Source organism: Bombus vancouverensis, chromosome 2 (assembly GCF_051014615.1).
Source record: "Bombus vancouverensis nearcticus chromosome 2, iyBomVanc1_principal, whole genome shotgun sequence".
Classification (NCBI taxonomy): domain Eukaryota; kingdom Metazoa; phylum Arthropoda; class Insecta; order Hymenoptera; family Apidae; genus Bombus; species Bombus vancouverensis.
Window position 1 is genome coordinate 6053313 of NC_134912.1, and position 72089 is coordinate 6125401.

At 32.2% G+C, this 72089-nt stretch overlaps 2 protein-coding genes across 2 annotated transcripts; one reads left to right on the forward strand and one right to left on the reverse strand.

Moving 5' to 3' along the window:
- Positions 1-10556: 10556 nt before the first annotated feature.
- Positions 10557-22233, reverse strand: LOC117161601 (uncharacterized). The gene is made up of 7 exons (XM_033343259.2): positions 22174-22233; positions 21948-22049; positions 19372-19461; positions 18575-18637; positions 18397-18438; positions 18247-18321; positions 10557-10631 (listed from the first exon to the last, which is right to left on the reverse strand). The coding sequence occupies exons 1-7, from the start codon at positions 22231-22233 to the stop codon at positions 10557-10559; spliced, it is 507 nt and encodes a 168-aa protein (XP_033199150.1).
- Positions 22234-30397: 8164 nt separating this feature from the next.
- Positions 30398-44514, forward strand: LOC117161560 (arginine kinase). The gene is made up of 4 exons (XM_033343193.2): positions 30398-30901; positions 33430-33595; positions 41559-41860; positions 44398-44514. Exons 1-4 carry the CDS (start codon positions 30398-30400, stop codon positions 44512-44514), a joined length of 1089 nt encoding a protein of 362 aa, XP_033199084.2.
- Positions 44515-72089: the final 27575 nt, after the last annotated feature.

Below are 72089 nucleotides of genomic sequence, written 5' to 3' on the forward strand. Positions count from 1 at the left end.
GATCACGCCCGCATTTAATCCCGAATTACTTCTTCCGTATCCGTTGTTCCACGTGCTTCGAGGCGCGATCGAACGATATCGGAGGGAACGAAAGCGAAAAACTATACCTGTAAAAGCCACTGGCTCGCTGTTAATTTCCATAGACTGTGTACCTTTTGCTTCCGATGGATCCAAATAGTATAAAATATATATACATAAATAAAATAAAATTAACGAAACGCTCGGTAGGGCTGACAATTAAAGGTTAATTAAGCCGTGGTTTTATAGATTTCATTGTGGATCTCCGTTATGTTATTTAACGAGATGTGTCCATTCCCCAGGGAAATATCGAGATAATTTATAATAACCGTGATTTGAATTTATGACGGCGAAGATTTTACACCGAGGAGGATATTCCTTTTTATTATGTTCGGTAAGAATAGCTAGGTATTAATTAAATGTATTAATTATACGTATATTGGTAATTACGAAGGTAGACTAATTGTGAGTTATAGTTCTCGTTTTCGGTTAGATTAAAAACGAAATTAATTCGATGTCATAGAAAATGCATTTAAAAATGTTTTCGCATTGTTATAATTTAATTATAATATAATTTAATGCCATACGCTATACGTAAGATTAATATAAGTATTGTAATCAAATAATTTTTTTGAATTATTTGATATAACGCGTCCGATTAGACATAAACGATGATGAAGGGTAACCGGAAATATCGTATTTGACGAAGATTATTAAATAACATTAATTATTGATTGTATTGCGTTCGTGAGGGACGGAGAACACAGGAAAATTAAAAGTATAGTGAAAGTTTGTACTGTCATTGGTAGAAACAGTCGGGGATGGTTGTTGTGGATGATTTATGGGGATACCGTATGATCGATCTAATGTCAGTTTTATCGACAACGTAGCGAAGGAAATAATAAGAGGTAGAAAAGAAGAAAAGTTTTGATTCCTTTCCCACGGATTAGTGCAATACATTAAAAGACTCAGTGATATGATTCAAAGATTCGATGGAAACCCAACAGGATATTTGTTATATATGTTTTTCAATAACGTGGAAACGATTGTTGTGCTATCTTCACCAGGATACAAAAGATACAACTACAAAATGGTTTCAACCATATAAAATATAAAAGAATGTCGAGACGCGGCACAACACGAAACGACTCAACGACTACTGCTGAACAACTATCCTAACATTCGCACATCTTATCTTTTCCTATTTTACCATCTCTTTCACCTATTTCGGGCAAACTACGAAAACATTTCCTGCACATATCGCGTATAGTCACTCAAAATCTTGAGCGACGACATATTTTCTTTTCACCCACCTATCATCGACACTCTACATTATTTCGGACATCTATTGCACTCAAAAGCGCATTCACTCACAACCAAATAATCTTTCCAAATTCTATAACATTGTATCATTCACATAGTATTGTATACTATTACGGTTGTTGTGATAATCTCGTATTTATATTATAACTTTTAATGCCGTATAAACCCACAATACGATGAAACGGAGCACGAAGCTTACATGCATAGCTCACCGTTGCATGCGCCAAGAACTCGTCACTCTCGTTTCAAGTTGATGCCCTAAGATTATATCGTGTATCGATTGAAGTAAGAGAAACATTTTATCAGACAAGAAGTCTTTGCATAACGTTACTTATGAAGTAGATAAAAACGCGGCGGCAAACCGATCCGTTGGAAAAAGCCGCTCTTCGACGACGGCAAACATACTCGATGGTAAAAGGTGAGGAGTTTCGCGACTTCCTTCACACCGATGGAACCAGAAAGAATATGGTATAGAAAGACAAAGGGCAGATCTTTAACCAAAGGAAAGAAAGATTCGCATCGTGGCTGGCGAAAATTTATGGCGGTTAATATAATAATCCCAGGCGAGTTTCGTACGGGGATCTCAACTTACGAAGAGACTCGTGAATATAGAAAATTTCTTCCTGCCCGACTTATCCCCGGCCGAGCGGAATAATCTTCTTAGCTGATATCGTTTCGCATTTTTGCCGGGGAAGGTGAAAGGTGACAGCAAACGAACTTGAACAAAAATGGAACAATACCAGCAGGAAGAGGGCTAGGAAAGAGAAGAAGAAACCACTGTCCTCCGAGAAACAAGCGATGAAAAAACGACGGGCAAGAGGGAAAAGAGAAGAAAGAACGAGGTAACAAATGCAAGAAAAAATAGAGCAGAACGAGAACCAGGAAGAAAGGGAGGAAACTTGGCCGTTGGGAGCAGAACGCTCTCGTATTGTGTGTATGCACAGATGCATATTATCGCTGGCCCCGATAGCCCGTGTGTTCGATCGGAACGAAAATATGTATGCACGTGTATATATTTCCCAGGCGAAGCGCGTCGAGGAGCCCCGGTTGTTCCTGGCCCTATAAAGCCCCGATACGCGTGCACTAGGTGACCAACGATGCGCTTGGATCGATTTTTCCATATTTCCGCGTGTATCGATAACACGCTGGCTCTCGGTCTGGCTAACACCCGCAACCTCCGGATCCTCCGAAGCGTTCCAGCTGTCTCTCATATTCCGCCTTTAAGTGGATTATCATCGTTGGGGATTTCGAGCGTCGGTCTTTGACGTAACGAGAACGACGACGATGGTGTCGCGAGTCGAAGGCAAAGCGCGCATGTCGATGTTCAAGGCAGCCAATGGACTGGTTGAAATATTAAACGGGAGCAAAGACCCTGTTCTCGTGCACCACGTAGCCGTGGTTCAATTTCTGCGCTGGAGGCGGTCGAACGCGACGACGACCAGGGCGAGAGCGGAAGAAGACAGAGGACGGGTGAGAGGGCTGAATGAAAATAGACGACGACACCGGGAGAACTAGGGGGTGGCAGAGGAGAACCCAGTGGCAGGAGGGGTAGGGGACGAGGGTTAGGATTTCGATGGCATTGCCAGCGACATCTACATTTCGCGACTAGCTGCAGGGATGCAAAAAGAGGTACCCCTCCCCACCCCACGGCAGTGGCGCGTGCGCAACCCGTGAAATCTCGGCCTGTATTCGCCATATAACACGAAGAAACTTACCTCGATTTTGTACATCGCGGATGCTGCCCCGTGGCTTTCTTGCATTTTCCACTGCGCCCCTGATAAAGACTAGCATAACAGAGAACTAACAAAATGATTAGGCAAGGGAATGCGGGTCTGATTAGTTATTTCCCATAGACACAACGCAATCGTAAAGCACAGCACGCGTATTGGCTGAAAGTGTCACACGTATAAATAGGACCATATAGGAATCCGTGGCGATGATAAAGCGACAGAGAGCGGGATAATAGAGAGCCGAAGAGATGATTAAGCAAAGTAATGCGGGTCTGATCAGTTAATTCTGGTAGCTCCGATAAAATCGTAAAGATACAATCGGGGACAGAAGTAAGAGTGCAGATAGCGAAAGTAGGTATCGGTGAAATTTAATCGAACTAGTAGTAGCGTTATTTATAAGTACAATATCTCTTTGTAATAAATAATTGAAGTTAATATATGTGCCGATGATTACGAAAGCAGTGTAAGTCATATTTAAAGCTTTGCGTTCGTCGCGTGAACCGAATTCTGTTTAGCGACGCAACGATCAACTCGAATCAACCGTTCAATTCAATACTGCCTTGTAAAGGTGGTTTCAGACTATTGCGTCGTAAATAGAAGTAACGCAAAGTAAATGATAAAATCTTTTTTACATTTAAATACGGCATTAAGCAAGCTGTATTTGACAAAGCTTCATTAATATACCTATTTTCACTATTTACCCACTTACTTTTGTCCCCGATTCTAGGCACGCCTATTGGCCGAAAGTATCATGGATACAAATAAAGGTACGCTTAACCCGCTTATTTATAAAATCAATTAACTCTACGAAATAAAATTTAATAAACTAGATTCTATCAAACTAAACTAAACTAAACTAAATTAAAATTACTAAAATTTCAAAAGTGGCGTTGACCATTTTGACCTGTGAACGCCTCACATAGCAACACGTGACGATGAGCAATATAAAGCAGTACTTTTTCTTTGCCCCTGTCCTATTCCGCCAATCGTCTCTTCAGCTCTGCACAACACTTAGGATAAAGAAACCTGTATTTATATACATGATTAAGAAGATTTGGCAAAGTGTTAGGAACGAGAGACAGTAGATATTAGAAAGGAAGAATTAATAGTATTATGTAGTAGCGATGTTTCGAAGGTAACTGCCTTGAAGGGTAGGATAGATGAAGAGATGACGAAGCAGCGGGAACGAGGCTGAAGTATACGGTGGACGTTTTAAGGGGCTTGTTTTGGGGATGATTATGCGATATTGAGGAAGTTTAGTGAAGTAGAAGGGGATGTTGTTTAACTGGTATAATAGGGTCGAGTTGCAGTGTTGGTTTTATTAATGTAGGAAAGCGTGTTGTTAAAAGTAACCAGGGGATTATTATTGCCTTGGGGTTGAAGGGAATACGAGTAAGTAATAATAATATCAATCTGACCGGTAATTTAGTACATGAAAATTACGATACTGGTTTATTATCCATAAATTGAGAGATTTTAAAATGAACGGTGACAATAAAAGTACAAGTAAATTTATGCTGATCGGTAAAAATATATTGCCGATCGATCTGACAGAAGGATAATACATTTGCAAAATAAATTATTTTCCAGGAGACAAAGGAAATCATTTTTGTTTAATTGAATTTATAATTAATTGATGAAAAGATTATTCGATGATATTGGGAATAAAGTAAATGTTAGTATAGTTTAGTTATGAAAAATAAAATCAATATTTTGAAAAATGTTATGCGTCGATATACGATTGTACGGACGAGTCTCAACATTATGCATGCACATTTGTTAATGCATCTTGAAGTTAGAATGACATTTTAATTTTCGAATATACCATTGTTTTAAAAATTAATCACATTAGTATCTTTGCATTTGGAAATATTTAAGAGAACGCTTTAACAATGCATGCGATGCAATTAGAAATTAACTGGGAGTGCCCGAGCGTCTAGGATATTCAATAATACGATATATCAACACACGTGATTGGCAATTGCGGTTGCTTCAAACACCTGTGTAAGATAGACCGACCACGATATACGTGGATTAATACGTTGCGAGGATAGATACGTGGAAAATTACTTGGAACATTCTCGAGCACCAAGAAACCGCTAAATGTACTCGATGTCATTAAGAACAGAATTTCGAATATCGCTAAATCGGAATAGGATATTTCCTGAATATCTAGACATCGCTCGATTATTTCAAGAAAAGGCAAGCAAATGTTGATCTTTCAAATATATGATTTCCTTAAAAACCTTGCGAGCCGTCTTTTGAAATGTCATAAAAGTAGATTGAAAATATAGAACGAATTCTTAGTATATAAAGCTCTATTTCTGAGGAAATCACGAATTTTTAAATCTAACTTTTATGGTATTCGGTTTCGGGTTTGACAGAGAGGGCTTAAAGGAATTTTAAATCCAATATTCTTTTATTTTCATCTTACCTCCCGCTTTAAAACACGTTTCTATTTTTCTCATATTTTACCACTTGATATCCCCGATTTATTATGTTTTATGTTTTTTTTATACCTTCTAATCCAAATAAAGATCGAGAGGAGACGTGTTACTAGATTTCGTTAAATACTGTCGATTACCATACACTTGTAGAAAGTTTGGAAATGCAAAATTGCACAGACTGTAGGTACATGATATGAAAAAAATGTATAAAATATCAAAAATATAGTGTTTTCTACGATACTTGGTAGGTGAAACGATTTTCTATTTAAGTTCTATCTTCTTAATTATATTTTCAAAAACATGAATTTGCACGAAGATCCGCGATCTATGTGCTACGTGCAATTCTAAAGACATCAAACACTTTATCGATTGTGTAAAAGAAGGGATATATCTGAATTAATCATCTCCGAATTTCCTTAGATAGCGTTTCTTTCGTTTGAAATGATCGAACATGACTTTGTCAAGCCGCCCGATTCGAGAACGATACGCAAGGCTTAAGGGGTTAAAGCTTCGGTCAATCACCGATGTTTTTTTTCCGGTCACGTATCGCGACACTTTTTCAAGCGGATTTTATGAAATACTTTCGTTCGGTCCTGTAAACAAAGCATAATGTGCCAGATAAAAGCAAACAAGTATTGCATATTATTCGGAGACATGGTAATTTTGTTAGGAATGATAAATAATAATACGCGATAATACATTTAAACAATAATTTCATCTAAACTGAGTGGATACTATCTCGTCTTATTTCTTTCTTCCAACATTTTTTTTTCCTTGCCATTTGTGTCGCTGTCAACAAGAATACGTGTTGGGAAGAGTAAATTGAGCTAGCCATTTTGATGGAATGACACGCCTTTGTGCAGCTATGCAAAAGTCAAAGGAAGCAATTGATATTGTAGCAAAAGAGAGGAATATTTGTTGAACACCGCAGATTGTAGAAGCGTGCAGAAAAGAATAAAGCGAATTGAGTGTCGAAGTTTAGGTAATTCTCCGGGAACTTTTTGACAAATAGTTGTTATTGAAAAATAGATTGGTTAGGACAGGGGTCCTTAAACTATGGATCGCGATCCCGTGAAGGGGTCGCGTAACAGAATTATGGGGCTGTCAAAATTTTTGCGATTGCCACGCACCAGTCAAATAAAAAATGCCGATCATCTGTCATTAAAGGATCCTTTCATCAAGTTATTAATCGTCATAGAGATGAAACACCAGCTTTTTAAAAAAGTTGCTTCAATGGATTTTTCAACGGAATTTCCAACAATTCCTAAAATGATCTTAAAAGTACTTATGATACTTTGTACTGCATGCCTATCGTAAAAACGTCTTCACAATTGACGATTGTAAAATCAAAATATCAATCAACTCTGAAAAACGTTGAAGATGTTCTATTGTATCAAATATTCACCCAAGATTTAATTCTTTATGCAAGAACAAATAAGCACGTTTGCCTCGTTGGTATGTAAATTTAGTTTTATCCTAATAAGTGGCGATAAGTGATACAATTATAAATATAATAAAGAATTGTTTAAAATTAAACTTCTTTGATTTATCATGAATTAATGTTTTATTTGTATATTTATTTTATGTATCTTTTTACGTATATAACCAAGTTCGCGTAAAATTTTCTGAACAAAATAGGATCGCGTATTAAAAAGGTTTAAGAAGGTTTGGCTTAAGACAATCGGCAATTTGAAATTTTGCGGATGATCTTCATGGGTGGTATTTAATATTTGGTGGAAATGGACGACTTGTTGTAGAAAAGAAAATGATTCAGTGAATTAGCGAATAATGGTGTTCGATGAAACAATATCAATACTATTAATTATTGGCACTAATATTGTTGCTGAAGGAATTAGTACGTTATTAAAAAATTGTAATAAAATCACGTAAAAATCTGTAACATGTATGGTGCAAAATATAAATTGAGAAATTAAATAAAATATTACATTTTGCAAGTCTTTATCATTAAAATTACTAAAAATCACAATTATTAATATTTATTTTCTTTTTCCAAAAAGTAATAACACGTTGTCTATTTTACTACCGAAATCGAGACTGATTTCCTTTCTTAACGTTCCATTTTATTTAATTATATAGCAATGTAACATAAAAATTACATTAGTCAACCATTAATAATTCTTTATGCTGCTCAATATTTCACCCATAAATGTATAAACATTACTTTTAAAAAATTCCATCTACAAGTGAAATGTATGAAGTTTCCTAAACAATTTTCTTTCGTATTGCAGCACTGAACACTAACTACCTATCTTCTCTGTGTCGCTGGTTATTAATGTTTACGCCAGGATGGTCGAAATTGTCGGCAGAGTAGGAAGAAGAGGAAGGGAGTAAGAGGGATGCGTATTATTTGAATTCAGTTCGACCAGATTATTCGGTTTGATTAATCAACAACGCACAACGATGGTGTGTCTCAAAAGATAGCCGGGCCGAGGAGTTATGCACACAGGGACAGCGATGAGTTATTGCTGTCGCGTTACTGTGGCCTGTTGTCCTATTGTTTCTATTATTACATACGTCAAACGCGCGAATGAATTATGCACGCTGCTGAACGTAGAAGTTGATTCGCGCGGCTAACGATGTTCCGTGTTTGTACATTACTGATCAAAGTTTCGATTGTTCGCATTTCGTGTTCTCCGTTGAGGAACGAAGGAGTTTTAAGGACTTGACGAAAATTGGTAGGATGGAGAAGAAGCTGTAGAATATGGCGAGATTCGAAACGAAGGAAACCTTTAAGTATGATTTATACTTGTACATTGATGACAAGAGATTCGATTGTGCGCACTTACTGTTGAAAAACGGGGGAATGTTAAGGAATTAACGAAGAGTAAAAATACGGTCGAAAGAAATTGTCGGAAATAGTGAAATTCGAAAAAAAGGAAATCTTTAAATCAATTATTTGTACTTGTATGTTAACAATTAATTTTATTCGCGTCTCGCATAGTTTGCGAACGAAAATTTCGTTTCAATGAATATTTTTCATTATCAAACTTAACAATGTTTATTCCAAGAGAAATATCTGTAAAGCTACCGTTTTTCAAAGTATTGAGATTTTTAGAATAGTTGGATGCATTTTGAATTTTTCCGATATTAATATTAAGATAATTGATATACATATACGTATATTTAAACATTTCTTTCATGGTTTCTTTTGAATCTCATCTTCCACAATTATTTTTCAATTTTCTACTACTGTCCATTGATTCTCTCTTTCACTAATTGGAACTTCTTCTTTTCATCTTTTGAAAATAAAATATCTTAAAAATGTTTTTCAACTATTTTATATATCGCAATCTCTATACACGAAAGATATAAGTCAAGTACATGTAATTTAGATTTGAATATAAACTTAATTTATAGCCTGCAAGTACAAATATAGTTGGTGCTAGTGAAAAATGTGAAAAAGAAAAGAAGGAAAAAAGAAAGAAAGAAATTAAAATCAAAAGAATCAAATTAAATGGAGCACGAGAATTACTCGATTGTTTCCTAACGTGTAGATTGTGGGCTCTATAAAAGAGAGAAAGAATGAGAAAATTGTTCGATTCACTTATCAAATCGATCAGATTCTGTAAATTCTGCTGAAGAAATGATATCGATTGTTCAAAATCGGCACAATGTTTGTTGAATCTACAGTTGTTTTCACCAAAGAAAACGAGAATGATTAGTGTACGTGTGTGTATTGATTCGTGGTTAAATTTAGAATGAAATTAAGGCACGGTTAAATTGGGGACATTTCGACTGTAGAAATTAGAAACTATCAGGTATTGTTACGTAAATGAGAGAACAATTTTTTACAATTGAATATTTTAATGAAATATAAACAATGTTAATTACTTGAATTTTTAATAGTTGATTTTTATAGTTGATTATTCAAAAGTCCACAGTCAATTATCAAATAAAGTCCTTATTTTCAATATGTACATAAAATATTTATTTTGTACACTTAGCCTGTATATTTACATACGTAGAAAATGCTAGGAATAATAAAACTAGAGAAAAAACTTCTTTTAACTTGCATATTCATGACCAATTTTACGCAGTCTTTCATAAATCGAAAATAGAAAGCTTTTCGCACTTCTTCCTTGAATACATGCCAAGAGTCAACAGGGAAAAGGGGGAATGCGAATTTTGCCGAATTTTGAGTTTAACATTTTTTCGTATGCTGTTGTATGTACTCTTTAACACTGGGTGTGTCGCATTAATTTGCATTAAAATTTTCTGAATTTTACAGTAGTTATAAGAAATTAGGGGGTACTGCGTATTTTTCATTTTTCACAGTTTAACGTGTCATATATTGTTTAAAATTATAAGCGAAAGTTGAAGATGATGCAGAGGATTATAATGTTTTATTTCTATATAATGTCTATGAATATATGTATATTATACATATATACATTTATATGTATATAACATCCATGAAAATATGAAGTTGTGACTATTATATATTGAAAAATGAATTTTCCTTTTCTAAGGAATACTAGAACTTGACATTTCCCCTTTTGCCTATGGACTCTTCACATGTACATATATGTATGTATAGTTCTATATACATTTTATTATAAAATCCACGTTTTATATTTGCAATTTTTAAATCGTAAAAAGTCAAATTTCGATACAATTTGGAATTTTTATTATTCACAATTACAAGTAACGGCAGTGTCAACGTGGCACTGCTAGAAAATTATGATACTTCTAAATACTACTAAAACTAATCGAAAATTATTCTTATCGGAATATTATACTTCGATAGATGCATAATTTATAGATGTTTCACGATAATTTTCAATGTTTCGGATTCGTGTTAAATGCACATAAAAGAATGTTATACTGTTTATAAAACAAGCACGAAGCTTTAATATGCCCCTTGTGGCGATCAGACGTGGCGAAAGTTTTCACCGTTGGTACATGCACGAGCATCGCAAACTCATAACGCGTCTGCGCGTAATAAGTCGATGCAATTTGTACGTTCTTTATTGGACGCATTTGTATTTGCTTAATTACATTGTTACGCCGCCGGCTATTACTTCGACGCGGCCGAGTTAATGGGACGATAATACACTTTTCGTAACCTGCTCCGCCGCCATTCAGTCTGCGCCTGAAACATGCATACGCGAATTTCTCTGAACAGAAGTATCTCTTTTGAAACGATAGCAGCTGGATTAATGAATTTTTAGGTAGCTAGAGATAATTTTAATTTTCTCCTTTCTACGAAGCAAGTTAACGAGTCTTCTACAATCTTTTTGGCATGGTATCGCTTTTATTTAATCCTTTCGAGTTGAATTATTTAGCGATTTTAGTTTCAGTACTTTCGATTACGAAATTCGCATGGGTAATTTTAGTTATCGCTTTTCTTCGCTAGAGTTTATTAATTTTGGCAGAAGTTTCGTATAATGTAACATATCATATTCTTTTTTATTCTTCTGAAGAAATTACCAACCGGAATAGAAATTTTTCAAAGTACTATTATTGTTTCCTTTCAGACAATTGTTATCCAGGAATTAACTTTTGAAATTCGAAAGATTAAGTAAGGACAGGTAAGCGAGGGTTAAATTCACGCTTTCGTTACGTTTAACAGCGATCGAGTTTTTACAAATAGAATGAAATTTTCCTCTCAAGAAGTTGTATCATTCAATAGAATTTTATAACATTATTTTATTAATGCAATGGTTTTTTTGGTAATTTGATTTTATCTAACAGTGGAGGAGCTTCTCTGCGAAGACTTACAGGGTAGAAATTGAAGTTTCGAGATTTTATTTCTTTTGCTGAAAGTAAATTTAGAATGTGAAGAATAAACAAGAAAAGACTAATGCTGCTTGTCAATATTCCGTGCAACTCAATTATATTCCTTCGAAACATTTTTCCAACTTCCCCCAACTCCTTTAACGTCTACGCTCTACATTGACTACCTTGTTAGCTTTTAGTTTACATCTTGTTATTTCAATTTATTTATAGATTTAACTAATGCAAAGATATTAAGGACAATCCTAAATTCAATAAACTCTTTAACGTTTTCTCTGTTTTTCAAGTTTTACGTTTCTCATTACTCACTTTGTTAATTCGAATTATATCTCATTCCAGTTTCGTAACAAATTCAATTAATGCAAAATTACAAATTGCTGCCTATATTTTAGTTTCTATATTTTACACCGATCGTTTTATTTATATTTCATTTGCATCTTACTAATCCAGCTTTTCTATAAATTTAATTAACAAGATAAAGCATATTCTTTCACGTAACTAGAAAAGCGAAACCTAAATGAAGATTCATTACACTCTTTAAATACTATAACAGGAAGTTTATTGCGGATATTCATTCTATACGCTTTTCCATATTTAAATTTAGATTCCCTATAAATGCATAATAGAGCCTGCAGAAAAATTTCAATTGATAAAAGTTATTAAAACGCAAAAAAAATATTTTTAAGGTATATCACTTATACAATACAGAAATTGAATATCCTCCTCGACATATTTTCTGTTTCTCTTTTTAAAAATAAAATAAAGCCACAATTCACAATTCACAACAATTGTTGACTTTCGCTTGTGTTAAATCGGAAACAGAAAAACAGGAAAAAGAAATTGGCAGATAGAATAAGATATGTACTATCTATAGATACTATATATCTCATGTGCAACAAAAAATCCAACTTTAATACAACTCTAATACGTTCTCTTTAAATCTTCAATCACAGTCATAAATAGAAACTCCAGCGAATGTTCATGTCTTTAAAATACATTTTTCCCTGTACAATTTCTGTCTTATGAAACGCAACTGTAAACGTTAAATCCCGTCTCGTCGTCGTCGCGATCGTCGTTCTCGTTGTTGTCTGGCGTGGACAGAAAAGTTTTCAGACACTTTTAACGCCCGTCGGCGTGATATACTTTAAGTTCGCGCGATGTATATCTGAAACCGCGCGAATTTCCGCGAGTTCGTCCTAATTAACAAGATGAAAATCGCATTTCGTCCCTTTTGGTCGCAGCTGGGCTACGGGCAGCTTTTAATCGTTTTAATCTAATTTTGAAAAGCACAGGCTCGTTCGTACGGCTAGCGTATTATCGCGCCGTGAGATCTTGCTTTTTCCAACCTTCTACAACCCCTGCACGGTGGCCGAAGTTCGTTTCTTGCGACGAATTCCGTTGAACGCGCGACCTGCCGAGCTTGAATAGCGAAGTTAAGTTGTCACGCGACCGCTGAATGAACATCATACGTCTTATCTGCGTGATATATTCTGTCTATTAGCGTGGCCATCGTATTGTTAAAAATGTGATGAAAGGATAGCTGACGTAATTGCAAGGAGAATCCCATTGTACGACGCTCGAGAAGTTAAATGAAAAAGGAGATTCGCGAGGAACATCCTAAGAGCTCTTTTGATAGTTGTATTAATTCCTTGAATTAGCTGGTATCTTATAGTAGTTGTATAAATAGCGGCTGATAAAGGAAACTTTATAGAATAATAAGGGTAAAGAAGACAAAATAATTTTACAAACTCTTTCGAACGACTTAGATAGTTGTACCTTGTAGCAGTAGTAGTAGTAGTAGTAGTAGTAGTAGTAGTAGTAGTAGTAGTAGTAGTAGTAGTAGTAGTAGTAGTAGTAGTAGTAGTAGTAGTAGTAGTAGTAGTAGTAGTAGTAGTAGTAGTAGTAGTAGTAGTAGTAGTAGTAGTAGTAGTAGTAGTAGTAGTAGTAGTAGTAGTAGTAGTAGTAGTAGTAGTAGTAGTAGTAGTAGTAGTAGTAGTAGTAGTAGTAGTAGTAGTAGTAGTAGTAGTAGTAGTAGTAGTAGTAGTAGTAGTAGTAGTAGTAGTAGTAGTAGTAGTAGTAGTAGTAGTAGTAGTAGTAGTAGTAGTAGTAGTAGTAGTAGTAGTAGTAGTAGTAGTAGTAGTAGTAGTAGTAGTAGTAGTAGTAGTAGTAGTAGTAGTAGTAGTAGTAGTAGTAGTAGTAGTAGTAGTAGTAGTAGTAGTAGTAGTAGTAGTAGTAGTAGTAGTAGTAGTAGTAGTAGTAGTAGTAGTAGTAGTAGTAGTAGTAGTAGTAGTAGTAGTAGTAGTAGTAGTAGTAGTAGTAGTAGTAGTAGTAGTAGTAGTAGTAGTAGTAGTAGTAGTAGTAGTAGTAGTAGTAGTAGTAGTAGTAGTAGTAGTAGTAGTAGTAGTAGTAGTAGTAGTAGTAGTAGTAGTAGTAGTAGTAGTAGTAGTAGTAGTAGTAGTAGTAGTAGTAGTAGTAGTAGTAGTAGTAGTAGTAGTAGTAGTAGTAGTAGTAGTAGTAGTAGTAGTAGTAGTAGTAGTAGTAGTAGTAGTAGTAGTAGTAGTAGTAGTAGTAGTAGTAGTAGTAGTAGTAGTAGTAGTAGTAGTAGTAGTAGTAGTAGTAGTAGTAGTAGTAGTAGTAGTAGTAGTAGTAGTAGTAGTAGTAGTAGTAGTAGTAGTAGTAGTAGTAGTAGTAGTAGTAGTAGTAGTAGTAGTAGTAGTAGTAGTAGTAGTAGTAGTAGTAGTAGTAGTAGTAGTAGTAGTAGTAGTAGTAGTAGTAGTAGTAGTAGTAGTAGTAGTAGTAGTAGTAGTAGTAGTAGTAGTAGTAGTAGTAGTAGTAGTAGTAGTAGTAGTAGTAGTAGTAGTAGTAGTAGTAGTAGTAGTAGTAGTAGTAGTAGTAGTAGTAGTAGTAGTAGTAGTAGTAGTAGTAGTAGTAGTAGTAGTAGTAGTAGTAGTAGTAGTAGTAGTAGTAGTAGTAGTAGTAGTAGTAGTAGTAGTAGTAGTAGTAGTAGTAGTAGTAGTAGTAGTAGTAGTAGTAGTAGTAGTAGTAGTAGTAGTAGTAGTAGTAGTAGTAGTAGTAGTAGTAGTAGTAGTAGTAGTAGTAGTAGTAGTAGTAGTAGTAGTAGTAGTAGTAGTAGTAGTAGTAGTAGTAGTAGTAGTAGTAGTAGTAGTAGTAGTAGTAGTAGTAGTAGTAGTAGTAGTAGTAGTAGTAGTAGTAGTAGTAGTAGTAGTAGTAGTAGTAGTAGTAGTAGTAGTAGTAGTAGTAGTAGTAGTAGTAGTAGTAGTAGTAGTAGTAGTAGTAGTAGTAGTAGTAGTAGTAGTAGTAGTAGTAGTAGTAGTAGTAGTAGTAGTAGTAGTAGTAGTAGTAGTAGTAGTAGTAGTAGTAGTAGTAGTAGTAGTAGTAGTAGTAGTAGTAGTAGTAGTAGTAGTAGTAGTAGTAGTAGTAGTAGTAGTAGTAGTAGTAGTAGTAGTAGTAGTAGTAGTAGTAGTAGTAGTAGTAGTAGTAGTAGTAGTAGTAGTAGTAGTAGTAGTAGTAGTAGTAGTAGTAGTAGTAGTAGTAGTAGTAGTAGTAGTAGTAGTAGTAGTAGTAGTAGTAGTAGTAGTAGTAGTAGTAGTAGTAGTAGTAGTAGTAGTAGTAGTAGTAGTAGTAGTAGTAGTAGTAGTAGTAGTAGTAGTAGTAGTAGTAGTAGTAGTAGTAGTAGTAGTAGTAGTAGTAGTAGTAGTAGTAGTAGTAGTAGTAGTAGTAGTAGTAGTAGTAGTAGTAGTAGTAGTAGTAGTAGTAGTAGTAGTAGTAGTAGTAGTAGTAGTAGTAGTAGTAGTAGTAGTAGTAGTAGTAGTAGTAGTAGTAGTAGTAGTAGTAGTAGTAGTAGTAGTAGTAGTAGTAGTAGTAGTAGTAGTAGTAGTAGTAGTAGTAGTAGTAGTAGTAGTAGTAGTAGTAGTAGTAGTAGTAGTAGTAGTAGTAGTAGTAGTAGTAGTAGTAGTAGTAGTAGTAGTAGTAGTAGTAGTAGTAGTAGTAGTAGTAGTAGTAGTAGTAGTAGTAGTAGTAGTAGTAGTAGTAGTAGTAGTAGTAGTAGTAGTAGTAGTAGTAGTAGTAGTAGTAGTAGTAGTAGACTGTTTGTGATAATTGTATTATATATATATATATATATATATATATATATATATATATATATAACTATATATTATATTGACCTATTTGACGTACAAATTTTGTGGGGTTTTAGAATCATCGGTTATGTTATGACGATAGCAAATGAAAAATAACTTACTGTATAGATCTCGACGATAAAATATGACATAAAAAAGATGAAAAATTCTAGGAGGTTCGTTAAAACCTAGAAACGTTCTATGTATTTTAAGAATGACTTATCATAGTTCAGCTAGAAAATTCTTTTTTAAAACATAGCAAAGAATTTCTTTACAAAGCCGATTCGGAAACTTTCCTCTAAAGAATTTTGAAAAATTTCTATTTCCTCTAATCTGTTGGATCTATTTTTAATAATTGTATGTATAACAAGATATTGCTTTTGTCTATAGTCGGACTATTCATAATTTTTGTACATTCTGACGTGTGATCAGAAGCTTTTCTCCGTTCGTTCGATTTTGTGTTTCCTCGAGAAGTCTCGTAACACGTTCAATCGTTTAAGGGAAAGACAGATCGTAAAGGAAATTCGTGGGGCCACGAAAGTTCGAGATATAGGTTGAAAGGCGAGTTTGATTCTATTTTTGCGTCGGTCAATTGGTTTCGGGTATGTGGTTGTTAGCGCTTCTCTGGCTACACTTGAAAGTCACAGTGGTGCGATATTCTTTGTAAAGTTCGAAGTTTAGCGACCGTACGAGACGTTTGTAAAACACGTAAAATAGAATTTTATGAACCAACTGGGTTTAATAATTACTCGCCCGGTCGGAATAAGAGTGGGTACATTTTTTTGAAATTTTACTCGACTTTTCAACACGGTCCGTGCCCAGCGGTAAGTAAGCGTTTTGGCAGAGCTTTAAACTGGAAGAGTAGGAAAATTACGTTGGCAAATTTAATCGGAGGAAAATTCCACTTGTACTGAATTTTTTGACAGTTTCGTCTTTACTCGTATCCATTTTATTTGAACAATTTTTGCAAAGAATATCTCTATTTGTTCGATGGAAGTTTCAGTTTCGCTGACTATCATATATAACCAACTGATGACCCAGGGAACTTGTGAATCTTTTAGTAGCGAATTGTTCATAAAGCGAAGAAAAGAATAGAATTTGACGTTTCACTGCTGCTTTACTCAAATATGCCATCATTTTACTAAATTATTTTGCTGGTATATAACCTAAAGACACTATATTGCACGTGATATTTAATATCAATCGTTAGCATTAAATAAATTTGTCTTTCTGTTACATCTATACGCATAAGGATGTAAGTACTTTTTCCCAAGTATCCTGCCTGTTGCTTGCTTAATTAATATTATGCCTTAAACTCGTTTTATATCTACCTTTTGCATATACTTTTTATAGTTACCTTTTTATTTTTATATTCTTGTAATATTACAGTAAATTTATTTATCATAACATGGTAATACTTATACCATTATATGGAATCAATAATAGTACTTGTCTGATAGCAAAATATTCAAACGTCAAAAGAGAACATTGAATGTTAATTATAGGAATTAAATGCTAATTAAACGATATATGTTCTATTCAACCTGCAGCTATACGTTATTAAGTCGATAGGTGATTTCACACGTTCCAGTCGCGGCGTGAATGAATATCAAACTACTTTGAAGTAATGAAATGGTGAATCTTTCATTTAATTAACAATGTCTACGTACATGAAGAATAGATAGCAGGAATCCCATCCTATTTTTTGAATTGTTAATGACTCTTTTAGATAGATTCAAATTTCGTAAGAAAATTATATAAAAAATTTCACATCAAAAGTATCTAAGTAATCTAAACGATTAATTCATACTCTTTTATGAAGTTGCGAGATTTTCACGATTTTCTAATGGTTACATGCACTCTCTTCTTAAAATATTAATAAGCGTATAATAAGCGTAGAGCATCCCTCTATTACATATCCCGTTCGACTCATATATTTAATATTAATTAGAAAATTCCAATAGCAACTTTTTACCTCGTAAATTAAACAAGAAGAACAGAAGATAAAAAAGATAAGGAAAAAAATGGAATAAAGGTGTGTTAAGAGTAAAATGCGAAATTTAGATCAAATTTTAATTCTTTCAGATAATATCCGCGAATATTTATAAAATTTTTCAGATTATAAATTATTTTTGAATAAAACAGATTGTATCGTATCAATAGCAGAAGAAAGAAGTATTTTGAGATTAAGTGAGTAGCCGTTAAAATAAACTACACATATTTAATTATTTGATACGACAATGAAAGAAACAAAAGACCTCGAATTATAAAGTTATAATTTACAATCATTCGAAACTTAAGAAGCTTTTATCTCGAATATAATTTTAATTGTTTAGCTTTTATATACATAAACGAATATTCCTTAGAATTCAGTAAAACACAACTCATTAAAAATGTGATATTTCATATGATGCAACTAATACAAGGTATATTATATGTTTTCGCATTTACGTTTCTTTGTGACATACATTTTCCTTTGCACAAACTGGACAAAATGCGTACTAACGTATTAAATATTATTATTTCGTATCGCAGTGTCTACAAAAAGTATTGGCACACATTGTTATCTCCCATTTTTTTCCTCAGCTTTTACATTTCATTTTCACGGCATCAAATTTTTGTATTCATATGAAATTACTATTGAATTATACGAAATTTAATACACTTGAATCTAATTAATTAGTTCGTAAATGTTATGATAAATACAATAGTGTGCGAATATTTTTCGTAACTATTATATTTGACAAATCGTATTTTGTTTGTAAGCAAAACACGATTTGCCTTGTTTCATGTCTTGTTCTGCAACAGGCGGATTTTTAAACGTCTTACCTCAGGTTTCAACAGTTTGTTGATACAGTTTATTCTGCTGCTCAGAATCTCCAACTCCAGGCGTTCCTTGCAGAGCTGCCGAAATACAGAGGGCTTAAGTCGCATAACTCTAAAGAGGGGAGAAATTTATTCGAGTGTAGAACAACCTACCATTTTCTTCGTCTTCTCCTGGAACACATCGGTCTGCTGCAGCTGGAAATCAGAAAGCAATTTACCATTTACCGTAAACGTATTGTTGTCCGCGTGCCGACCAACACTTCGAAGCTATACGAAGGCAAAACAACGAAATGCACTTTCGGCATGATGCACCGACCCGAAACAAACTTACGTGCTTATGAATGCAATTGTAGATCGGTCTGATGTCCGCCATGCTTTTCTTCCGCGGAATTTTCTGTAAATTAAACACGATTATATGTATATAGATTGGGTCCCATTTTAATCAATTCACGCAACTATCTGCTGAATTATACGTTGTTCTAAAAAGCATCTCAAATAAAGCATACTCGATAAATTTACCATTATTAATTATACAAATAAAGCTCTTGTTTCGAGGGAAGCATCTTATGATCCTCGCAAATCTTATCTATTTGGACGTTCTTTCGAAATTTCGATATATCTTTTGTGTTTTTTAAATAGAACTATACATTTTTTTGTACACCACTCGATGCAGTTTGTAATTCTTTAGAAGAAGGTACAAGGTAATTGGGTGGAAATGTGTTTAGTTCAAAAGATATTTTAAATTTAATCTTGTAAAACTTATCGTATGAAAGACAAGAAAAGATAACGCAAAGCTTTTGCGTTTATGTTTTCCTTGTTTCTTTTTCTCAATTTGATGAAATTAACATTGAAACATCTTTTAAACTACGCATTTTCAGATAAAAGTACTTTGATACTTCTTTACAGAGGACTAAAAACTAAATCGAGACACGTATAAAAAATTCTATAGTTTCATTTAAGGAAACAGAAGTTATGCTGAGATCTCGAAAAATGCCACCCATATAGACAAATCTGGTGTTTATCACAAGACGGTCCCGTTTTATTTGAAACATTTTTTCGAAAAATGAAACGCCCTATATAGCGACACTTCGTTTCAAAATGAATTCAACATGTTGTTATTCGCCGTACCTTGTCCGCTTCTTTTTGTAATTCCAGGAAGACTTTTTGATTCGAGACGATCGCTTTTGCAGCCTGGGATCGATACATGAAAATGAATAACTTGGTGTCTTTAAATATGTAGAATATTATTAGATCTATCGGAAGACTGTCGTATTTTCGTAACATATATAAATCACGCAAAAGTTAAACATCAAATTAATTTCGTCAAGACGAAATCATTCGTCGTCTAAACATTCTATTTCCAGATTTTTATATTATAATTTGAAAATTTGTAAAAGATAAAGTTGTTCTACAATTTGTAAAGTTCTATTTTTGCAGCAACCATAGATGTGTAATCTCTCAGGTTACATGATATTTCATTTATCGAATGTCATTCTGTTATCGTCTCTCTGATCTATATAAAGATTATTGCTTGATATTTTAATTAAAATAATCAAGTCAGGATATCATCTTAGTTTCCTATTTTAGGAATTGACGATTACAATAATTGAGTTATTTATTGTTGTCGTGTAACATTACAATATATAACACGATAAGATTTAAGAAGACATTAAAGTTACAGAATAATATAAAGTAAAATTTTTAATCTTCGTTTAATAATATAGGGATACGTTTATAATAATGAGATCATTAACGAAATTATTGAACAGAAATTTATCTCTTAAAAGTTTAAGTTGGAATGCTGCTTAAAGAAATGAAGAATATTTCGAATCTCAATATGAAAGTGTGCTAAATAAAGTCGAACATGCTCGACGTGCTTACAACTTCGTGCTTGATCAAATTAACCTTTCTCGCCGTTCAACGCCGATAAAAACTTTCGATCTTTCCGCTAATCAGAACACCGCAGAGAAAGAATGAGAAAGAAAGGAAGAGAGAGAGAGAGAGAGAGAGAGAGAGAGAGAGAGAGAAAGAGGAAGAAAAGAGGAAACGATGCAAACGAACACTCGTAATTGCGAGACATCTTGTCGACGATATTACGATACTTTCTCGACTGTTATCGATCCGTCTGCCTTCCGTTCATCCAGACGAATTAACCGACCACGATTTAACAGAACAATTGTAATGCAACGAGGCGTTAAATCACGAGCTAACCTGCAAGATACGTTGTCATAAAATACAATCTTAATCCATTTACAGCTTTTGGCTCTTTTCATTTTTAACAATGTTAACTCGACAACACGGTTAACTTGTCAGATAGTTACAAAATAGTTTTGTAAATATATCTTCAGGTAGTTAGACTTAAAAGTTTAATAATATAATAAATATAAAAATGAGAAAAGTTAAGATTCATAAATAATATCGTATATTTTTATATGTTCATCTTAGATACATTTTTGCGGAACACTTGCTCTTATACATCACGTTACGTTATTAAGGCCACTAACGACTCAGGTTCGTGTATAACTTTCACGTGGAGAATGTATAAAATATGTAAATATATACATTTTATGTTTTACATTTGTTATGTTACGTTTGTAGAAAAAATTCAATAACTTGGAACGGTTGAAAAGTTAAAAGATTAATATCATACAAAATTTTAAGGTCTATAAATAAATAAATATACTTGTATAATTTTATAGTAGTTAACACTGACAGTTAAACTCATATGACGCGTAGTGTGGCGTCGTCGGTCGTTATAATATTAACACGTCGAGTGCCACGGAGGTCATCGGCGACTGACATTATACTTGTTAGTGACGTCATGTAGATTAATCTCGGAATTAATTAAAGAGCTTAAGCTAAAGAAACATATTCGTAAAATTTGTAATACTTTCAAATATTACCATAACAATATTGTGAGGTGCGACACAAAAAGCACTGGACTGCACTTATAGCTCGGGGATGAAGCGTGGCAGGGGAAAGATAAAGGAACGACTATCAAAGATGTTTTGTGTAGCGACAGTGTTGCCAAGATTAGCTCGATCGTTACACTCACAATCGATACAAATGGATGCGTCTTCAATTATGGTGTTTTCCGCTCGGTCGAAAAATGTTGGACAGAAAAAGCGAACAGCAGATAAATATTAAGTTTTTTTGCTAAGCTGGAAAAATTTTCAACAACATCTTTTCAATTATTGACCAAGCCTTACGATAAAGATTGTATGTCTCGAGTTCGTGCCTTTGAACGACTTCATCAAATTAACCCAGTTTTTGTCGTTAGAAAATGCGAAAGCGAAAGCAACGGAAGGGATTTTCAACGGAATTGTCTCGAACTGAATTGTCTTAAACGCTGGGACAATCATATGTGGTTGTGTCTCAACTCGAAAGGGAACTACTTCGAAGATGATCCTAGTTAATCTTCTGAATTTGTTTAATAAAAATAGTTACAGGCGCAGTCTTGTTTCTTTTGTGTCATACGTCGTATAGTACAATATAACAATGCGTTACATTATTATTAATATAACGATCTAATAATGTATTACCATACAACAATGTAACATTATCCTGCTGAAATAACTGACAGTATTCCAATGTTGTGGCTGGCAGTCAACGTATTAAATTTTTTGTCCGATTGTCTCGCGAAAAGAACCGTTGTCATAAAAATGAGCAAAAATCTGACTCACCACAAGTGAACAGACAATGACGATGAACATCATGAGCAAGGTAACGAACGTAACGATCCCGCATTGCGGACCCAAATTAAACATGAGCCTCAGCTTAGTATCCGCCAGCAGATACTGGTATAACTGAAACCAAAAAGAATCATTTTCATCTGAAACGGGGTTATCTCTCTCGTATTTTATGTCACTCCACTTTATTATTCGCCAATGCGACTTTCGACAAAAAAGATACGCATAAATGTCTACGGACCAGCCATTGAGGACCAGAATTATAGGATCTGTAGTATTTGTGGAATCTTGCGACTTCCATGGCGATTTCGAGTTTTGATACCGCGAAGCCGATAATTCTTCGCGATTGTCACGAGCATCACGTGAATTTGGACGGTCCACGCGAGTCGAAAAAACTGACAGTTTCGCCGAATCGTTTGACAGAAAATGGTCGATGCGTTTCCCTTGCCCCACCCTATTGCTCTTCCCCTCTTCCATATATAAGTACGTGTATTTACATGTATGTCTGTTCAATTTTGTACGAGGGGTATGTGTTCGAAAGTAATACACGAGCGGACATAAGGTGAATTATGTAAAAGTACGAAGAAAATATAGAATAGAATTTTGTCATACGATGTTTCGTTTTTTTGAGAAACTCGAGTATGAAAATGTATCGTGTATACTTGAACATGGTTAATTTCGTACACGGGAGTAAATAATTGACAAGAGGTGATTCTACGTGTGAAAATAAGTCAAAAATATAGAATGAAGTTTGTTCATAAGACGCTTTATTTCCAAAAAAATAAATTTCGAAATTTCTCGTAGGCCTGCCAATTCCTAAATAAACATGTTCAAACTCCATTTTTCTTGAAAATGAAGCATTGAACGGAAAAACTGAATTGCACATTTTCGCCTCATTTTCGCGCATATTGAATAACCTCCTATCGTTTGTTTATTGTTACTAATTGTCGGATCATATCCACTCGGTAATTTGCCAAGTTCAAGTATACTCGACGAATTTCCAAACTCGATTTCCTTTAGAACAGAGCATCATATGAGAAAACTCTATTCTACATTTCCTTCTTATCTTTTTATCGACAATCATCTCGTGTACATAACTTTCGGACGCACCCTATATGTATCTATACGTCTATGTGCAGTGATCGATCGCGAGCAACGATAGAAGTAAACATCGTCGATACAAATTGATACGGCATGTTCAAACAGCGTCGCTCACAATAATGATAATTCGGCCACGGGTACATGCCAACAACCGTATACCATCGTAACGACATTATTTTTTTCAGCGATCGGTGGCTCCCATCGGTAAAACGAACGGCTCAATAGATTCTATCTGTTCCCTCTGCCATTTTCCACCTGCTTTCAACTTTTAGCCTTCGATATTTGCACGAACAATGGAAACGTGGTAGATTCAGCCGCGTGCTCCTTTGCAATAATCGCGAGACGTTTATTTAATTTTTCGTTCGTACTGTTTGCGGTTCGATCGCGACCCTCGTAAAATGAAGAAGTTAGAAATGATGGTCTCGTTGGTTTTTATCGTTAGCCGGGTCCCAGGGAATTCGCTGGATTTAGTAATGAGTTTGATCGTGTTTGCTCTTTCTTGTTGTTCCTTCTAATGGATTTAAGAGGTTTCAGAATATTCCGCATGAAAATAGGCAATTCTTCGGACTAGTATCTCGTTTAGTGGAAGGCGTAAGAATACTGTTCCGGTTTTCTCCATATCGAATGACATTGAACGGTATTTTGAAGTTTTATTAAATTCGCTTCGAAATGTGTCGATCTGATCAATGACGTTTGTTAGATATTACTTTTTTAAATAAAATCTCAGTACCTTTCTCAACATAAAATGGAAGGCAAAACAAAATCTTTAGTAACCTTTTACATTATGGTTACAATATGTAATATAATAATACAATAATAATAATCCGACTAACGCCTTTTATACGAATATTTTGCATAACAAGTTTGCTCATACAGTGTGGAAAATTCTACAAATGAACTTTAGAAAATACAGGAAAAATTATAAAATAGTAAAGTGTTTGTATAACAAGTAGCTACAATTTGTCACTTGATGATTCACTAATATTACTATACATACATACATATATATATATATATATATATATATATATATATATATATATATATATATATATATATAATATACGTATAACATAATAATAATATAAAATAATATGCACACACACACACACATAGAGTATATTTATTTTATTATCCGTACATTGTAGCTTTTCGATACAATCAACTGTCTTAAACTTAAATTGATCTTACACCATAAATGTAAGACTTACGATATATAGCCTGTAAAATAGATAGGTACTTTGCGGTAGCTATACTAATATCCTTAGATTGTGAAAAGAGTCGTTGAGAAGCAACATTGACTAACTCCATAAATTGAAAAATATAGAAAAGTACTGATATTCTATAAATAATTTCCTAGTTCTTTTTGGAATTTACTGTCATTTACACCACGTTGAGATAAATAAACTTACAAACATAAGTGATAGGTGTTTCTTCTACGCTGAATATTAATTGCGTAACTGGATAACGAAAATGAAAAATTTACTAAACGTACAATTAATCAACTTGATTTCTGAGATATTCAATTATCGTGCAAGGGGACTCTTGTCGAAAAATCGAAATCAAAAAATCGAATGACGATCACGGTGGGGGGAGCTGTTTGTATCTTTCTTTCGAATCAGTTTCATCGGAATTGCGCTCGTGGTTACAGAATGTCGTATTAACCTGACGACGACGCGACGTTGGAAATAGAATTTCATGACTATTTGTTGGCGTCGTCCGGACGTCCGAATGATAGAGTCAGGATATCGGGCCGCGCCTCGAAATACACCGCATCCGTGTAAAAGACGTCTCTGTAAATTGTGGCGTAAATTGAAAATGTTTCGAAAGGTGGAGGAATGGCGTAGCGCTCGTGCGCGCTTTTCAACCAGAAACATTTCAACGGTGCAGTTACCTCCTCGAAATTTCCGTGAGCCGTGCTCGCAGAGCTGTGCCCCGACACTGAATTTTACCTTTTGTCTAGTCTCGTTCCATCTTGTATCTTATCGCAAGATCGAAACACGTTGAATAAAAAGATACACATAGCAAGCAGGAGATAAAACGTAAAAGATCTGTATTTGTTGTAATAGCGTTAAAAATAGTTTGCACGTAAATCTGCTGCACTGTGAAATTTAATAATTGTCATTGTAGTTTGTAAAGTTTCCTCCTCGGAATTTCCGTAAGCTCTGCTTGAAAAGCTGCGTTCCGACACTGAATTTTGCCTTTTGTCCAGTCCTGTTCCGTTTTCTATCTTATTGCAAGATCGGAATATACCGAATGAAAGGGTATAGTAAATAGAGCAAAGGTTCATGTTGGATGTAATAACTGTAGTAGGAAATTAGATTTAACTGATTGTGAATGTACTGTCGAATGGATGTATATAAGATGTGTAGGATGTTTAACGTTTCGTTGGATTTGTCAACAATATGTATATGTACACAGTTATTTACGCTTGAAGTTATCTATTTAGATTTCTAATGAACAATATGTATATGTACGCAATTATTTACGCTTGAAGTTATCTATTTAGATTTTAGCATTTAGAAGGTTAGCAAAGTTGTGTCAAATTAGCAATTTCACGTTAAATTTTATTGAATTATTTCTTCAAACTAAACAGTAAGTTATTAAATCAAATTCATCTACGAGAGGGGAACTTTTAAGAAGAGGAAGTAAAGGGCAAAGCACGAGAAAGGGGGATGCAAGTGCAACAGAACCAGGAGAACGACTCGACTATCCGAATAGCGTTATGGTTCTTTTCCTTCTGCATATTTTATGAACCGTTGAAATATTATTAAACTTATATTACGCATTATATCAGAAAACGTTGATATGTGCGGATGGAGATGTAATAAATACTTGCTTAAATTAAATTCATTTTAATTCATTTTAATCATGCGGAATTAATCCACGATATCGAACAAAATCATGAAAATATGGTATTGCAGCTATACGTTCGAGGTTAACACATGTACCTGAAGAAAGTTTTGACAAATGAATGGTGTTCAATATTTTCGCGACACACGAAACTGTTAGCTCACCGGAAACAGGGTTTCACGGTTGTTCGTGATCGAAATGGCGATGTCGGAAGTCCGGCTCACCGGTCGAAATTCAAAATTCGATAGGCCATAAATAAAAGACTGTCGGGTTCAGCGTGGGAACATAAAAATCAATAAGATTTGTACATTTTCCTTTTCTCATGATCGCCGATCCCGATTTCAACAATTGAGGATTTGTTGGTCTAGATAAAAGTTCGCTACCGGTTTTGAAAAAAATATCTTCCACATAGAAAATTTGAGTGAAAATAGGAGGATCGCGTGTTACGGATGTTTAAATCAAAACGTTTGTACGAAAATGTCCCTGGAAGATAGTTTTATTCGCTCTCTTCATTTTTACTCTACACACAATGTAACTATAGATTATTTAGTATTGACTGATGAAACTTGCATATGAATTACGAAAATACCGAATATTTCGAGAATTCCTATTTATAAAATTTAAACGCACAAATAAATATATATATATATATATATTTATACCTATGATATATTAGATAAAGTTTCATGTTTAAATAATACTGATTATTTAAATTATCTCCTTGTGTTATTCATATATGTGTGTTAAAACGAATCTCTCCAAACGTACATAAGTGTTTCATTTAATTTCGTGGACTTTATGATCAGAACCTTCTTTTTGTACTGTAATAAGTGGAACACTGCAACAAGAGCATTTTTAATCCATATAGACACTTCGTTTAATTCTTCATGAACACGAAATACACCTACGACTTTATGATCAAAACCTCGATTCTTGTCTTTCTGTGTATTGCAATAAGTGGAACATTGCAGCAGGAGTAATTTAAAGTACGCGAATGTACGAGTCTCTATACGTTGCTTTATTACTGAAGGGAGTTGCAAACATTACTTATGATAACCTCGTAATATATAGCATGCTCCAGCTGTGCAGCGAATAAACCACACGCAATATAGTTCTTTTTTTTTCATTTAGACTGCAAACACATCTCATGTGTACTCCTTAATTGCGGTTGTTAACTAATTCCTTTAAAAATATGCTGAAGGCACGAAGATTATTGTTAATCGCGGCTTCTGTATAACGAGGATATCTTTCGTTTCTTTCTCGAAACATGGTTATTGTACAGCACGTTCAACGGAAAGCGAAAGAAAAGAATATATTTTTGACATAATATCTATTTTGCATTACTAATTTCAAAAATTACAAAAGATTATAATTAATGAATTACAGTTAGAGACTCTACAAATAAATCTGTGCAAAAATTTTTGGGAAGAAATCATTTTCTTAGGAAAATTACATAAAAAGAACGATTTCGTTAAGTCATTTTATTTATGTCTCAAAATACGGTATAACATAATAAGTATCAACTTATTAATGGTTTTGAAGAAATCATTTTTTAATATAATTTTCGTAAAGTGATTTCTTCAAAAAATTTTTCGTACAGTTTTATAGGTGTCAAGACACGGTATAACTTTTATTTTAACTTTTTTTTTATATATTTTATCGTTTACGATTTATAAGCACTTACATAAAAGTGTCGGCTCGGATATGATGGTTGATTTCTCCATTAAAGTAAAAAACGGACATGAGAGAATTAAGGCTAATTTCTTAGGTAGGCCTAATGAACATCTGTGCAAAACTTCATGAAAATCGGCGTGTATCAGCCACTGGGGTTCTCTCGTTGGTACTCCATCGTCAAGAATTTCCTTAAAATCTTTTTAATTTTATAACGACGCGAAGCTCATATACAAATTACACTCATATATGCCATTATATATCGCACTGTCATTTGTTAACATATATACACATCCAGGATAAGTAGACGTTTTCTATAACATGAAATCGTTTATATATGCACATTTCTTACAGCATAACCAACTATACAACATATGTAAACAAATTTCTATACGCAGATTTTTTTCACCTGTTAAAATAACACTTTGCACTTCCAACGGTACCACGACGAAAGAATTAAAATACAACTCTGTTTAACGTAAAACCACGATCCAATGTAACATCCAAATCGCAAATTATAAACGTCGACACAACGATTTACGGTTGCTGGAATGTTCGCACTTGCCGAAAGAACTTACATTTGACGAGGAGAAGGATGTTGGGGAGGGGTAAGAGGTATGCGGGCCAATGGTTTTTTGCGACGAGCGGGAAACGAGATTTCGCGGTCGCTCGGCGTCGAGATGGCAATGCCAGAAGCGTCGAGCGTCCGTCAAAATTCAGAATATTCTCGTCGCCGTCGTGTAGGGCCCTTCTGGCGCATACCGCGAGCCTCAAGAGCGGCTCGCACAAAAAATATGTGTAATTAAAACTCGACGCTCCGGGGGATCCTCCGCGAACGCCGTGCGCCCGGGAAAAGGGAGAACATCGGGTATAGCAGAAAGAGAAAAAACGATAGAGAGACGTCCAGACAAGCCGCCACTAGCGCGAAGTTTAGAGCACGGAATAATCAGCGGCTGAAGGATCGGCGACTGTAACGATTTCGGGTTGAGACTGGATAATCTCTGTCGGAAGTAAGTACTCACTAAGCGTTCAACGACGGTTAAGACCGAGATCGGACGTCTGGGATCCGATTTTTTCGGAGTTTCTCCGGTGTTTCGGTATTTCTAGCGAATTTCGAAACAGTTTATACAGCGTCAATAGGGAAGAAAGGGATGAGACAAATAGAAGATGATGAAAGTTTAGAATACACAGGATGAGTCGATATGAAATATTATGTAAAATAATTCGTTACATAAGCGATTTTCTCGAATAACGTCTTAGATGAGTTACGTTGAATTTGAAGGAATTTATCGGACGGATGCAATGTTATTTTCTAATATTTTAGATTTTCTGAGATATCTAGATGGTAAGGTAACATTCTCTACAGAAAAGTATTAACCTATTTATACGGAAAAGCCATTAGTTTAGCAGATATTTTAACTTTAATTTGTCAAATTCAATGCATGAGGGACAAGGAAAGACGAGAGGCGGCATTCTTGTGTTCACGTTGCCTTTGTTTTTTATACGTTAAATTTGACAAATTGAAGTTAAACTATATGCCAAACTAATGGAAAGGACAGAAATAGGTTAAAACCTTCTTATAAAGAATGTCCAACTGGATCGACTAATACTAGAAAAAATATACGCTGTCGTTTTAAGGACTCAAGATCAGGCTGATATCTCAGAAAATATAAGATATAAAAGAATAACATTGCGTCCATCCGATGAGTCCCTTGAAATGTAACATAATTTATTTAAAACGTTTTTGGATAAAACCAATAGGCAACAAGTTATTTTAGATAGTACATACTTCTTATTGACACATTCTGTATTTTCGTGGCTCAGATAGATATGACGACATCTTGTTCGTACGAGTGTTCATGTAATACTGCGACTCGGTATTCTTTGTCTATTTCCATGTCTATTTGCGTGGATGAGTGTCGATTAAAGTGAAAAAGAGATTGCGTTCTATCTTTATTCATTTTTTGAAGAGTTTGAGAGTTTTTTTTTAGTTTGAAGATACTGAATGATTGTAATGGAAGCGAAAGCTTTCTTTGTAAAAAATAGAAGGAATTGACTGCTATTTCAGAAATTTACCGTACATTTCCATTAGATATTACGGATATTGTAGATTTTATTTTTATTTTTATCCTCATTAGATTTTGGATATTTTCTAGATCTTATAGATCTTATAGGGAGATCTCGTAGAAATCTTGCAGATCTTTTCGCTCTCATTGATGAATCTTGTAAATATCTAGATTTAGTACACACACGTAGATCTTTCAATGTTATCCGTAATGAATATTCAGATTGTAGGATATTCCAACTTTTTCCTGCTATGCATAATCTTTTACTGATTTTGGTGTGACTAAAAACGTAAACTCTCTCTCTATCCTCTTTATTTAAAAAACAGTCACATTATATATACCATGTATTAAAAAGGAATCAGATAATAAAACTGTTTTCTTTCTCGTTCAATATTCCACTCCTATTCTGTTTTTAAATATCCATTATCTTACTAATTACAATACAATTTCCTTGTTTTTCCTTCTCTCATACAAACGTCAAAGAGTTGAATCATACGGAAATACTACCTGCCAGCTTTCCTTATATAAAACATCTCCCCTCGCACCGGGTACAAAAATATCCCGAAAATTTCATCATCCGTTTCGCAAAGCTGTCGCTATTAAATTACCATGTTAGAACTTCCAACAACAATAAAACTCGAATTATACCTACAACTACGCCCCGACGCTATAATCCCAGCCCCTTATCCCTATTTCCTAAAACCATTTTCAGAACCAAATCCTTCGTCACTTTCCTTCTCCAACCCGGGCCAAGAGTAGCTATCCTAACGCAAGATGTGCGACAAACGGCTGTGTGCCTGCGAGAAGAAGACGATGCCAGGTTTCATGAACCCGAACGACGAGCGTGTGAAGGCCCTCGAACAAGCGTATGCGGAGTTCGCTCAAATCGATAGCAGGTCGCTATTGAAGAAACATTTAACGCAGCAGGTGTTCGATACGCTTAAAACACGCGTAACGAATACCGGCTCCACTTTGATGGACGTGATCCAATCGGGTTTAAAGAATCCAGATTCGGGCGTTGGTGTTTACGCGCCTGATCAGAACGCTTATGACGTGTTCGCTGCTTTGTTCGACCCAGTGATCGAGGAGTATCATATTAATTTCACATCGAGCGACGTCCATCCGGATTTGGATTGGGGAGAACCGGAGCAATTAGGAGATCTTGATCCCGAAGGACAATTCGTGATTTCGACGAGAATCCGTTGCGCCAGGTCGGTCAATGGGTATCCGTTGAATCCTACTATGACCAAATCCCACTACTTGGATTTGGAGGCAAAGGTACACCAAATCGAAAGGTTTGTTATAATTAGCAGACCGCGGATGTTTATTATATTTCATATTTTTACGAGCGTAATCAAACTTTAATTTAAATAGATATTTAAGTGGAAATTATGAGGAGCTATAATGTTTAATAGTTATCAGTATAGGGAATATATTGAATAGAGATTTGTTTTACCTGTTAGACGACAAGATGATCAGCTAAATGAGATCATCTAAATATCTATTTTATTTGTGTTTTGTGAATGAGGAAATTTCTCAGGACAAAGTTAAACTATTTCAGGAAAGAACTTTTTCTCGAGGTCATTTTTTCACGCTATCTCAATGTTATCGGTATATTTCTAAGTGGAACTCTATATTTTTGTATCTACCAATTGACGCCTTTTAAAAAGTATTAAGGTACTTGCGTCTGAGAAGTTTAAAAGATATGTTAACCTTGATTCTGTAACACTTAACGTGTGAAAAACAAGGAAAAACGCAAAGTAATACTCCAGCGTTTATGTTTTCCTTGTCCTTCGTACACTACATTTGATGAAATTAAAATCGGAATATGTTTTAAACCATGTATTTTCCGACATAAGTACTTTAATACTTTTGTGTAGAGAATAAAAAATCACATCTACTAGCGTAGAAAGATACATAGGGTTCTATTTAAAAAAATACCGATGAAATCTACGAAAGATAAACTCGAGAAAAATTTTTTCCATGTATCTCTTGAAATAGTTTAACTTTTTCCGGAGAACTTTTTTCATACAATCGTAAATAAGACAGATATTTAGGTGGTCTCATTTAGCTGAGACACTCTGTATATTATAACAAATACCTTGGATATTTTATATATTTTTTCGTGCTATGTATATTCTATACATTCTTGTTTGTAATTGCGAATGTTTCTGCAATTTTACATTTTCGTGAACATAAGTATAAAAATAAGATCTAAATAGACATTCGTTTCACCTATTAAATATCATGAAGCTGTGCTTTAGATATTTTGTATAACTTTACACGGTATATTCTATGTATTCCAGCATCGTAAAACTACCCATAAATCAAGCCTATTAAATTACTTACATTTTGTAATATGAACAGAGATTTGTAATATGAACTTGGTTTTTAATTGTGGAACAGTCGCTGAAAGGAAAATCATTAAGCCTTTGAATTTTCGTTTTGCATGGTAGTGGTAAAAAGGAATTTCGAGTTTTTTCGAAAGCGTAAATTCATGGAACAAGAGATAAAGTGTAGACGACTAATGCGCACAATGTTTTTTTGTTTTTGGAAATTGAAAGAGAGACCAGAGTTAAGACGTAACATATAGCTCATATACGGGATTTAAAAAATGTAGAAAATCACCAAAGAGTAGTACTGTTAGTAGCATTTTGTTCAAAAACGATATTAATATCGTACTCGAATTTAGTAATAGAATGAAAATTGCACGAATATTGTGCATATTTATTGTGTCAAAGAGAATGCCGTAGAATTTCCAACGTTTCAAACAAAAAGTACGGGAAACGAAGGAATGTAGATTCCCATTCAGTTTTATGCGAGCTACACGGCAGACAAATAATATACTTCCTGATACAATGCAGATGAACAACCTGAAGTGTTCAAACGGACATTTCACATATTATTTCGCATGAAGCGAGAAGGTGGGCAAATTGCATGATTAGTTTTAGTGTTTGTAATACGGACACCATTTTTCCATGGTAAACGATGTAAAGAGGAAAGCAGTTTAGATCGTGGTTTTATTAATTGGATATTAAGATTTTGGATATTAAAATTTTCTAGAATTTTTACATATGGGGGAATAAAACAGACAGAACATGAATTCTGTTTTTAATTTTTGCTACTGTAATTTTATTCCAGCATTACATTCGTAACTTAATGTCGATAAAAAAAAGTAATGAAATTTGCAACACTTTTATTCGTTTTCGCGTAAAACTGAATTCCCCACTTGTACACCATAAACATCTATAAGCAAGGCCCCTATTTAAACTCATTTCTCTTCCAATTCTGCTTACCAAACGGGAACAAAAAGGGAGCGAAGTAAACTCTTTAGCTAACACAGTGCACTTCTTTCAATTCGTCAACGCGCCAACGAAAAAATACACCAAAAAAAAAAAAAGAAAAAGAGGAGAAAAAAGAAAAAGGGGAGAGCATTGGTGGGAAGAAAGAAGGAAAATAACCCGGAAGAAAGGGTAAAAACACAGAGAGATAGAGAAACGGAAGAACAAGGTCTATGTCTTTACGGTTACACGGTTGGTTAACGCGTTAGAAAAGTTAAATCAAGCCGCACAATGCGCACGTAGCTAATTGATTTCTGCTGGCACGAAAAATCCACTCGTTTCGTTAAAGCGTATAATTGCTTTTTATAATCGCATTTTACCTACTTTGTTGTCGACTGGAGACAACTTGACTATATAAATCGCCACGAAAAAACTACTGCGATCGCCTTTTCCAATCTATTTACGCAGCACATCTCTTCCGTTATACTTTCGTTTCTCTCAGTTTGTTCTTTCTTTCATCTTCAGGTACAGCAAGCCTTACGCTCGTTAGATGGCGACCTGAAAGGGACTTATTACAGTCTGGCCGCCATGGACAAAGAGACGCAACAACAACTGATAGACGATCACTTTCTGTTCAAGGAGGGTGATCGATTTTTAGAGGCAGCCAACGCCAATAGGTTCTGGCCAAGCGGTGAGTAATGATCGTTCCCCTTTTATACCTCTGCGCTAACTTTCCTCAAACTTTAGCAGATCGATCGCCATAGCTTTTAAACCTGTCTGAAATTTATCTTCCGTCACTGCCTTCGTCGAATCTTGTTGTGGCAACTGCATCCTCGAAAAGCGATTCGACGATGCTTCGGCTCCACAGGACGCAGATTAATGAGCCTGATGGAGTTGCAACTTTTAATTTTATTTAAGCACGATCCGCGCCAGATGTGCCCTTCAGCGTGTCGGTAATTAGATCGTAAGCTGGAGCAAAGGTGCTTTGTGAGGATATTTGTTTGGGTTTATCAGGCTTCTTTGTCTACTCCAAGATACTCCTACAAAAGCTAATCAATTTTCAATCTAACACTTTTCTGATCATTCTTAAGTCACGTGGAAACCTTGGTAACTGGACAATTTTTCTATTCCTTTTTCATTTCGAGGAAGAACTTAAACGAAGGAGGCTTACAATGGATTACATTGTTTGATATTTCGTGCTTCCGACAGTGATCTCATTTATTGAAGATATAGAAGACATTTCAATCGAAAGACGCACAGTTACTTTGGAAAAATTTGTAAACTGTTTCAAAGGATATTCGAATAGGTTTGGAAATGGAGATTCTTAAACTGCTGTACAGAAATATCTCTCTCGTGTATTTGGTATGTCGTTTCGTGGTGTACCAGATAGTAGGAGGCTCGATGTACTGCGATAAATAGTACATAATATAGAAAGTGTATTAAATAGTAGTGTATACTCATAAAATATCATTTTCTCGAATAAAACTTTAATCGGACGATTTCTTTGATATATAGAGGTATTTAATCTAAATAATTTCCACGCTATTTCAATTTTTCCATAACCATCATGAAATGTTAAATTTACGTTATCGACAATATTTGCAACACATTTCCCGTGTTTATAATAAAGAAGGATATTAAACGAATATTTTCATGGTTCGTGAAAAGCAATAACGATAATAAAAATCTTGTTTGCATTCAATACGCGTGTATTATAGCAAATTTCTTTTTCAATGTGGGGAATAATGACGGTAATAATTGACAATAAGAGAAAATGAGCGATATTAAGCAATCAAACACTGGGGAAACGAGGTTTCATATGAACCAGGCTAATACAATGTAAGTTGTTTAATAGGAACTGAGGTGAGCGAATTCAGAATAACCTGAAATCGTTCGCGAAGCAATTCCCTTAATCTGTGCTCCCAGTCAGCTTTAAACTTGAAATTACTTCTAAGCATCCCGATTGGTATTAACCTTCCATTCGTTGTTCTAAAAATTTTTCTCTGCTTAATTCTAGGTAAATGCAAACTAGACAATGTTCGAGGAAAATGAAAGTATAGCGTACGAATAAATAAATTTGACCAATCCGATGACTAATCAGGAATATATATTAAATTATGATCATCACTATCCACATTTTACCATTTATTCTCCCTATGAAAATTCAATTTACCATTTGTTTTTGCTAAATGTATGAAGATAGTAAACACTAAAAGTTCATAGCGTTCAAGTAATTTAACAAATAAGTGAACGATATAAGTGCCGAAATTAAAAGAGAAATACATTTCTCATTTTTATTTGAATTTATATTTTTTAATTTTTTAACATTCACTTCGGCATAATAAGTAATTAATATCGTAATACTAATACTAAATTTAACATTAATATTGAATTGCAGTATATAAATACACTAATATGATATACAGCGTATTATAACATTAGCATCAATATCATTATAACAAAGTACTAGTATTCTTTGTACTGAATCAGACTAGAAAACGTTGTCAGCGATACAGGACAATTATTCCATTCTGAGGTTATAATCGTATTCGAGGCAATAATCAGTTAATTGATTTTTCGTGGGAAAATTCCGATTCGTCTTGTTCGCTGGCTTGAGGATCATCGCAGTTCGAGTAAAACATTCAATTACAATGCCGCAAGTTCCTTCAGCTCGTTTGAAAACATTAATCCACGGTAAGCCGAATGCTCGAAATTGGGCGGTTCAAGTTTAAACGAAGATTAAACCGAAAGTTTCTGGGATTAGAGGGAACCCGTTGGTAGATGGGTTAGCGAAATGGCGGCTTGACAAGCGTCACGACCGGTCCAGCTGTTTGTTGATTTTCATCGCGATTCTCTCTTGCCCGTACAAAAACAGTTCAATGCTTCCAGTGGATTTTCAATCAATCATCCTGAGGACCGTAAAAACGGGCCGTTTCACGGGATAAATTGTAAAAGAGCGGAATCTGATTTAAAACGAAAATATCGTTAAACGGCGGGATTGTTATTTACCGGATTTGATATAAAAACATGTTACAATAAAGATCGTTATTTATATTTTTCGGTATATTTCTAGTTAGTTCGGAAAAGTATTCGGTTTTGATTAAGTTACGTGGCCCGCAGAGAATGATATAAGGCTCGAGTTATTCAGAATGGAGCGACAACTGTTGCCTCGAAATGCAGAAACGAAAGTTTTCTGAATATGTAATCCGTATACTTTTGACGTACTAATTTGTGGTACATTCACGATGGAAATTAGTATATTTTCGTAGAAGCCTCGACGTAGATTTTGCACCTGTTACTTTATTCGATCTCTAATTTGTTGGTATTTTACAGAACAATGGTTTCCGAGCGGTCAAATTGGTCGAGAGTTTTCTCTCCGTTTTGATAGTGATCTCGCTATGTTTTATATATAGCGTTTCCTATATATAAAACGTAATAATATTGGCCATAAAAGTTAGAAGCATCTAGTACTATTATGTTACTTACCGAAAGAAGCAAAAAGATCTCAAGTCCTAACAAACGTGGGTCCAAGTAACCGTTCGTTTCGGACCTACAAGATGTTTTTCACTTTAAGTCTCTAAGACAATACTTAAACGCAACGTTTTCCAGAAGGTAGTCTCGTTTGTCCAACTTAAATCACTTGGACCTCTATATGGGAGGACATTAAAAAATTATAGTATATAGAAATAAGAGATATAAGCTGCTATCAAGAAATAAATAAAATGCCAGTGATTTTTGAGCATGTGTATGTTTCTATGCGAAAACAACGTGGAAATGTGTGTTGAAATGAACAGGGGTATATTCAAAATATGCGGCAGAGGTAATGTATCACTAACAAAAACATCTCGTAACTCCGAAACGAATGGTTTTCCGACTCGTGTTCATGAAGACATTGTTTGCTTGTTTTAATGAATACTACTAAAGCTTGTCCCTAACATTTTAGGAAACTTTATATACAGTAATCATAGCTTGTGGTTTTCCAATATTACTGTATTGATACGCGGAATAGTACGCATAACTATCATTGTACATATCACGAGCTGTAGTACCAGCGAGACTTTCAAGTCCAGAGGCCTAATTATTAAGTCCACCGAATGGGAAGTTGCTGAATTCGCCAACTCCGCAGTGTCCAAGATATTACACCTCTATCACGATGAACAATTCATTCCCCACTAAAGTGAAATGTAGACGATTTATAATTGGCAGAATCAACAGCGCGACAACGAAAAACTAACGCTTTTCGAATATCTAATGGTAGAACCTGTAGAGCGTAGTCAGAAGCTTCAAAACTTCGAGTATCTCTCTATATTTCTATAAATTGAATTAAAAATCAACTCATCCTCTCGAGATGAAAAATCTCGTTTCTACGATTCAGAGTTTAATTAAAAATTTTAAAAGCTCAGCGTTTCCTACGAACATTGTCTTTGTTGCCATTAGCAGATGTGATTTGAAGTTCTAATAGTTCCATGGAAATTTAAAACCAAGCTGAATCGGTACGAAGTGTACAACTTTCTGTGTACTTCCACCCTAATTCTTCACAGAGTTAAAGATTATCGTCGGTCTGAATCGAAATACAAACCGATGGCATTGGCATTCTTGTGGGTCCCCGTAGCTTGCCAGAAAGTCGACGAAGGGTTTCGTGATTAAGTGAACTTGCATTAGCGATTTTCATCATGATGGCCTTGGGAAATCTCTTTGCTGCCGAGATTAAACGGCTCAACAGGGTTAAAGTATATTAAAGAGACCAGGCCATGTACAAGAGAGAATCAGCCGCCATTCGAAGGGAGTTTTCAAAGCTAACCAAAGAGGTTTCCTCCTCTTATTGTGAATACCTCGCCAATGTAACTTATTGCATTTTAGCACGGTCTTTGTCAACACAATTGCTGATTATATTATCATAAACTGTCAGCGCGAGGACGTATTGTGGTAGAAAGTCTTTAGCTTTGTCCTTCAGTATTTAACACCGAGGTGTTTTCTACAATATAATGGAGTCTCTAAGTGTGTTTGTTCCGAGTAAACGCTAAATCTTGAGAAGAAATAATTTTAGGCGGCAAATCTTCGAATGGTTACAAAAACACCACTTGACTTGGTAGGGACTTGGTGATCGGAAACGTTTCTTAAGATTTGTAAGAATCGTAAATACGATTTCTTAAGAAATATTGCATCTAATTCTAAAGTTGCAATATCTCCTTATTCGGAGAAATATTGATTATGTGATTCAAAATAATTGATACTCCAGCTTCTTTGAATGATTTTTTGTTCTCGCCCTCCCCCCGAAGTCTTAACTAATAATTTAAATTGCTCATCATCATTCTTTTTGGAAAGAAGAGAAGCATTATAAATAGATAAATACACATACTAAATATATTTTTTTCGAATAATACAATAAGGACATACATGTATGAGGATTTCGTAGTTGCATGGAGATCCGAGGACCACCGCAGGCTAAAAACCGCTGCTCTATACGATTTCTTTTTATTATCGTGCTCGTATGAAGAAGTTTCTTCGGAGATGTAGCCGAATAATTTTTTAATAAAGTAGGTTTTGTTATTTCGTATTTAGTATCTTAGAAGTATCTTAAAATTTTTTTCTTCTTGTTTCTTTTAAATAATCTCACATGCATGTACATATTCTGTAATATTTAAGGTAACATTATAAATATATTTCAGCATTTTCAATAAATATATGAACCAGATGGAACCATAGACGAGTAACACCCTAAAAAGAATATTGCAAAGGAATTTTCTACAACACTGTATATTCTTCGAATGAACAAAACTCTTCTTATTGTCGATAAATAATTATATCATTTTATTTTATATTTAATTCGTTATCACGTTGTTTATTCTCCAAATAACACGACCGTTCGTTTGATGCGCGTGCAAAATTATCATCACAGAGGCTGCGCTGTGTTCAGATGTTTCAAACGAATATAATCGAACATTTCATTTCCGTCTTTCGATTGTCCTCGTGCAGATAATTGTCGCTTTTGTTCCTTTGAACCGCACTAGATAACAGATTGCCTTTGTGACTGACCACCGTTGCTTGTTATTTACGAACGCTCGTTGCCGTTCGATCAAATTATTTTTCTCCCTTTCAGCTCACGTCCCTCGAAGAATCGTATTACGATCGCGTCCATTTTGTTTTCATACATTGGTATTACTACGTACCAAGAATATTTTTAGTCCAAGTTTAACGTGAAACTAATAAATAGACGCCTCGAATCGATATAGAAATATACACATATTTCGAATGATTTGCTCTATAACCTCAATCGTAAAATATGAAAGCGTATACAGGATGATTCATTGTGAACTTTTGATGTAATTGTCTTCCGAGTTACGTTCGTTATACATGTACTCGTCATTCGAAGAAATATTTCCTCTATAATTCAAATTGTAAGATAAGGAAGCATGCATGAGAGGTTCCATTATAATCTTACGACGTGTTTGTCTTTCGAATTATGGTCGTTATATATTCGGTATTAGAAGAACTGTTTCAAGCAAAATTTGGTTTTTGCACGGACAATATTGTCTAAGCAATATTTTTGAGATTTTAAGGTCATGATCATTTCTAAATGAAACGAAATTACTTGAAATAAAATTAATCGTTTTCTTGTTTAAATGAGATCACAATTTACTTTTAGAACTACACGTACTTTATAGTAATTCATTGTACGAAAAGTCAAAAGCAAGAGACAAGAATATTCGATAGTACACAGATATATTACACAGGTGTACTACACAATACATAGTATATACAGATTTTTCTACTAATGTTTAACATTGCGGAGGGGTTCGTCGAGAAATTGCAGGTATAAATACTACGATGTTCGTCACTTGTATTACTTTCCTTCACAGCCTCTCGATCGTAGCTGAATCACTTTTTGAAGTTAATAATATTTCTGTATCTGTTATATCGTATCATTGTCTTAAGGTTGCGACAGGTTAAACGGTTAAGAAAAGAAGCCGACTTTCTCGAAGTACGAACGATTTGTCGCACATCAAAACAAAGGTGAGTACTATTTTTATAAAATTTGATGCTCTCCCATCGCTGCTAACGACAACATACATCAATTAATTTAAACGAAAAATTTCATAAGTTAAATTTGGATAGGAATACAACTTCCAACTTTCCTCTTAGAGATGCTAACATTGTTACGTTATAAGCAACTCGAAATGTCGTTTCAATTCCTGTCAACATCACGTGAACTGTGATTTTATACGCGTTATGTTATTTAGAAAGGGAGCTAATAATATAGTAGTATAGTATAGTATAATATAGTTTTAGTATAATAGTTTACGCGATGGGCATTGACTCAATCATAGACGCTAGCCGAACAAAAAAAGAAAACTATTTTTCCATAATTATCGAAATCAAACATAATCCAGAAAATTAAATATTCTACGTATTTATTTATTTTTTCAATATTTATTGATTAATTGTACGACTTTCGTGTATTCTTAAAAGTATTTTTAAAAGTATTTCTGAAAATATGCTGGATAGGGAAAAATATATTTTGGAAGCCAAATGGTTAGCGCAGCCGTTTATAAAACTATTCGAGGAATATCCGTACTTATTCGTATCTACAGTCTTTTCGCTGTTTTCATGTATATCTCTCTTCCATGATACCTACTCAAAGGGTAAATCCAGTGCCGATTTAAAGATAATCGAATGTGGTTTGGTTACGACATGCGTTTCCATTTGCCTTAGGCATCGCGGGATTGAATTATTAATATTCCATTCTGGTTGTGACGCACATGCGGCCCTGTTTACAAAGAACAACGTAAGAAAACCGAGAAATTGCGCGGCGAAAAGGAAATTTTCTTCCGTATCGAATATTTAGCTCGGTTTTTACGTTCCAGTGTTTCAGTCGGATGAATAGAAATTCGATATGAAACACTGTCAACTGGTACAGTCTACTATATTATAAAATTTATCGCGCGAGGTGTACATATAAAGCAATACATAAATAACCATTAGCCATAAACAAAATTTACCTAAAAACTACGTTTCCTCAAATTTTCACTATTATTGCAGCATATCATAATTTTAATTTAAAGAGTTGGAACCCCTTCTTTACGTTTCATTGTGCAGTAATCATTTTCAAAATTTTTAATCACACACAAAGCTCACACAGAAGAAAAAAATTCCTTTTCTCGACGCTGTTATCGCAGTATATCGTAATTTTAATTTACAAAGTTGGAACACCGTTTTTACGTTATAGTGGGCGGTAATAATTCTTAAAATTTTTAGTTATACACAAAACTCACATAAAACCACTTTTTCCCAAATTTGACGACACCGTTATTGCAGCATAACTTCCCTTTTTTTTTTACGTTTCACTGGATGGTAACGATTCTCAAAATTTTTAACCGTACACGGAACTCAAACGAAACCACCTTTTTTCAAATTTTACGACGTTGTTATCGCGGCATATTGTAATTTTAATTCACAGCGAAAGGATTAATATTAAAGAAGATATCATCACGAAATTCTAAATCCTACGATATATATCGAATCTCACAAAGAAAGATCCACGATCTGCTAACTAAAGCGGCCGAGTCTCTTTTCTGAAACTTTAAACTTTAAACGAAGAAGAAACAAAACCCTACCCTTCTTTCCTCGTTACCCGCTCGCTATCCTATTTCCAGGCAGAGGAATATTTTTTAACGAGGCAAAAACTTTTCTCGTCTGGTGCAACGAGGAGGATCACATGCGTCTGATATCGATGGAAAAGGGTGGCAATCTGTCGTCCGTATACTCGAGGCTTGTTAAAGCGGTTACCGAAGTCGGGGAGGAAATACGATTCTCGCGGCACCGTCGGTTCGGCTTCCTCACATTTTGCCCGACCAACCTGGGGACAACCATCAGGGCCTCTGTTCATATCCGCCTTCCCAAATTGAGCGAGAATTATGCGAGATTCGAAGAAATCGCGAACATGTACCATCTTCAGGTGAGAAATAATATCGATCCTACTCTACTTTCTTTCTTTTTCTACCTTTCTTATTTGATCGTTAAAGAAACTAGTCTACTTTACATATAAATGACAGGATTTGAATAATCCTCTTTATTCCAAACAGAATTTGAATAGTCTTCTTTTTCTATTGCAAGGTTCTTTATTTTTATTTCATTCTTCAATAACAAAATTGTGAACTTCTGAAGGAACGTTGTAATGGAAGTTAGTGGTATATTTATTTCATCAAGAAGGGATAAAAAGAATCCTTCGATTTTCAATGTTGAAAATGTAGTTTTAACTATTATTATTATTATTAATGGGAGTCGGATATTTCTAAGGATTTCGCGATATTTCACATGAAGAACATGACAAACGTGATAAATCTCCACAATTATATTCATTGTAAAGAAAGGACTGCATTACGTACGTAAATGAATAGGATCATGCGACGTTTATCTTCTTTCACGTAAATGTTTTACGTAGAAATGCGCACATTTTTCATTACAAAAATATGTAATCATTTTTTCTAGTACGTAAGTAGTATGTTCGAATAACCTCAACGGTGTATCAAAGAAATGCAAATTAAACGTACGATACAATGACTTCTGAAACTGTTATGATAGCGCAATTACGAGACACATAAACAAATAATTTTGAGAAAATATCTTCAACAAAGTTTCGCAGTTTAATCAGTTCAAATAAATTTAACGATATAGATAATGCGTTAAAAAAATCGATTTCAGATTGATCGGTCACGCGGCCGTTATGAGTTGCAAAATTATAAATGGGTAAACAGAGACATAATTCCATGGTTCCACGTAATTATCATTATCGAACGTTAGTCATTTTTGAAATGCTAATGAAATGAAAAGCAACAAGTATTCCTTCGGCCCGGGATCAATGCTAATCGTTCGTACGAAATATTTATATCTTTTGCGCTGAGCGAAGCGGCGATGATGCTTATACAAATCCCAAGTGTATACAACATAAACTATAGTTATGGATGAGCACGTACAAATAAGTACAGTTATGAATATTCCCAGCTTACAGGGGAAATATTTGAACTGGATCTTCGCTGTCTACGGGCGAAGAATCTACGAAACGTAAAAACACACAGTTTTACTTACTACGCGAGCTTGTTTATTTTCCTTTTTCCTTTTCAGTTTCAGGTTTATTGTATCTTTTTTCCCTTTCCGCGCGTTTCCTTTTCTTTTTTTTTTATATTCTATTCCACGCGAACGTGTAGCAGGGTTTTATTAAATTTCACTGCCATCCCATGAATAACTATAGCGCGATTAAAAGTGACAAAATACGCCTGATTCTTCGCAGCAAATATCAAGCTGGAGAAAGAACAACGCGTGCCGAGTTTTGACTTTGAACGAACTTCCTTCGCAGTTATAAATTTTTTGGAGCCTTATTATTGGCCTCAGCTTATTTAATCCATCTGTGGATTTGGTTTATTGGACGGATTGTAATTGATTCATACTACGTGCATCCTTCTGCGGTGTCAAATTAAATGATGGTAAAACAATGATTATAAGAGTAATATAACTTTATTATACGTGTAGTAATATTATATGGATATACAAAGAAATAAAACACGATATTGGTACTAATTAAAGAATATTAAAATGAACGCAAACCTCGTGATTATTAAATTTAACTCCGAGAGACAAGAATAATATAATTTTTAAGATATTCGGAGTTCCATAACGTTCTGGCCAATTTCATCATATTTCTCTTCATTCTCATCATATTTGCTTTGAAAATCGTAGTCATAACATCAATCGCTAAATTTTAGCTTTCGACTCGAAAAGCCAAGTTGATTGCATGCCACGAGTGAATAATTAATTATTTGCGCACTACCTCCTTAAGAAAATCTAGAATGTTCACCTATCCTCTTAATACTAAAATTGAAAAATTTAATTTACTTGAATTTTCAATTCGTCGTATTATCACGTCGAACGATGACATTATACCAAATGTTGCGTTGAACGTTATAATTAGATCGGTATCGTGAACTTATTTTACTAGAAAATTTACTGAAAAATTAAACATTATAATTAAATTGTAAATGATAAATATATGGTCGCATGAATTTTCTTATTTTCATTAGTTTTATTCAATATTTCATTTTGTTGTAACTTGTTTGATGTATGATCGAATATTAATAAGGCATTAATATACGCATATTTACGTAATTGTATGCGAATAAATAGATTTTCCGCGCAAAATTAGTAACATTTTAAATCGAGAGAATTATTCGTTCGCACGTCATATGTGTCATTACTCAAATAATTATCAAGTAATTTTCAGGTCATTCTTCATGTACACGCGAAAGAATGAAAATTTATTGAAATAACATGATTGGAATAATTTATAATGAACATCGAATAATTATTCACTGGATAAATCATTCGATCGAAATATCATTATTTAATCCACTACCTTGAGTAAATATTTCTTCCATGCCATTTAAGATACCTTTCAAATTCTAAACTAGATTGATACATAATCCTTCCGCAATATTATAGATAGACGGATTAGTAAATTTATTAATGAAACATAATCCCGTAAGGGCAAGAAGTAGTAATATTGTTAGTAAGGGATATAACGTTGCTAACTCAATAGAAGTTGTAGAAACAGCATAAACTAGATAAGACAACGTAAGAAGATAAAATACTAATTAAATGTCTAAAATCATACTAAAATTAATATCGCGATTTGCAACAGTAAATATAACAGTAATATACGAAATTATTATATACTTATTTTTGTTAAAATATATTATGTAACATTGTATTACGATATATTATATTACGTCGTATTATAACACATTATACTATATTACATTATACGTTATACCATATTACGTTATACTATATTACAGTATACTATGTTACTATACTATATGTATTCTATTACGCTATATAATATTACAGCATACCATATTGCTTTGTATTACGTTACGTTACTCTATATTATGTCATATTATATTACGTTATATTATATTACGATGTACTGTATTACGTTATACTATATAACCTTATATTATATTACGTTATATTGTATTTCGTTATATTATATTACATGTTATTGTATAACGGTATATTATATTACGATATATTATATTGCCTTATACTGTATTATGTTATGTTGTATAATGTTACATTATATTACCGTATATTATACTACATTATGTTACATTGCGTTATATCATATCACGTTATATTATACTACGTGGTATTGTATAATGATGCATTATATTAAATTATATTTTATTACATCATATTACATTATATCATACCACGTTATGTTATATTACTTTCTACCATAACACGAGCGCAGTAGGAACATCTAATGATGACAAAGGGATAAAGTGAATAAACAGTGCAGTTGTCAGTAAGCAGACGTCAGTAGGAGACATAAGTGGAGAGTTGTGAAGAAGTCGCGAATCAAGTTAATAAACGCAAAGTTGAAGAAACCACCGACTATTCATTTTGCACCTTTCATGTTCTACACCGCAGTCATATTGTATTACGTTTTATTATATTACCACATATTATACCAAAACGCGTTATAATATGTTAATATACAGGGTAGTTAGCAACGAGTGGTACAAGCGGAAAGGGGGTGATTCCACACGAAGGAAGAAGACGAAATTATAGAATAAAAATTATTTTTTTAATTTTTTTTTTCGTTACATTTTCCATCGAGACAACGATCTATAGTGAGGTCCGTCATAAAGTACCGCACGCGTACCGAACGAAAATTCAAGTTGATATTCTCGAAAACAAAGCCTCAACCGAAAAATATTTATTCTATATTTTCGACTACCTTTTTTGCGCAGAATCATCCCCCTTCCGCTTGTACCCTCAGTTACCAACCACTCTGTATATTGCAATAAAACAAACTACGTGGCATTGCATTACATTAACTTATATTACGATATATGGTATGGTGGTATTGTAATAAGTTACATTATCCTACTTTAAATTATACAACGTTATATTATATTACGTGGCGTTACATCAAATTACGATATAGAGTACTACATTATATAACAATACGATATATAGTATTACGTTAAATAGTAATACGATATATCGTATGACGTTATGACGTAATACGTTATAACGTTACACCATACAACGTATTACGTTATACCATACATCGATATACTATGTAATGTAATACATTATAACGTTATACTATAAAACGTAACACATTATAACGTTATACCATACAACGTAATACGTTACAACGTTATACCATATAACGTAATACAATATAACGTTATACCATATGACGTTATACCATATAACGTAATAGGTTACAACGTTATACCATATAACGTAATACATTATAACGTTATACCATATAACGTAATACGTTATAACGTTATACCATATGTCGTTATAACATATAACGTAATACGTTACAACGTTATACCATATAACGTAATACGTTATAACGTTATACCATATGTCGTTATACCATATAACGTAATACGTTACAACGTTATACCATATAACGAAATACGTTATAACGTTATACCATATGTCGTTATACCATATAACGTAATACGTTATAAGGTTTTAGCAGATGATGTTATACTATATGACATTATACCACATAACGTAATACGTTACAACGTTATACCATATAACGTAATACGTTATAACGTTATACCATATAACGTAATAAGTTACAACGTTATACCATATAACGTAATATGTTATAAAGTTATACCATATAACGTATTACGTTATAAAGATACACCATATAACGTTATACCATGTAACGTACTACGTTATTACGTTATACCATATGACGCTATACCATATAACGTAATTCGTTATAACGTTATACCATACAACGTAATACGTTATAACGTTACACCATATGACGCTATACCATATAACGTAATACGTTATAACGTTATACCATATAACGCAATACGTTATAACGTTATACCATATGACGTTATACCATATAACGTAATACGTTAAAACGTTATACCATATAACGTAATACGTTATAATGTTATACCATATAACGTAATACGTTAAAACGTTATACAATATAACGTAATACGTTATAACGTTATACCATATAACATAATACGGTATAACGTTATACCATGTAAAGTAATACGTTATAACGAAATACCATATAACGTAATACGTTATAACGTTATACCATATAACGTGAAACGTCATTTCGTTACACCATATAACGTAATACGGTATAACGTTATACCATATAACGTAATACGTTATAACGTAATACCATATAACGTAAAACGTCATTCCGTTTTACCATATAACGTAATACGGTATAACGTTATACCATATAACGTAATACGTTATAACGTAATACCATATAACGTAAAACGTCATTTCGTTTTACCATATAACGTAATACGGTATAACGTTATACCATATAACGTAATACGTTATAACGTAATACGTTACAACGTTATACCATATAACGTAATACGTTATAACTTTATACCATATAACGTAATACATTATAACGTTATACCATATGACGTTATACCATATAACGTAATACGTTACAACGTTATACCATATAACGTAATACATTATAACGTGATACCATATAACGTAATACGTTATAACGTTATACCATATGTCGTTATACCATATAACGTAATACGTTACAACGTTATACCATATAACGAAATACGTTATAACGTTATACCATATGTCGTTATACCATATAACGTAATACGTTATAACGTTTTAGCAGATGATGTTATACTATATGACATTATACCACATAACGTAATACGTTACAACGTTATACCATATAACGTAATACGTTATAACGTTATAACATATAACGTAATAAGTTACAACGTTATACCATATGACGTAATATGTTATAACGTTATAACATATAACGTATTACGTTATAAAGATATACCATACAACGTTATACCATGTAACGTACTACGTTATTACGTTATACCATATGACGCTATACCATATAACGTAATTCGTTATAACGTTATACCATACAACGTAATACGTTATAACGTTAAACCATATGACGCTATACCATATAACGTAATACGTTATAACGTTATACCATATAACGCAATACGTTATAACGTTATACCATATGACGTTATACCATATAACGTAATACGTTAAAACGTTATACCATATAACGTAATACGTTATAATGTTATACCATATAACGTGGAACGTCATTTCGTTACACCATATAACGTAATACGGTATAACGTTGTACCATATAACGTAATACGTTATAACGTAATACCATATAACGTAAAACGTCATTTCGTTTTACCATATAACGTAATACGGTATAACGTTATACCATATAACGTAATACGTTATAACGTAATACCATATAACGTAAAACGTCATTTCGTTTTACCATATAACGTAATACGGTATAACGTTATACCATATAACGTAATATGTTATAACGTAATACCATATAACGTAAAACGTCATTTCGTTATACCATATAACGTATAACGTCATTTCGATATACCATATAACGTGATACGTTATAACGTTATAACATATAACGTAAAACGTTACAACGTTATACCATATAACGTAATACGTTATAACGTTATACCATATGTCGTTATAACATATAACGTAATACGTTACAACGTTATACCATATAACGTAATACGTTATAACGTTATACCATATGTCGTTATACCATATAACGTAATACGTTACAACGTTATACCATATAACGTAATACGTTATAACGTAATACCATATAACGTAAAACGTCACTTCGTTATACCATATAACGTTATACGGTATAACGTTATACCATAGAACGTAATACGTTAAAACGTTATACCATATAACGCAATACGTTATAACGTTGTACCATATAACGTAATACGTTATAACGTAATACCATATAACGTAAAACGTCATTTCGTTATACCATATAACGTAATACGTTATAACGTTATAGCATATAACGTAATACGTTATAACGTTATACCATATAACGTAATACGTTAAAACGTTATACCATATAACGTAATACGTTATATCGTTATACCATATAACGTAATACGTTATAACGTTATCCCATATAACGTAATACGTTATAACGTTATACCATATAACGTAATACGTTACAACGTTATACCATATAACATAATACGTTATAACGTAATACCATATAACGTAATACGTTATAACGTTATACCATATAACGTAATACGTTATAACGTTATACCATATATCGTAATACGTTATAACGTTATACCATATAACGTAATACGTTATAACGTTATACCATATAACGTAATACGTTATAACGTTATACCATGTAACGTAATACGTTATAACGTTATACCATATAACGTAATACGTTACAAAGTTATACCATATAACGTAAAATGTCATTTCGTTATACCATATAACGTAATACGGTATAACGTTATACCATATAACGTAATACGTTAAAACGTTGTACCATATAACGTAATACGTTATAACGTTGTACCATATAACGCAATACGTTAAAACGTTATACCATATAACGTAATACTTTAAAACGTAATACCATATAACGTAATACGTTATAACGTTGTACCATATAACGTAATACGTTATAACGTAATACCATATAACGTAAAACGTCATTTCGTTATACCATATAACGTTATACGGTATAACGTTATACCGTATAACGTAATACGTTAAAACGTTATACCATATAACGTAATACGTTAAAACGTTATACCATATAACGTAATACGTTATAACGTTATACCATATAACGTAATACGTTATAACGTTATACCATATAACGTAATACGTTATAACGTAATAACATATAACGTAATACGTTATAACGTTATACCATGTAACGTAATACGGTATAACGTTATACCGTATAACGTAATACGTTACAACGTTATACCATATAACGGAAAACGTCATTTCGTTATACCATATAACGTAACACGTTATAATGTTATCCCATATAACGTAATACGTTAAAACGTTATACCATATAACGTAATACGTTAAAACGTTATACCATATAACGTAATACATTATAACGTGATACCATATATCGTAATACGTTATAACGTTATACCATATAACGTGAAACGTCATTTCGTTATAACATATAACGTAATACGGTATAACGTTATACCATATAACGTAATACGTTATAACGTAATACCATATAACGTGAAACGTCACTTCGTTATACCATATAACGTAATACGGTATAACGTTATACCATATAACGTAATACGTTACAACGTTATACCATATATCGTAATACGTTATAACGTTATACCATATAACGTAATACGTTAAAACGTTATACCATATAACGTAATACGTTATAACGTTATACCATGTAACGTAATACGTTATAACGTTATACCATATAACGTAATACGTTATAACGTTATACCATATAACGTACTACGTTAAACCGTTATAGCATATAACGTAATACGTTATAACGTTATACCATATAACGTAATACGTTAAAACGTTATACCATATAACGTAATACGTTATATCGTTATACCATATAACGTAATACGTTATAACTTTATACCATATAACGTAATACGTTATAACGTAATACCATATAACGTGAAACGTCATTTCGTTATAACATATAACGTAATACGGTATAACGTTATGCCATATAACGTAATACGTTATAACGTAATACCATATAACGTAATACTTTACAACGTTATACCATATAACGTGAAACGTCATTTCGTTATACCATATAACGTAAAATGTCATTTCGTTATACCATATAATGTAATACGGTATTACGTTATACCATATAACGTAATACGTTATAAGGTAATACCATATCACGTGAAACGTCATTTCGTTATAACATATAACGTAATACGGTATAACGTTATACCATATAACGTAATACGTTATAACGTAATACCATATAACGTGAAACGTCATTTCGTTATAACATATAACGTAATACGTTATAACGTTATACCATATAACGTACTACGTTATAACGTTATACCATATAACGTAAAACGTCATTTCGTTATACCATATAACATAATACGGTATAACATTATACAATATAACATAATACGTTATAACGTAATACCATATAACGTAAAACGTCATTTCGTTACACCATATAACGTAATACGATATAACGTTATACCATATAACGTAATACGTTATAACGTAATACCATAAAACGTAAAACGTCATTTCGTTTTACCATATAACGTAATACATTATAACGTTATACCATATAACGTAATACGTTATAACGTTATACCATATAACGTAATACGTTATAACGTTATACCATGTAACGTAATACGTTATAACGTTATACCATATAACGTAATACGTTATAACGTAATACGTTACAACGTTATACCATATAACGTAATACGTTATAACTTTATACCATATAACGTAATACATTATAACGTTATACCATATGACGTTATACCATATAACGTAATACGTTACAACGTTATACCATATAACGTAATACATTATAACGTGATACCATATATCGTAATACGTTATAACGTTATCCCATATAACGTGAAACGTCATTTCGTTATACCATATAACGTAATACGTTATAACGTTATAGCATATAACGTAATACGTTATAACGTTATACCATATAACGTAATACGTTAAAACGTTATACCATATAACGTAATACGTTATATCGTTATACCATATAACGTAATACGTTATAACGTTATCCCATATAACGTAATACGTTATAACGTTATACCATATAACGTAATACGTTACAACGTTATACCATATAACATAATACGTTATAACGTAATACCATATAACGTAATACGTTATAACGTTATACCATATAACGTAATACGTTATAACGTTATACCATATATCGTAATACGTTATAACGTTATACCATATAACGTAATACGTTATAACGTTATACCATATAACGTAATACGTTATAACGTTATACCATGTAACGTAATACGTTATAACGTTATACCATATAACGTAATACGTTACAACGTTATACCATATAACGTAAAATGTCATTTCGTTATACCATATAACGTAATGCGGTATAACGTTATACCATATAACGTAATACGTTGAAACGTTGTACCATATAACGTAATACGTTATAACGTTATACCATATAACGCAATACGTTAAAACGTTATACCATATAACGTTATACGGTATAACGTTATACCGTATAACGTAATACGTTAAAACGTTATACCATATAACGTAATACGTTAAAACGTTATACCATATAACGTAATACGTTATAACGTTATACCATATAACGTAATACGTTATAACGTTATACCATATAACGTAATACGTTATAACGTAATAACATATAACGTAATACGTTATAACGTTATACCATGTAACGTAATACGGTATAACGTTATACCGTATTACGTAATACGTTACAACGTTATACCATATAACGGAAAACGTCATTTCGTTATACCATATAACGTAACACGTTATAATGTTATCCCATATAACGTAATACGTTATAACGTTATACCATATAACGTAATACGTTATAACGTAATACCGTATAACGTAAAACGTCATTTCGTTATACCGTATAACGTAATACGTTAGAACGTTATACCATATAACGTAAAACGTCATTTCGTTATACTGTATAACATAATACGGTATAACGTTATACCATATAACATAATACGTTATAACGTAATAACATATAACGTAATACGTTATAACGTTATACCATGTAACGTAATACGGTATAACGTTATACCATATAACGTAATACGTTATAACGTTATACCATATAACGAAATACGTTAAAATGTTATACGATATAACGTAATACGTTGTAACGTTATACCACATAACGTAATACGTTATAACGTTATACCACATAACGTAATACGTTATAACGTAATACCATATAACGTAAAACGTCACTTCGTTATACCGTATAACGTAAAACGTCATTTCGTTATACCATATAACGTAATACGGTATAACGCTGTATCATATAACCTAATACGTTATATCGTTATACCATATAACGTAATACGTTATAACGTTATCCCATATAACGTAATACGTTATAACGTTATACCATATAACGTAATACGTTACAACGTTATACCATATAACATAATACGTTATAACGTAATACCATATAACGTAATACGTTATAACGTTATACCATATAACGTAATACGTTATAACGTTATACCATATATCGTAATACGTTATAACGTTATACCATATAACGTAATACGTTATAACGTTATACCATATAACGTAATACGTTATAACGTTATACCATGTAACGTAATACGTTATAACGTTATACCATATAACGAAATACGTTACAACGTTATACCATATAACGTAAAATGTCATTTCGTTATACCATATAACGTAATGCGGTATAACGTTATACCATATAACGTAATACGTTAAAACGTTGTACCATATAACGTAATACGTTATAACGTTATACCATATAACGCAATACGTTAAAACGTTATACCATATAACGTAATACTTTAAAACGTAATACCATATAACGTAATACGTTATAACGTTGTACCATATAACGTAATACGTTATAACATAATACCATATAACGTAAAACGTCATTTCGTTATACCATATAACGTTATACGATATAACGTTATACCGTATAACGTAATACGTTAAAACGTTATACCATATAACGTAATACGTTAAAACGTTATACCATATAACGTAATACGTTATAACGTTATACTATATAACGTAATACGTTATAACGTTATACCATATAACGTAATACGTTATAACGTAATAACATATAACGTAATACGTTATAACGTTATACCATGTAACGTAATACGGTATAACGTTATACCGTATTACGTAATACGTTACAACGTTATACCATATAACGGAAAACGTCATTTCGTTATACCATATAACGTAACACGTTATAATGTTATCCCATATAACGTAATACGTTATAACGTTATACCATATAACGTAATACGTTATAACGTAATACCATATAACGTAAAACGTCATTTCGTTATACCGTATAACGTAATACGTTAGAACGTTATGCCATATAACGTAAAACGTCATTTCGTTATACTGTATAACATAATACGGTATAACGTTATACCATATAACATAATACGTTATAACGTAATAACATATAACGTAATACGTTATAACGTTATACCATGTAACGTAATACGGTATAACGTTATACCATATAACGTAATACGTTATAACGTTATACCATATAACGAAATACGTTAAAATGTTATACGATATAACGTAATACGTTGTAACGTTATACCACATAACGTAATACGTTATAACGTTATACCACATAACGTAATACGTTATAACGTAATACCATATAACGTAAAACGTCACTTCGTTATACCGTATAACGTAAAACGTCATTTCGTTATACCATATAACGTAATACGGTATAACGCTGTATCATATAACCTAATACGTTATACCGTTATACCATATAACGCAAAACGTCATTTCGGTGTACCATATAACGTAATACGGTATAACGTTATACCATATAACGTAATAGTTATAACGTAATAGCATATAACGTAAAACGTCATTTCGTTGTACTATATAACATAATACGGTATAACGTTATACCATATAACATAATACGTTATAACGTAATACCATATAACGTAATACGTTATAACGTTATACCATATAACGTAATACGTTATAACGTTATACCATATAACGTAATACGTTACAACGTTATACCATATATCGTAATACGTTATAACGTTATACCATATAACCTAATACGTTAAAATGTTATACCATATAACGTAATACGTTATAACGTTATACCATGTAACGTAATACGTTATAACGTTATACCATATAACGTAATACGTTATAACGTTATACCATATAACGTACTACGTTAAAACGTAATACCATATAACGTTAAACGTAATTTCGTTATACCATATAAAGTAATACGGTATGACGTTATACCATATAACGTAATACGTTATAACGTAATACCATATAACGTAAAACGTCATTTCGTTATACCACATAACGTAATACGGTATAACGTTATACCATGTAACGTACTACGTTAAAACGTTATACGATATAACGTACTACGTTAAAACGTTATACGATATAACGTAATACGTTATAACGTTATACCATATAACGTAAAATGTCATTTCGTTATACCGTATAATGTAATACGGTATTACGTTATACCATATAACGTAATTCGTTATAAGGTAATACCATATAACGTGAAACGTCATTTCGTTATAACATATAACGTAATACGGTATAACGTTATACCATATTACGTAATACGTTATAACGTAATATCATATAACGTGAAACGTCATTTCGTTATAACATATAACGTAATACGGTATAACGTTATACCATATAACGTAATACGTTATAACGTAATACCATATAACGTGAAACGTCATTTCGTTATAACATATAACGTAATACGGTATAACGTTATACCATATAACGTAATACGTTATAACGTAATACCATATAACGTAATACTTTACAACGTTATACGATATAACGAAATACGTTATAACGTTATACCATATAACGTAAAATGTCATTTCGTTATACCGTATAATGTAATACGGTATTACGTTATACCATATAACGTAATTCGTTATAAGGTAATACCATATAACGTGAAACGTCATTTCGTTATACCATATAACGTAATACGTTATAAGGTAATACCATATAACGTGAAACGTCATTTCGTTATAACATATAACGTAATACGGTATAACGTTATACCATATAACGTAATACGTTATAACGTAATACCATATAACGTGAAACGTCATTTCGTTATAACATATAACGTAATACGTTATAACGTTATACCATATAACGTACTACGTTAAACCGTTATAGCATATAACGTAATACGTTATAACGTTATACCATATAACGTAATATGGTATAACGTTATACCATATAACGTAAAACGTCTTTTCGATATACCATATAACGTGATACGTTATAACGTAATACCATATAACGCAAAACGTCATTTCGATATACCATATAACGTGATACGTTATAACGTTATAACATATAACGTAAAACGTCATTTCGTTATACCATATAACATAATACGGTATAACATTATACAATATAACATAATACGTTATAACGTAATACCATATAACGTAAAACGTCATTTCGTTACACCATATAACGTAATACGATATAACGTTATACCATATAACGTAATACGTTATAACGTAATACCATAAAACGTAAAACGTCATTTCGTTTTACCATATAACGTAATACGTTATAACGTTATACCATATACCGTAATACGTTATAACGTTATACCATATAACGTAATACGTTATAACGTTATACCATGTAACGTAATACGTTATAACGTTATACCATATAACGTAATACGTTATAACGTAATACGTTACAACGTTATACCATATAACGTAATACGTTATAACTTTATACCATATAACGTAATACGTTATAACGTTATACCATATAACGTAATACGTTATAACGTTATGCCATATATCGTAATACGTTATAACGTTATACCATATATCGTAATACGTTATAACGTTATACCATATAACATAATACGTTATAACGTTATACCATATAACATAATACGTTATAACGTAATAACATATAACATAATACGTTATAACGTAATACCATATAACGTAATACGTTATAACGTTATACCACATAACGTAATACGTTATAACGTTATACCATATATCGTAATACGTTATAACGTTATACCATATAACGTAATAGGTTATAACGTAATACCATATAACGTAAAACGTCATTTCGTTATACCACATAACGTAATACGGTATAACGTTATACCATGTAACGTACTACGTTAAAACGTTATACGATATAACGTACTACGTTAAAACGTTATACGATATAACGTAATACGTTATAACGTTATACCATATAACGTAAAATGTCATTTCGTTATACCGTATAATGTAATACGGTATTACGTTATACCATATAACGTAATTCGTTATAAGGTAATACCATATAACGTGAAACGTCATTTCGTTATAACATATAACGTAATACGGTATAACGTTATACCATATAACGTAATACGTTATAACGTAATATCATATAACGTGAAACGTCATTTCGTTATAACATATAACGTAATACGGTATAACGTTATACCATATATCGTAATACGTTATAACGTAATACCATATAACGTGAAACGTCATTTCGTTATAACATATAACGTAATACGGTATAACGTTATACCATATAACGTAATACGTTATAACGTAATACCATATAACGTAATACTTTACAACGTTATACCATATAACGTGAAACGTCATTTCGTTATACCATATAACGTAAAATGTCATTTCGTTATACCGTATAATGTAATACGGTATTACGTTATACCATATAACGTAATACGTTATAAGGTAATACCATATAACGTGAAACGTCATTTCGTTATAACATATAACGTAATACGGTATAACGTTATACCATATAACGTAATACGTTATAACGTAATACCATATAACGTGAAACGTCATTTCGTTATAACATATAACGTAATACGGTATAACGTTATACCATATAACGTAATACGTTATAACCTAATACCATATAACGTGAAACGTCTCTTCGTTATACCATATAACGTAATACGGTATAACGTTATACCATATAACGTAATACGTTACAACGTTATACCATATATCGTAATACGTTATAACGTTATACCATATAACGTAATACGTTAAAACGTTATACCATATAACGTAGTACGTTATAACGTTATACCATGAAACGTAATACGTTATAACGTTATACCATATAACGTAATACGTTATAACGTTATACCATATAACGTACTACGTTAAAACGTAATACCATATAACGTAAAACGTCTTTTCGATATACCATATAACGTGATACGTTATAACGTAATACCATATAACGCAAAACGTCATTTCGATATACCATATAACGTGATACGTTATAACGTTATAACATATAACGTAAAACGTCATTTCGTTATACCATATAACATAATACGGTATAACATTATACAATATAACATAATACGTTATAGCGTAATACCATATAACGTAAAACGTCATTTCGTTACACCATATAACGTAATACGATATAACGTTATACCATATAACGTAATACGTTATAACGTAATACCATAAAACGTAAAACGTCATTTCGTTTTACCATATAACGTAATACGTTATAACGTTATACCATATACCGTAATACGTTATAACGTTATACCATATAACGTAATACGTTATAACGTTATACCATGTAACGTAATACGTTATAACGTTATACCATATAACGTAATACGTTATAACGTAATACGTTACAACGTTATACCATATAACGTAATACGTTATAACTTTATACCATATAACGTAATACATTATAACGTTATACCATATGACGTTATACCATATAACGTAATACGTTACAACGTTATACCATATAACGTAATACATTACAACGTGATACCATATATCGTAATACGTTATAACGTTATACCATATAACGTGAAACGTCATTTCGTTATAACATATAACGTAATACGGTATAACGTTATACCATATAACGTAATACGTTATAACCTAATACCATATAACGTGAAACGTCTCTTCGTTATACCATATAACGTAATACGGTATAACGTTATACCATATAACGTAATACGTTACAACGTTATACCATATATCGTAATACGTTATAACGTTATACCATATAACGTAATACGTTAAAACGTTATACCATATAACGTAGTACGTTATAACGTTATACCATGAAACGTAATACGTTATAACGTTATACCATATAACGTAATACGTTATAACGTTATACCATATAACGTACTACGTTAAACCGTTATAGCATATAACGTAATACGTTATAACGTTATACCATATAACGTATACGTTAAAACGTTATACCAGATAACGTAATACGTTATATCGTTATACCATATAACGTAATACGTTATAACGTTATCCCATATAACGTAATACGTTATAACGTTATACCATATAACGTAATACGTTACAACGTTGTACCATATAACGTAAAATGTCATTTCGTTATACCGTATAACGTAATACGTTAGAACGTTATACCATATAACGTAATACGTTACAACGTTATACCATAAAACGTAAAATGTCATTTCGTTATACCATATAACGTAATGCGGTATAACGTTATACCATATAACGTAATACGTTAAAACGTTGTACCATATAACGTAATACGTTATAACGTTATACCATATAACGTAATACGTTATAACGTAATACCATATAACGTAAAACGTCATTTCGTTATACCGTATAACGTAATACGTTAGAACGTTATACCATATAACGTAAAACGTCATTTCGTTATACTGTATAACATAATACGGTATAACGTTATACCATATAACATAATACGTTATAACGTAATAACATATAACATAATACGTTATAACGTAATACCATATAACGTAATACGTTATAACGTTATACCATATAACGTAATACGTTATAACGTTATACCATATATCGTAATACGTTATAACGTTATACCATATAACGTAATACGTTATATCGTTATACCATATAACGTAATACGTTATAACGTTATCCCATATAACGTAATACGTTATAACGTTATACCATATAACGTAATACGTTACAACGTTATACCATATAACATAATACGTTATAACGTAATACCATATAACGTAATACGTTATAACGTTATACCATATAACGTAATACGTTATAACGTTATACCATATATCGTAATACGTTATAACGTTATACCATATAACGTAATACGTTATAACGTTATACCATATAACGTAATACGTTATAACGTTATACCATGTAACGTAATACGTTATAACGTTATACCATATAACGTAATACGTTACAACGTTATACCATATAACGTAAAATGTCATTTCGTTATACCATATAACGTAATGCGGTATAACGTTATACCATATAACGTAATACGTTAAAACGTTGTACCATATAACGTAATACGTTATAACGTTATACCATATAACGCAATACGTTAAAACGTTATACCATATAACGTAATACTTTAAAACGTAATACCATATAACGTAATACGTTATAACGTTGTACCATATAACGTAATACGTTATAACATAATACCATATAACGTAAAACGTCATTTCGTTATACCATATAACGTTATACGGTATAACGTTATACCGTATAACGTAATACGTTAAAACGTTATACCATATAACGTAATACGTTAAAACGTTATACCATATAACGTAATACGTTATAACGTTATACCATATAACGTAATACGTTATAACGTTATACCATATAACGTAATACGTTATAACGTAATAACATATAACGTAATACGTTATAACGTTATACCATGTAACGTAATACGGTATAACGTTATACCGTATTACGTAATACGTTACAACGTTATACCATATAACGGAAAACGTCATTTCGTTATACCATATAACGTAACACGTTATAATGTTATCCCATATAACGTAATACGTTATAACGATATACCATATAACGTAATACGTTATAACGTAATACCATATAACGTAAAACGTCATTTCGTTATACCGTATAACGTAATACGTTAGAACGTTATACCATATAACGTAAAACGTCATTTCGTTATACTGTATAACATAATACGGTATAACGTTATACCATATAACATAATACGTTATAACGTAATAACATATAACGTAATACGTTATAACGTTATACCATGTAACGTAATACGGTATAACGTTATACCATATAACGTAATACGTTATAACGTTATACCATATAACGAAATACGTTAAAATGTTATACCATATATAACGTAATACGTTGTAACGTTATACCACATAACGTAATACGTTATAACGTTATACCACATAACGTAATACGTTATAACGTAATACCATATAACGTAAAACGTCACTTCGTTATACCGTATAACGTAAAACGTCATTTCGTTATACCATATAAGGTAATACGGTATAACGCTGTATCATATAACATAATACGTTATAACGTAATAACATATAACGTAATACGTTATAACGTTATACCATATAACGTAATACGTTATAACGTTATACCATATAACGTAATACGTTACAACGTTATACCATATATCGTAATACGTTATAACGTTATACCATATAACCTAATACGTTAAAATGTTATACCATATAACGTAATACGTTATAACGTTATACCATGTAACGTAATACGTTATAACGTTATACCATATAACGTAATACGTTACAACGTTATACCATATAACGTAAAATGTCATTTCGTTATACCATATAACGTAATGCGGTATAACGTTATACCATATAACGTAATACGTTAAAACGTTGTACCATATAACGTAATACGTTATAACGTTATACCATATAACGCAATACGTTAAAACGTTATACCATATAACGTAATACTTTAAAACGTAATACCATATAACGTAATACGTTATAACGTTGTACCATATAACGTAATACGTTATAACATAATACCATATAACGTAAAACGTCATTTCGTTATACCATATAACGTTATACGGTATAACGTTATACCGTATAACGTAATACGTTAAAACGTTATACCATATAACGTAATACGTTAAAACGTTATACCATATAACGTAATACGTTATAACGTTATACCATATAACGTAATACGTTATAACGTTATACCATATAACGTAATACGTTATAACGTAATAACATATAACGTAATACGTTATAACGTTATACCATGTAACGTAATACGGTATAACGTTATACCGTATTACGTAATACGTTACAACGTTATACCATATAACGGAAAACGTCATTTCGTTATACCATATAACGTAACACGTTATAATGTTATCCCATATAACGTAATACGTTATAACGATATACCATATAACGTAATACGTTATAACGTAATACCATATAACGTAAAACGTCATTTCGTTATACCGTATAACGTAATACGTTAGAACGTTATACCATATAACGTAAAACGTCATTTCGTTATACTGTATAACATAATACGGTATAACGTTATACCATATAACATAATACGTTATAACGTAATAACATATAACGTAATACGTTATAACGTTATACCATGTAACGTAATACGGTATAACGTTATACCATATAACGTAATACGTTATAACGTTATACCATATAACGAAATACGTTAAAATGTTATACGATATAACGTAATACGTTGTAACGTTATACCACATAACGTAATACGTTATAACGTTATACCACATAACGTAATACGTTATAACGTAATACCATATAACGTAAAACGTCACTTCGTTATACCGTATAACGTAAAACGTCATTTCGTTATACCATATAAGGTAATACGGTATAACGCTGTATCATATAACATAATACGTTATAACGTAATAACATATAACGTAATACGTTATAACGTTATACCATATAACGTAATACGTTATAACGTTATACCATATAACGTAATACGTTACAACGTTATACCATATATCGTAATACGTTATAACGTTATACCATATAACCTAATACGTTAAAATGTTATACCATATAACGTAATACGTTATAACGTTATACCATGTAACGTAATACGTTATAACGTTATACCATATAACGTAATACGTCATAACGTTATACCATATAACGTACTACGTTAAAACGTAATACCATATAACGTTAAACGTAATTTCGTTATACCATATAAAGTAATACGGTATTACGTTATACCATATAACGTAATACGTTATAACATAATACCATATAACGTAAAACGTCATTTCGTTATACCACATAACGTAATACGGTATAACGTTATACCATGTAACGTACTACGTTAAAACGTTATACGATATAACGTAATACGTTATAACGTTATACCATATAACGTAAAATGTCATTTCGTTATACCGTATAATGTAATACGGTATTACGTTATACCATATAACGTAATTCGTTATAAGGTAATACCATATAACGTGAAACGTCATTTCGTTATAACATATAACGTAATACGGTATAACGTTATACCATATAACGTAATACGTTATAACGTAATACCATATAACGTGAAACGTCATTTCGTTATAACATATAACGTAATACGGTATAACGTTATACCATATAACGTAATACGTTATAACGTAATACCATATAACGTGAAACGTCATTTCGTTATAACATATAACGTAATACGGTATAACGTTATACCATATAACGTAATACGTTATAACGTAATACCATATAACGTAATACTTTACAACGTTATACCATATAACGTGAAACGTCATTTCGCTATACCATATAACGTAAAATGTCATTTCGTTATACCATATAATGTAATACGGTATTACGTTATACCATATAACGTAATACGTTATAAGGTAATACCATATAACGTGAAACGTCATTTCGTTATAACATATAACGTAATACGGTATAACGTTATACCATATAACGTAATACGTTATGACGTAATACCATATAACGTGAAACGTCATTTCGTTATAACATATAACGTAATACGTTATAACGTTATACCATATAACGTACTACGTTAAACCGTTATAGCATATAACGTAATACGTTATAACGTTATACCATATAACGTAATACGGTATAACGTTATACCATATAACGTAAAACGTCTTTTCGATATACCATATAACGTGATACGTTATAACGTAATACCATATAACGCAAAACGTCATTTCGATATACCATATAACGTGATACGTTATAACGTTATAACATATAACGTAAAACGTCATTTCGTTATACCATATAACATAATACGGTATAACATTATACAATATAACATAATACGTTATAATGTAATACCATATAACGTAAAACGTCATTTCGTTACACCATATAACGTAATACGATATAACGTTATACCATATAACGTAATACGTTATAACGTAATACCATAAAACGTAAAACGTCATTTCGTTTTACCATATAACGTAATACGTTATAACGTTATACCATATACCGTAATACGTTATAACGTTAAACCATATAACGTAATACGTTATAACGTTATACCATGTAACGTAATACGTTATAACGTTATACCATATAACGTAATACGTTATAACGTAATACGTTACAACGTTATACCATATAACGTAATACGTTATAACTTTATACCATATAACGTAATACATTATAACGTTATACCATATGACGTTATACCATATAACGTAATACGTTACAACGTTATACCATATAACGTAATACATTACAACGTGATACCATATATCGTAATACGTTATAACGTTATACCATATAACGTGAAACGTCATTTCGTTATAACATATAACGTAATACGGTATAACGTTATACCATATAACGTAATACGTTATAACCTAATACCATATAACGTGAAACGTCACTTCGTTATACCATATAACGTAATACGGTATAACGTTATACCATATAACGTAATACGTTACAACGTTATACCATATACCGTAATACGTTATAACGTTATACCATATAACGTAATACGTTAAAACGTTATACCATATAACGTAGTACGTTATAACGTTATACCATGAAACGTAATACGTTATAACGTTATACCATATAACGTAATACGTTATAACGTTATACCATATAACGTACTACGTTAAACCGTTATAGCATATAACGTAATACGTTATAACGTTATACCATATAACGTATACGTTAAAACGTTATACCAGATAACGTAATACGTTATATCGTTATACCATATAACGTAATACGTTATAACGTTATCCCATATAACGTAATACGTTATAACGTTATACCATATAACGTAATACGTTACAACGTTATACCATATAACGTAAAATGTCATTTCGTTATACCGTATAACGTAATACGTTAGAACGTTATACCATATAACGTAATACGTTACAACGTTATACCATATAACGTAAAATGTCATTTCGTTATACCATATAACGTAATGCGGTATAACGTTATACCATATAACGTAATACGTTATAACGTTATACCATATATCGTAATACGTTATAACGTTATACCATATAACGTAATACGTTATAACTTTATACCATATAACGTAATACGTTATAACGTTATACCATGTAACGAAATACGTTAAAATGTTATACGATATAACGTAATACGTTGTAACGTTATACCACATAACGTAATACGTTATAACGTTATACCACATAACGTAATACGTTATAACGTAATACCATATAACGTAAAACGTCACTTCGTTATACCGTATAACGTAAAACGTCATTTCGTTATACCATATAAGGTAATACGGTATAACGCTGTATCATATAACATAATACGTTATAACGTAATAACATATAACGTAATACGTTATAACGTTATACCATATAACGTAATACGTTATAACGTTATACCATATAACGTAATACGTTACAACGTTATACCATATATCGTAATACGTTATAACGTTATACCATATAACCTAATACGTTACAACGTTATACCATATATCGTAATACGTTATAACGTTATACCATATAACCTAATACGTTAAAATGTTATACCATATAACGTAATACGTTATAACGTTATACCATATAACGTAATACGTTACAACGTTATACCATATAACGTAAAATGTCATTTCGTTATACCGTATAACGTAATACGTTAGAACGTTATACCATATAACGTAATACGTTAGAACGTTATACCATATAACGTAAAACGTCATTTCGTTATACTGTATAACATAATACGGTATAACGTTATACCATATAACATAATACGTTATAACGTAATAACATATAACGTAATACGTTATAACGTTATACCATGTAACGTAATACGGTATAACGTTATACCATATAACGTAATACGTTATAACGTTATACCATATAACGAAATACGTTAAAATGTTATACGATATAACGTAATACGTTGTAACGTTATACCACATAACGTAATACGTTATAACGTTATACCACATAACGTAATACGTTATAACGTAATACCATATAACGTAAAACGTCACTTCGTTATACCGTATAACGTAAAACGTCATTTCGTTATACCATATAAGGTAATACGGTATAACGCTGTATCATATAACATAATACGTTATAACGTAATAACATATAACGTAATACGTTATAACGTTATACCATATAACGTAATACGTTATAACGTTATACCATATAACGTAATACGTTACAACGTTATACCATATATCGTAATACGTTATAACGTTATACCATATAACCTAATACGTTAAAATGTTATACCATATAACGTAATACGTTATAACGTTATACCATGTAACGTAATACGTTATAACGTTATACCATATAACGTAATACGTCATAACGTTATACCATATAACGTACTACGTTAAAACGTAATACCATATAACGTTAAACGTAATTTCGTTATACCATATAAAGTAATACGGTATGACGTTATACCATATAACGTAATACGTTATAACATAATACCATATAACGTAAAACGTCATTTCGTTATACCACATAACGTAATACGGTATAACGTTATACCATGTAACGTACTACGTTAAAACGTTATACGATATAACGTAATACGTTATAACGTTATACCATATAACGTAAAATGTCATTTCGTTATACCGTATAATGTAATACGGTATTACGTTATACCATATAACGTAATTCGTTATAAGGTAATACCATATAACGTGAAACGTCATTTCGTTATAACATATAACGTAATACGGTATAACGTTATACCATATAACGTAATACGTTATAACGTAATACCATATAACGTGAAACGTCATTTCGTTATAACATATAACGTAATACGGTATAACGTTATACCATATAACGTAATACGTTATAACGTAATACCATATAACGTGAAACGTCATTTCGTTATAACATATAACGTAATACGGTATAACGTTATACCATATAACGTAATACGTTATAACGTAATACCATATAACGTAATACTTTACAACGTTATACCATATAACGTGAAACGTCATTTCGCTATACCATATAACGTAAAATGTCATTTCGTTATACCATATAATGTAATACGGTATTACGTTATACCATATAACGTAATACGTTATAAGGTAATACCATATAACGTGAAACGTCATTTCGTTATAACATATAACGTAATACGGTATAACGTTATACCATATAACGTAATACGTTATGACGTAATACCATATAACGTGAAACGTCATTTCGTTATAACATATAACGTAATACGTTATAACGTTATACCATATAACGTACTACGTTAAACCGCTATAGCATATAACGTAATACGTTATAACGTTATACCATATAACGTAATACGGTATAACGTTATACCATATAACGTAAAACGTCTTTTCGATATACCATATAACGTGATACGTTATAACGTAATACCATATAACGCAAAACGTCATTTCGATATACCATATAACGTGATACGTTATAACGTTATAACATATAACGTAAAACGTCATTTCGTTATACCATATAACATAATACGGTATAACATTATACAATATAACATAATACGTTATAATGTAATACCATATAACGTAAAACGTCATTTCGTTACACCATATAACGTAATACGATATAACGTTATACCATATAACGTAATACGTTATAACGTAATACCATAAAACGTAAAACGTCATTTCGTTTTACCATATAACGTAATACGTTATAACGTTATACCATATACCGTAATACGTTATAACGTTATACCATATAACGTAATACGTTATAACGTTATACCATGTAACGTAATACGTTATAACGTTATACCATATAACGTAATACGTTATAACGTAATACGTTACAACGTTATACCATATAACGTAATACGTTATAACTTTATACCATATAACGTAATACATTATAACGTTATACCATATGACGTTATACCATATAACGTAATACGTTACAACGTTATACCATATAACGTAATACATTACAACGTGATACCATATATCGTAATACGTTATAACGTTATACCATATAACGTGAAACGTCATTTCGTTATAACATATAACGTAATACGGTATAACGTTATACCATATAACGTAATACGTTATAACCTAATACCATATAACGTGAAACGTCACTTCGTTATACCATATAACGTAATACGGTATAACGTTATACCATATAACGTAATACGTTACAACGTTATACCATATACCGTAATACGTTATAACGTTATACCATATAACGTAATACGTTAAAACGTTATACCATATAACGTAGTACGTTATAACGTTATACCATGAAACGTAATACGTTATAACGTTATACCATATAACGTAATACGTTATAACGTTATACCATATAACGTACTACGTTAAACCGTTATAGCATATAACGTAATACGTTATAACGTTATACCATATAACGTATACGTTAAAACGTTATACCAGATAACGTAATACGTTATATCGTTATACCATATAACGTAATACGTTATAACGTTATCCCATATAACGTAATACGTTATAACGTTATACCATATAACGTAATACGTTACAACGTTATACCATATAACGTAAAATGTCATTTCGTTATACCGTATAACGTAATACGTTAGAACGTTATACCATATAACGTAATACGTTACAACGTTATACCATATAACGTAAAATGTCATTTCGTTATACCATATAACGTAATGCGGTATAACGTTATACCATATAACGTAATACGTTATAACGTTATACCATATATCGTAATACGTTATAACGTTATACCATATAACGTAATACGTTATAACTTTATACCATATAACGTAATACGTTATAACGTTATACCATGTAACGTAATACGTTATAACGTTATACCATATAACGTAATACGTTACAACGTTATACCATATAACGTAAAATGTCATTTCGTTATACCATATAACGTAATACGGTATAACGTTATACAATATAACGTAACACGTTAAAACGTTGTACCATATAACGTAATACGTTATAACGTTATACCATATAACGCAATACGTTAAAACGTTATACCATATAACCTAATACGTTAAAATGTTATACCATATAACGTAATACGTTATAACGTTATACCATATAACGTAATACGTTACAACGTTATACCATATAACGTAAAATGTCATTTCGTTATACCGTATAACGTAATACGTTAGAACGTTATACCATATAACGTAATACGTTAGAACGTTATACCATATAACGTAAAACGTCATTTCGTTATACTGTATAACATAATACGGTATAACGTTATACCATATAACATAATACGTTATAACGTAATAACATATAACGTAATACGTTATAACGTTATACCATGTAACGTAATACGGTATAACGTTATACCATATAACGTAATACGTTATAACGTTATACCATATAACGAAATACGTTAAAATGTTATACGATATAACGTAATACGTTGTAACGTTATACCACATAACGTAATACGTTATAACGTTATACCACATAACGTAATACGTTATAACGTAATACCATATAACGTAAAACGTCACTTCGTTATACCGTATAACGTAAAACGTCATTTCGTTATACCATATAAGGTAATACGGTATAACGCTGTATCATATAACATAATACGTTATAACGTAATAACATATAACGTAATACGTTATAACGTTATACCATATAACGTAATACGTTATAACGTTATACCATATAACGTAATACGTTACAACGTTATACCATATATCGTAATACGTTATAACGTTATACCATATAACCTAATACGTTAAAATGTTATACCATATAACGTAATACGTTATAACGTTATACCATGTAACGTAATACGTTATAACGTTATACCATATAACGTAATACGTCATAACGTTATACCATATAACGTACTACGTTAAAACGTAATACCATATAACGTTAAACGTAATTTCGTTATACCATATAAAGTAATACGGTATGACGTTATACCATATAACGTAATACGTTATAACATAATACCATATAACGTAAAACGTCATTTCGTTATACCACATAACGTAATACGGTATAACGTTATACCATGTAACGTACTACGTTAAAACGTTATACGATATAACGTAATACGTTATAACGTTATACCATATAACGTAAAATGTCATTTCGTTATACCGTATAATGTAATACGGTATTACGTTATACCATATAACGTAATTCGTTATAAGGTAATACCATATAACGTGAAACGTCATTTCGTTATAACATATAACGTAATACGGTATAACGTTATACCATATAACGTAATACGTTATAACGTAATACCATATAACGTGAAACGTCATTTCGTTATAACATATAACGTAATACGGTATAACGTTATACCATATAACGTAATACGTTATAACGTAATACCATATAACGTGAAACGTCATTTCGTTATAACATATAACGTAATACGGTATAACGTTATACCATATAACGTAATACGTTATAACGTAATACCATATAACGTAATACTTTACAACGTTATACCATATAACGTGAAACGTCATTTCGCTATACCATATAACGTAAAATGTCATTTCGTTATACCATATAATGTAATACGGTATTACGTTATACCATATAACGTAATACGTTATAAGGTAATACCATATAACGTGAAACGTCATTTCGTTATAACATATAACGTAATACGGTATAACGTTATACCATATAACGTAATACGTTATGACGTAATACCATATAACGTGAAACGTCATTTCGTTATAACATATAACGTAATACGGTATAACGTTATACCATATAACGTAATACGTTATAACCTAATACCATATAACGTGAAACGTCACTTCGTTATACCATATAACGTAATACGGTATAACGTTATACCATATAACGTAATACGTTACAACGTTATACCATATACCGTAATACGTTATAACGTTATACCATATAACGTAATACGTTAAAACGTTATACCATATAACGTAGTACGTTATAACGTTATACCATGAAACGTAATACGTTATAACGTTATACCATATAACGTAATACGTTATAACGTTATACCATATAACGTACTACGTTAAACCGTTATAGCATATAACGTAATACGTTATAACGTTATACCATATAACGTATACGTTAAAACGTTATACCAGATAACGTAATACGTTATATCGTTATACCATATAACGTAATACGTTATAACGTTATCCCATATAACGTAATACGTTATAACGTTATACCATATAACGTAATACGTTACAACGTTATACCATATAACGTAAAATGTCATTTCGTTATACCGTATAACGTAATACGTTAGAACGTTATACCATATAACGTAATACGTTACAACGTTATACCATATAACGTAAAATGTCATTTCGTTATACCATATAACGTAATGCGGTATAACGTTATACCATATAACGTAATACGTTATAACGTTATACCATATATCGTAATACGTTATAACGTTATACCATATAACGTAATACGTTATAACTTTATACCATATAACGTAATACGTTATAACGTTATACCATGTAACGTAATACGTTATAACGTTATACCATATAACGTAATACGTTACAACGTTATACCATATAACGTAAAATGTCATTTCGTTATACCATATAACGTAATACGGTATAACGTTATACAATATAACGTAACACGTTAAAACGTTGTACCATATAACGTAATACGTTATAACGTTATACCATATAACGCAATACGTTAAAACGTTATACCATATAACCTAATACGTTAAAATGTTATACCATATAACGTAATACGTTATAACGTTATACCATATAACGTAATACGTTACAACGTTATACCATATAACGTAAAATGTCATTTCGTTATACCGTATAACGTAATACGTTAGAACGTTATACCATATAACGTAATACGTTAGAACGTTATACCATATAACGTAAAACGTCATTTCGTTATACTGTATAACATAATACGGTATAACGTTATACCATATAACATAATACGTTATAA

Coding starts and splice junctions, on each gene's coding strand:
- LOC117161601 (XM_033343259.2), bottom strand. CDS start 22,233: ATGGAAGTCGCAAGATTCCACAAATACTACAGATCCTATAATTCTGGT. Junction 18,439..18,574: donor ACAATTGCATTCATAAGCAC/GTAAGTTTGTTT, acceptor TCTGATTTCCAG/CTGCAGCAGACCGATGTGTT. Junction 10,632..18,246: donor ACAAACTGTTGAAACCTGAG/GTAAGACGTTTA, acceptor TGCATGTTTCAG/GCGCAGACTGAATGGCGGCG.
- LOC117161560 (XM_033343193.2), top strand. CDS start 30,398: ATGTGCGACAAACGGCTGTGTGCCTGCGAGAAGAAGACGATGCCAGGT. Junction 33,596..41,558: donor CAATAGGTTCTGGCCAAGCG/GTGAGTAATGAT, acceptor TCCTATTTCCAG/GCAGAGGAATATTTTTTAAC. Junction 41,861..44,397: donor CGAACATGTACCATCTTCAG/GTGAGAAATAAT, acceptor GCAATATTATAG/ATAGACGGATTAGTAAATTT.